Source organism: Argentina silus (genome assembly GCF_951799395.1).
Source record: "Argentina silus genome assembly, chromosome: Y".
NCBI lineage: Eukaryota > Metazoa > Chordata > Actinopteri > Argentiniformes > Argentinidae > Argentina > Argentina silus.
Window position 1 is genome coordinate 25,407,131 of NC_139654.1, and position 72,089 is coordinate 25,479,219.

Consider the following 72,089-nt stretch of genomic DNA (forward strand, 5'->3'; position numbering starts at 1 on the left):
GCCTTCAGATCAGGGGATGCTCGGGCCTACAGCTCATCCAGGGCTAATCTGCAGAGGGGCATCAAAAAGGCCAAGCACAACCACAAGCTGAGGATAGAGGATCACTTCAGAAACAACTCTGACCCCCGACGCATGTGGCAGGGCATCCAGGCCATCACTGACTACAAACCATCTAACACCTCACCCCTCTCCGTTGACGCCTCCCTCCCTGATGAGCTGAACCACTTCTACGGCCGCTTTGACAGGGACAACAAGGAGGTGGCCACCAAGGCTGTGCTCCCTGCGGATCACCAGCCCCTCACTCTATCCCCCACCGACGTGTGTGCGGCACTGAGCAGGACTAACGCACGCAAGGCTGCTGGTCCTGATGGGATCCCCGGACGCGTCCTCAGGGCCTGCGCTGTGCAGCTGACTAAGGTTTGGACTGACATATTCAACCTGTCCCTAGCCCAAGCAGCTGTCCCCGCGTGCTTCAAAACCACCTCCATCGTGCCGGTGCCAAAACACTCCACTGCAACGAGCTTAAATGACTTCCGACCAGTGGCACTCACGCCCATCATCATGAAGTGCTTCGAGAGGCTGGTCTTAGCTCAACTCAAGACCTGCCTACCACCCACACTGGACCCCTTTCAATTCGCCTACCGGCAGAACAGGAGTACAGAGGATGCCATTTCAACGGCACTTCACTCCGCCCTGTCCCACCTCGACAAGACTAACTCTTATGTGAGAATGCTGTTTATTGACTTCAGCTCAGCATTCAACACCATCATCCCCTCCAAACTGATCTCCAAACTCAGGCAACTGGGCATCAACCCCTCCCTCTGCAACTGGATTCTAGACTTCTTGACCAACAGGCCGCAGTCTGTTAGGCTTCACAACCACACCTCCTCAACCCTCACCCTGAACACCGGTGTTCCACAAGGCTGTGTGCTGAGCCCCCTCCTTTACTCCCTCTTCACCTACGACTGCACACCTGTACATGGCTCAAACACCATTGTTAAGTTTGCAGACGACACAACGGTGATCGGTCTCATCAGCAACAACGATGAGTCGGCCTACAGGGAGGAGGTCCAGCACCTAACAGTGTGGTGCAACGACAATAACCTGGCTCTCAACACCAAGAAGACCAAAGAACTCATTGTGGACTTCAGGAAGTCTAAAGCTGGCGCACACACCCCCATCCTCATCAACGGGACTGAGATGGAGCGAGTCACCAGCTTCAAGTTTCTGGGTGTCCACATCTCTGAGGACCTCTCCTGGACCCTCAACACCTCCACCCTGATAAAGAAGGCTCACCAGCGTCTCTTCTTCCTGAGGAGACTAAAGAAGGTCCATCTATCTCCTCAGATCCTGGTGAACTTCTACCGCTGCACCATCGAGAGTATCCTTACCTACTGTGTCACAGTATGGTATGGCAACTGCTCGGCATCGGACCGGAAAGCACTGCAGAGGGTGGTGAAAACTGCCCAACGCATCACCGGTTCCTCACTCCCCTCCATCGAGGCTGTCCAGGGCAAACGATGCCTGCGTAAGGCACGCAGCATCGTCAAGGACATCTCTCACCCCAACCATAGACTTTTCACCCCACTCCCCTCCGGGAGGCGCTACAGGTCTCTCCGCACCCGAACCAGTAGGTTCAGAGGCAGCTTCTTCCCTGCGGCTGTCACCCTGCTGAACTCGAACACTACACCTACCTGACAACCTACTACCCCGGCAACCCCCACCCCCCCCCCCCCCCACCCCCACCCGGACAATTGCACTATTGCACTATACTCCCCTCCCCTTCTCTTACTCAATACCACTGCTCTTCTGTACATACCTGTTCATACTGTTCATAATGCACATATCCTATATTTTCTTTAATACTACTGCACATACTGTACATACTTGTTTATACTGTTTATACGGCATTCCATATTTATATTTTATTCTGCATCTACCTCATGTTACTGTTAATACATATATACTGCTAGACTGCATTACCCATACAGCTCATATGCTGCTACACTGCTCATACTGTAACTATTTATTCTGCTATAATGCTACTGCTACTCACATACTGCTTATATTATACTATATTATACTGCACTACTACTGATCATATATTGCACTACCTGTAAATACTGTTCATTGCACTTTCTGCTATTTTGCACTTCTGGTTAGACGCTAACTGCATTTCGTTGTCTCTGTACTTGTACTCTGCACAATGACAATAAAGTTGAATCTAATCTAATCTAATCTAATTAAAGGCCTGGCTCTGACCCTTTTAATAAGTCAGAAAATTACCTTAAAGAGAATCCCCTTTATAAAATGTGAAAAGTTGGTTGCCCTCAGGTTGCAAATTTCATAAGCCACTTTTTAACTCCATCATATTCAATGGTGTTCTATTTGACCTGATTTGAGAAGTACATTTAATGCTTATTACTGTTAATTTAACATCATAATATCTAATCTACTTAAGCTTATTAAATCAGAACCATCCTCTTTACTCCCTCCCTTTCTATAGCAACTGGCCTTTTTGGCTTTGGTTTAACTTCCTGTTTCCTTTTATTCCTCAGAACTCACTTTCTCTACTCCCTCTAGTCTACATATGTTTCCTTCAACTCAACACCACTCTTCAACCCTTTCCATGCTTTACATTATGAAAGGCCTCTCAAGTCTCCATCAAACATCTTTTATTCAAACACTTTTTGTTTCTCTTGCTTAATCCTTCTTAAAATGATCTGGAAAATAAACATCTAATATTGCCATGGGAGACTTACTTTTACACTCTTCGCTGTGACTACAGTCGGCCTTTTTTTTTTTTTTTTCATTCCACTGTTGGGCTATGACCAATTGTTTGACAGAAACCAACCCTTTTCGAATTACAGTGGAGTGTACTGCACAGATGATACTGTTGTCTAACAACAGACTATTGTTGTTGTTTATTTTTATTTTTATTATTTACACTTCTTATTGCACTGTTGGAGGAGCCCAAGACTTAAGAATTTCATTGCCAGCGACTGCTCTGTAATTGTTGTGCATATGACAATAAAACCATCTTGAATCGATTTGTTGTGTGTTTTCTACACACAACAATACATAACCATTTATTTGTCTTTCTCCCTAAAACCAGGGAGAACCTTTTTCTCTTGAGCTCACTGACCAAAGCCAATTCCCAGCAAGCACGTCTTCAAGAATTTCATTTTATTTATTTATTGTTTTCTTTCTCTCTCCTTTTTGTCTTTACTTGGGAACCCAGTCCCTTGCATGCACACCGTTAAGGAAGCCTCTATTCCTTTTACCCTGGAACGACACAAAGCGAAGGTCCCTTACCTTTTAGTTTTGGGCCCGTTGATGGTTTTCCCACAGCGACTCCTGGTCCCAGCGGGCGTCAGGAATCTGGGTCACGGCACCGAAATTGTTAGGGTGCAAGGAAAATCCCCTGGGTCCAGCTTTAATACTTGAAACAAAAGAAGACACGTTTGAGTCAACCAAGGTTTACCATTTATTACAGATCTGCAGGAGAGAGACAAAAATGTCTGTCTGTGCAAGGAGTGCACAATCTCTCTCAAACTCTCAAGATGTTTTTGAACAACCATTTTATTGGGACAGCAACACATGCACAGTTCAATAACAAGAGGCCGCCCTTTAGGTCAGGCTGGCCCTGCACCTAACTTAGCGCGTCCCCACCAACAGTTGGAACTCAGGGTTACATAAAATCATAAACGAGTATAATACTGATCATAACAGAATCATTGAACAGTGTATGACTGAACAAAATATAATCATGACATGGTTATACTGATCGAAATAGATTGTTGTAGGGCTGTATTGATTATAAGAATATAATAAATGACAGATGAGAACTGTCTCCTCACAATGCTAGCTGACGTAAAACAATGGATTTTCACGTTGTTGTGACGACGTTGAAGATGACGTCGATTTGAAATGTGATTACCCCCCTACATGTTGCAAAATGTTTGTTCTCAAAAGATCGGGACATTTGAATGAAGATACAGATGAACGTCATACATGGCCAGACACTGTTACTGTACAGTGGAAACATAAATACTGGGATTTATTCAAGTATCTGGAGTAAAACCTCATCAAAGTTCAACTGTGATGGGTGAGTCGAGAAGACCGGCCAACTCTGTGGCAAGAGTCTTGGAGTTGGATAAACCTGCTACTGTAACTGATCCCTTGGACTGTAACCTCATTCGCACAATTCAAGCTGTAGTATCCTCAAGTAGTTACATTGTTATGCAGTCCTGGTAATAACAGATTATATTCTATTCTAGTCTTCTAGGCACAAAGCTATTGTTTGTGTTTTACAAGTGTGTGTGCTTATGGTATTTAAAAAAATTAGGTTCCTACTGTTTTATTCAGCAACGTATCATGAGAGAGACTGATCCGAGAACAATACTTAAAGACCTGCTTCCTGACACCGTGCTTCCACCTGACTTGGACGACATGACTCTGTGGCAGATCGTCATCAACATCTCGGAGCCACCTAAAAGAAATTCAATTCAAAGTGTTTATTATCATATGCACAGTAGAAAACATGTTTCCCTGTACAACGAAATTCTTGCTTTGCTGTCCGCAGAATGCCAACCAATGTGAAATATACAATACTAAAGAATATACAATATATACTAAACAAAATGTACAAGACAGCAATATTTAAGGCATAAAATAAAATAGCAGCAATAATAATAATAAAACAGTGCAAATGTAGCAGTGCAATTATGCATGTGCAAACTGTAAAATTCAGTTATTTGAGGTAGTAAAGTTATATTAATCTCCTATGGGTTGTTTAGGAGCCTGATGGCAGTGGGAAAGAAGGAGTTCTTCAGTCTGGTGGTCCTGCATTTAACACTTCTGTACCTCCGGCCTGAGGGTAGAAGTGTGAACAGTCCGTGCTGGGGGTGGGTGGGGCCCTTGAGGATGGAGGCGGCTCTCCTGTGGACTCTGCGGTGGTAGATGCTCTGCAGAGAGGGCAGTGGAGTCCTGGTGATTTTCTCAGCGGTCTTCACCACTCTCTGCAGGCGTCTGCGGTCCATAGCAGTAGTGCTGCCGTACCACACAGTGATACAGCTAGTTAGGATGCTCTCAATGCAGCTGTAGAAGTTGCTGAGGATCTTGGGCGACATGCCAAACTTCCTCAGCCTCCTCAGAAAGTACAGCCGCTGTTGGGCCTTCTTAACCAGCTGAGTGGTGTTAAGTGTCCAGGTGAGGTTCTCGCTGATGTGGACGCCCAGGTATTTGAAACTGCTCACCCTGTCTACTTCAAGTTCCCGGATGTACAGTGGCCGATGAGGTCCCCTCTTCTTCCTCATGTCCTGTCCGTATTGAGGGTGAGGTTGTTGTCCTCGCACCATGTTACCAGACTGGCCACCTCCCTCCTGTAAGCCGCTTTGTCCCCGCCAGTGATGCATCCTATCACTGCGGTGTCGTCTGCAAACTTTAGGATGATGTTGTCCTTGTGGGAGACGACACAGTCGTGGGTGAACAGGGTGTAGAGGATGGGGCTGAGGACGCATCCCTGTGGAGTGCCAACATTTGTAATAATGCTGGCTGAAGTCCTATTACTAACCCTGACAGACTGGGGCCTGCCAGTCAAAAAGTCTAGGAGCCAGTCACAGAGGGTGGGGTGCAGGCCAAGTGTGGACATTTTGTGGATGAGTCTGTGGGGGATGACCGTATTAAAAGCGGAGCTGTAGTCTACAAAGAGCGTCCTGGTGTAGGAGTCTTTGTTTTCCAGGTGGGAGAGGGAATAGTGGAGGACAGCAGCGATAGCGTCTGAGGTGGACCTGTTGGGCCGGTAGGCATACTGCAGGGGGTCAAGGGTGTCCGGCATGCTGCTCTTAATGTGTGCCAGTACCACTCTCTCAAAACACTTCATAATGATTGGAGTGAGTGCTACTGGCCTGTAATCATTCAGGCAGGCAGGTTGGCTCTTCTTGGGAAGGGGGACGATGGTTGTGGTCTTGAAGCAGGAGGGAACAGTGCTGTGACTGAGGGAAAGGTTGAAGATGGAGGTGAGAACATCAGCCAGCTCGTTGGCACATGCTCTGAGAGCCCGCCCAGGGATGTTGTCTGGTCCTGCTGCCTTGCGGGGGTTGATCTTCCTCAGGGCTTTGTTTACCTGGCCTGATGAGATGGTTAGTGGAGGGGAGGGGGGTCCCGGTGTGTGTGTGCCTCCTCTCTGTGCTGTGGCTGGAGGTCTCAAAGCGGGTGTAGAAGATATTTAGGTCGTCCGGCAGGCTGTCTGTGGAGCTGATGGTGTTGGTGGTGGTCCTGTAGTCTGATGTGCTGCAGGCCTTGCCACATCCGCCCGGAGTCAGCAGTGGAGTAGAAGCCGTCCAGCTTCTCTCTGTACTGCCTCTTGGCCGCTGTAATGGCTTTTTTCAGTCCATACTTCGCAGCTTTGTACTCCGTCTCATTGCCTGATCTAAATGCAAGAGAGCGAGCACGCAGCATGTGGCGTACCTGACTGTTTATCCAGGGCTTCTGGTTGGGAAACTTCCTGACTTGTATGGTGGGCACGATGTTGTCAACACAAGTGCTAATGTACCCAGTCACATACTCAGCATAGTCCTGTATGCTGACAGAAGAGTCCTCCAGCGTGGCTGCAGCTTTAAACACATCCCAGTCTGTCTGAGCAAAACAGTCCTGCAGGGTGCTCTGTCTCTGGGCTCCAGAGTTTGATTTGTTTCGTGACAGGGTTTATCTGTTTCAGTCTTTGTCTGTAGGCTGGATACAGGAACAACGAGATGTGGTCCGAGTGTCCAAAGTGGGGGCGGGGTGCAGCCTTGTATGCACTGCGTATACTGCTGTAAACATGATCCAGTGTATTCTTCTCACGGGTGGGAATATCCACATGTTGATAGTATTTGGGAAATACAGTCCGTAAATTGCACTGGTTAAAGTCGCCGACGGCGATAAAAACAGCATCAGGATGAGCAGTTTCTATAGCTTCGTGGAGTTAGCTCGCGGGGGGATGTAAACAGCGGCCAAAAACACAGCAGTAAATTCCCTCGGTAGATAATAGGGACGGCATTTCAGCAGCAAAAACTCCACATCTGGCGAACAGTGCTTGTGAACGGTCCGTATGTCGCCACACCACGAGTTGTTGATAAACATACACACACCTCCCCCTTTGGTCTTACCGGAGGCTGCAGTCCTGTCTCCTCGGTGTACGGAGTGAGTCTGTAGCTGAACGGCGCATTCTGGGACTTTGTCTGAAAGCCAGGTCTCGGTGAAAATTAGAGCACTGCACTCTCTTATTTCCCGCTGTGTTGTAGTCCTGGCTCTTAGTTCGTCCAGCTTGTTTTCCAGAGACCGCACGTTAGCTAGCAAGAGGCTGGGTAGCGGTGGTCGGCTAGCGCGATATTTTAGCCTAGCATGGAGGCCTCCTCTCTTGCCCCGCTTGCGTCGCCGTTTCCGAAGCGCTCTCCTGGGGTCAGTTAGCTCACTCCAGCTCGGTGCTCCGGGGCCTTCCCGGGGGTGATGGTGATGGCTGCGGGAACGTACAATGAGTTGTAGCTCCGGTGGTATAAAACCAGTAAAAACAGGAAGACTGTGTGAGTTGTCGATGTCCAGCAATGCCTGTCTGTTGTATGTCAGCAGTGCATGGCATGTGTGCACTGTAGATAAAACAAAAAACACACAAAACAAAAGAAAACGCCGGCATTCGAGAGCGGGACAAACAAACACGTCTGCCACGGGGGGCGCCATGTAAATGTTCATGTTTGATACATATCGGTTTGAAAGAAGCGCAAAGACGTAAACACCCTGGAGGACATGGTCAGGATACTTCATGAAATCAAGAAGATCCTTGTGCTAACTGGCGCTGGGGTATGTGCACTATTCACATTACTATGAACTTTTGCTGTATCTTGTGTCTTTAGCCAAGTTCAAACTGACATCCCCAACAAAAAGTCTGCACATGAAGGATGCTCATAACAATGTGCTTCGTCTTTGTTTATTATGCAACTAATTTCGGTGCAATGATTACACATAAGGCAATAGCAATACCAGATTATCAAATAGGAAAGTTGAAGTTTCAATCACTGTTTTACTGTTGCAGAAGTAGGACTGAGAATTTGTCCTTTTTTCCAGGTGTCTGTTTCTTGTGGAATACCAGACCTTCGATCCAGAGATGGTATTTATGCGCGGCTGGCAATAGATTTCCCTGATCTTCCAGACCCTCAAGCAATGTTTGATATAGAGCACTTCAGAAGAGACCCAAGGCCCTTTTTTAAGTTTGCTAAGGTTTGTGGACTGAATGTATTGTCTATACACTCACTGGCCACTTTATTAGGTACAGCTTGCTAGTACCGAGTTGGACCCCCTTTTGCCTTCAGAACTGCCTTAATTCTTTGTGGCATAGATTCAACAAGGTGCTGGAAACATTCCTCAGATTTTGGTCCATATTGACATGATAGCATCATGCAGTTGCTGCAGATTTGTCGGCTGCACATCCATGATGCGACTCTCCCGTTCCACCACATCCCAAAGGTGCTCTAGTGGATTGAGATCTGGTGACTGGAGGCCATTGGAATACAGTGAACTCATTGTCATGTTCAAGAAACCAGTTTGAGATGATTTAAGCTTTGTGACATGGCGCGTTATCCTGCTGGAAGTAGCCATCAGAAGATGGGTACACTGTGGTCATAAAGGGATGGATATGGTCAGCAACAATACTCAGGTAGGCTGTGGCGTTTAAACAATGCTCAATTGGTACTAAGGGGCCCAAAGTGTGCCAAGAAAATATCCCCCACACCATTACACCACCACCACCAGCCTGAACCGTTGATACAAGGCAGGATGGATCCATGCTTTCATGTTGTTTATGCCAAATTCTGACCCTACCATCTGAATGTTGCAGCAGAAATCGAGACTCATCAGACCAGGCAACGTTTTTCCAATCTTCTATTGTCCAATTTTGGTGAGCCCGTGCAAATTGTAGCCTCAGTTTCTTGTTCTTGGCTGACAGGAGTGGCACCCGGTGTGGTCTTCTGCTGCTGTAGCCCATCTGCTTCAAGGTTCGACGTGTTGTGCGTTCAGAGATGGTCTTCTGCATACCTTGGTTGTAACGAGTGGTTATTTGAATTACTGTTGCCTTTCTATCATCTCGAACCAGTCTGGCCATTCTCCTCTGACCTCTGGCGTCAACAAGGCATTTTCGCCCAGAGAACTGCCGCTCACTGGATATTTTCTCTTTTTTGGACTATTCTCTGTAAACCCTAGAGATGGTTGTGCGTGAAAGTCCCAGTAGATCAGCAGTTTCTGAAATACTCAGACCAGCCCGTCTGGCTCCAACAACCATGCCACGTTCAAATTCACTTAAATCACCTTTCTTCCCCATTCTGATGCTCGGTTTGAACTTCAGCAGGTCGTCTTGACCATGTCTACATGCCTAAATGCATTGAGTTGCTGCCATGTGATGAGATGTTTGCGTTACCGAGCAGTTGAACAGGTGTACCTAATAAAGTGGCCGGTGAGTGTACATCAGGGCTTGGGTAAATTCTATTTAAATTCAGCCAATTCAAGAAGTGATTTGAATTTACAATAATAATAAAAAAACAAAAAAGCATTAGATGTAGAAAAAGCTTCTTTTTCAGTTTATTGAGAAATCATTGAAAATAAATTCCCCACTTCCAATCATTGAATAGTGATTTCAATTTACTTCCTGAATTGAATGAATTGAAATTCAACCAACCCCAACCCTGCTATGCTTTTAAATGTCATATTGCATCATGTGTTTGATTTAATGCATAGACCAGGGGCGGCTGGTGGAGGTAGAAATCGGAGGACGGGCTCATTGCAATGTGTGTTTGATACCATTCCATGCATTATTGAGCCTGTCTTCCGATTTCTACCTCCACTGGCATAGACTGGTGTCCTACATGGGAACCACTTATTTTTAGCATATTGGAGGTAAAACGTGGGTTGGATTGTTCTGCTTTGTTGCAGGAGATCTACCCTGGACAGTTCCAACCTTCTCTGTCACAAATTCATATCTATGCTGGATAAGCAGGGAAAGCTACTACGCAACTACACTCAGAACATTGACACCCTAGAATAAGTGGCTGGGGTACAAAGGATCATCCAGTGTCATGGTAAATAATACATGGCAACCTTTTATTCAGTTAGTTGGTAATGGGTCCACAATTATGACGCACACTGTGTTTCAGGGTCTTTTGCAACAGCGTCCTGCCTCGTCTGTAAGCACAAGGTTGACTGTGAGGCCATAAGGGAAGATATCTTTAATCAGGTATTTGCAAATATTGTTCCTATTTTGATACATATCTGTATGAAATGCAATGTACTTTCTCTTTCACTATATTTACATTAGTTACCGGACTGCTGAATTCTCATTGTTTGCAGATTTCCTACCGTTATTGAATACAAATCCCTCTTCCAGGTTGTCCCTCACTGTCCACATTGTCTAGAGATCCTTCTGGCGATCATGAAGCCAGATATTGTATTCTTCGGAGAGAATCTTCCAGAATTGTTTCACAGAGCAATGAAGCAGGATAAGGATGAAGTGGACCTCCTTGTTGTCATTGGGTCTTCACTAAATGTGCGACCAGTAGCACTTATCCCAAGTAAGTTTGAAATGTTTCATACAAGTGATGTTTTTTAGTCATGCATGTGTAACAGGCGACCTCTTGTTTTTTCCATACAGGCTCCATTCCTCATGAAGTGCCTCAAGTTCTGATTAATCGGGAGCAGCTGCCTCACTTCAACTTTGACATTGAGCTACTTGGAGACTGTGATATCATCAATGAGCTCTGCCATCGATTGGGTGGAGACTTCGAGCAACTGTCCTACAACTCCTTAAGACTCAATGAGATCACCGAGAAACCCCCTCGGTTACCCACTCCCACCGACCAACCACCTTGTGAGGCCTTTTCTACTCACAGTAAGCCAATAGAAGAACAGAAGAACCATCATGCACACTCATTAGTCAAGGCCTTGGAGGAGACAGAAACTCAGATTGTCGCTGATACTAATGAAATCGATGGAGCACCCCCAGAACCCTGTCAAACCAATGAGGAGAGAATTCAGAATCACAAACAGTGGGAACTCGGAGAGAAGAGGCCCTGGAATTAAATGACCTCAACATCAACGTTGAAGTTCGACTGACTCGACTCATCCAGCATCGTCTCCAATCAGCAAACGCCTTGAGAGTAAGATCTTAATTTTGAAGTAATCTAAATCACACTTCATACACAGTAGGGGTTGGCAATATAGCCTAAATTTCATATTGAGATATTTTCCACACTCTGAACGATATCATATCACGATATACATATATTTTTTTCTGAACCACATTTTATGAGCCCTGCAATGTTTATAGATGACAGATTGCTTTTAACCTGATAAAACTAGAGAAAGACATGGGACAAAAATGTACACTTGTGAATCTTTTTATTATGCATATAATCTTGCAAATAATTGAACTTTTTGACCTTCTCAACAAATAAAGTGCATGATAAACTGCAGGATAAAAGTGCAAAAATGCAGGATAAAATATTTGCTACATAGGACCTTTTTCCTACATAGGACCTACAACCTTTTTTCAAGTCAGCCAGGAACAACATTTCAACAAATGAAACAATGAATAGATGAATATTAAGAGCAGAATTAAACAACAACATGAAAATGGGTAGTTCCACTTTAGAGATGCTTACTCCCACATGTTTCAATAACAAAAAAAAAGTATCACCCAGTCGTGTGCATACTACTTCCATCTCTCACCAGAAAAACAAGCCTATCAACAGTCTGGTTTCAGTGTTGACCTGTGGCATGTGACAATGTTGCCACCAGTGCTAAACTATGGCACTAGTTATCTCTCTCTGTTTGCTTTTTTGTCATAGGGACAACCGGCGGAGAATGATGCTTTTAGTGATGTTTGAGTGGGTGGGTGTGGGCTACTTAGCTTTCGAACGTGCTCTGCTGCTGGGGTTGACTGCTGCCTGCATTCCGGACATGATTTTGAGGTGATGGAAGAGGTTGGTCGTCTTACCTCCTTTCGCAGTCACAGGCTGCTGACAGCTTGCAGACGATAGTGTCTTGGTTGAGGTCGGATATTTTGAATCCAAACCAGTTCCAAATGTCAGACGAAGCACCTTTTTTCTGAACTAATTCTTCGTCATCAGCAGCCTCAATTGCACAAGCATCTTCCAGGTTTTTACTCATTTTTAAATGCTTCTCGTTTGCACGGTTAGTTCATACAATTTAGTTTTCTGATGGCCAAGCTGGCAACACTTGGCACATGACGCACATGGCTGTTGAGGTGTGTGGGCATGGTGCAAGGGAGCACAGGATAGAGGCAGGCATATACATCCACCAGCCACTTTATTAGGTACACTTTGCTAGTGTTGGGGTGGACCCCCTTTTGTAGCCCATCTGCTTCAAGGTTCGACGTGTTGTGCGTTCAGAGATGGTCTTCTGCATACCTTGGTTGTAACGAGTGATTATTTGAGTTACTGTTGCCTTTCTATCATCTCGAACCAGTCTGGCCATTCTCCTCAGACCTCTGGCATCAACAAGGCATTTTCGCCCAGAGAACTGCCGCTCACTGGATATTTTCTCTTTTTCGGACCATTCTCTGTAAACCCTAGAGATGGTTGTGCGTGAAAATCCCAGTAGATCAGCAGTTTCTGAAATACTCAGACCAGCCCGTCTGGCACCAACAACCATGCCACGTTCAAAGTCACTTAAATCACCTTTCTTCCCCATTCTAATGCTCGGTTTGAACTTCAGCAGGTCGTCTTGACCATGCCTAAATGCATTTAGTTGCTGCCATGTGGTTGGCTGATTAGATATTTGCATTACCGAGCAGTTGAACAGGTGTACCTAATAAAGTGGCCAGTGAGTGTAGCTTGACACAATAAATTCTGTTATGTTATAAAACAATAATTTCTAAATTGTAATGTATAGTTTTGGGAATTAGAACAATTATAGACCTACCATTCTGCTAATATATTGGGGAAAAAAAGAAAATGTACTATATCCGTGATATGCCAAAATCATATCATGGCACAACGTGATACCGGTATTCACTTTCATACCGGTATATCACCCATACCGGTATATTGCCCACCCCAAAGAGTATAGACTGTCTACCACTGACGGCAAATGGCAAGGTGAAATTGAAGGCTTCTGTAAAGATTTAAATGTCTTAGATCTTGTAGCTCTGGCATGGTTTTAATTATGCAACCAGCAAGGCATGTTTCCCAGATGCATCCTTATAACATGTCAAAACAAATTATACAGTGCATTTGGAAAGTATTCAGTTTAGTTTTTTTTCCTTCCCACATTTTCTTATGTTACAGCCTTATTCTCAAATGGATTCAATTAATTTTTTTCCTCAATCTACACACACTACCCCATAATGACAAAGTGAAAACAGGTTTTTAGAAATGTTTGCTATTCATGTTTAGCATTCAGGCTAAAATGTATTAAAAATAAAAAACTGATCACATTTACCTAAGAGTTCAGACCGTTCAGTACTTTGTTGAAGCACCTTTGAGGCGATTACAGCCTCAAGTCTTCTTGGGTATGACGCGACAAGCTTGGCACATCTGTATTTGGGGAGTGTCTCCCATTCTTATTTGCAGATCCTCTCAAGCTCTGTCAGGTTGGATGTCAGCTATTTTCAGGTCTCTCCAGAGATGTTCGATCGGGTTTAAGTCCGGGCTCTGGGTGGGCCACTCAAGGACATTCAGAGACTTGCCACTCCTGCATTGTCTTGGCTGTGTGCTTAGGGTTGTTTTCCTTGGTTTCATCAGACCAGAGAATCTTGTTTCTCATGGTCTGAGTCCTTAAGGTGCCTTTTGGCAAACTCCAAACTGTCGAACTGGGCTGTCGTGCTTTTTACTGAGGAGTGGCTTCCGTCTGACCACTCTACCAGAAAGGCCTGATTGGTGGAGTGCTGCAGAGATGGTTGTCCTTCTGGAAGGTTCTCCCATCTCCACAGAGGAACTCTGGAGCTCTGTCAGAGTGACCATTGGGTTCTTGGTCACCTCCCTGACGATGGCCCTTCTCCCCCTATTGCTCAGTTTGGCCGGGCGGCCAGCTCTAGGTAGAGTGTTGGTGGTTCCAAACTTCTTCCATTTAAGAATGATGGAGGCTACTGTGTTCTTGGGGACCTTCAATATTGCAGAATTTGTGCCTCGACACAATCCTGTCTCGGAGGTCTACGAACAATTCCTTCGACCTCATGGCCTGGTTTTTGCTCTGACATGCACTGTCAACTGTGGGACTTGATTGACAGGTGTGTGCCGTTCCAAATCATGTTCAATCAATTTACAGGTGGACTCCAATCAAGTCGTAGAAATATCTCAAGGATGATCAATGGAAACAGGATGCACCTGAGCCCAGTTGAGTCATAGCAAAGGGTCTGAATACTTATGTAAATATGATTTCAGTTTTTTATTTTTAATAAATTAGCAAACATTTCTAAAAAACCTTTATGGGGTATTGTGTGTAGATTGATGAGGAAAAAAAATAATTGCATCCATTTTAGAATAAGGCTGTAACATAATGTGGAAAAAGTTAAGGGGTCTGAATACTTTCCGAATGAACTGTAATTGTTTGACTAGAACTACAATTGTGATCCAATATTAAATACGACTTGTGTACATGTACAGTACCAGTCAAAAGTTTGGACACACCTTCTCATTCAATGGTTTTTCTTTATTTTTTATTATTTTCTACATTGTAGATTAATATTGAAGACATCAAAACTATGAAGGAACACATATGGAATTGTGTAGTAAACAAAAAAGTGTTAAACAAACCAGAATATGTTTTATATTTTAGATTCTTCAAAGTAGCCACCTTTTGTTTTGATGACAGCTTTGCACACTCTTGGCATTCTCTCAATCAGCTTCATGAGGTAGTCACCTGGAATGGTTTTCCAACAGTCTTGAAGGAGTTCCCAGAGGTGCTGAGCACTTGTTGGCTGCTTTGCCTTCACTCTGCGGCCCAACTCATCCCAAACCATCTCAATTGGGTTTAGGTCGGGTGATTGTGGGGCCAGGTCATCTGACGCAGCACTCCATCACTCTCCTTCTTGGTCAAATAGCCCTTACATAGCCTGGAGGTGTGTTTGGGGTCATTGTCCTGTTGAAAAACAAATGATGGTCCCACTAAGCGCAAACCAGATGGGATGGCATGTCGCTGCAGAATGCTGTGGTAGCCATGCTGGTTAAGTGTGCCTTGAATTTTGAATAAATCACCAACAGTGTCACCTACAAAGCACCCCCACACCATCACACCTCCTCCCCCATGCTTCACACATGTAGAAACCATCCACTCACCTTTTCTGCGTCTCACAAAGACACAAAATCTCAAATTTGGACTCATCGGACCAAAGTGCAGATTTCCACTTGTCTAATGTCCATTCCTTGTGTTTCTTGGCCCAAGCAATTCTCTTCTTCTTCTTGTTCTTCCTCAGTAGTGGCTTCTTTGCAGAAATTCGACCATGAAGGCCTGATTCATGCAGTCTCCTCTGAACAGTTGATGTTGATGTGTCTGCTACTTGAACTCTGTGAAGCATTTATGTGGGCTCTAATCTGAGGTGCTGTTAATTTGCGGTTTCTGAGGCTGGTAACTCTAATGAATTTATCCTCTGCAGCAGAGGTAACTCTTGGTCTTCCTTTCCTGGGGCAGTCCTCATGAGAGCCAGTTTCATCATAGCATTTGATGGTTTTCGCGACTGCACTTGAGGATACATTCAAAGCTCTTGACATTTTCCGGATTGACTGACCTTCATGTCTTAAAGTAATGATGGACTGTTGTTTCTCTTTACTTAGTTGAGTGGTTCTTGCCATAATATGGATTAGAACAGTAGTCGAATAGGGCTCTTCACTGTATAGAACTGTGTACCAACCCAACCTCTGCACAACACAACTGATGGTCTCAAACACATTAAGAAGGCAAGAAATTCCAGAAATTAACTCTTGACAAGGCACACCTGTTAATTGAAAACCATTCCAGGTGACTACCTCATGAATCTGATTGAGAGAATGCCAGAAGTGTGCAAAGCTGTCATCAAAGCAAAAGGTGGCTACTTTGAAGGATCTAAAATATAAAACATATTCTGGTTTGTTTAACACTTTTTGTTTACTACATAATTCCATATGTGTTCTTTCATAGTTTTGATATCTTCAGTATTAATCTATAATGTAGAAAATAATAAAAATAAAGAAAAACCATTGAATGAGAAGGTGTGTCCAAACTTTTGACTGGTACTGTACACGTAACACTGTACCGAAATGATTGCGACATGCCATGCATTCTAAACAACATGACTCCGCACCTTTGAGCTTTAACATTTTCTACTAAATTCAATCTAGGTAACGTTCATAAGCAGCTGAGGACCATCAACCCATCTTCATCAAGGTGGCAGTGATATGTCAGTGGTTGAAGCTGCTGAGGTTGCCGTGCCAAAGCGGGAGGAGCGAGGAGTGTATACGTCCAGGGACAGTATGCATTGTTGCACAGGAACCGGAGACAAGCAGCGAACCCTCCTCGGGTCAGGGTTTCCCTCCTCCGTTATGGAAACGGTTCGGTAGACTTGCCCGTGGTTGACCATACAAATATCGAGACCATGGAAGAAAGGACAAGCAGTATTAGTTTGAGATACAACAATGTATCCATACGGACCAGCGTGTTTAACCCATTTGTGCCGGATGCTGCGCTACGCAGCATTGCATCTACCGCCGGTTGCTGCGTTACGCACATTTGAATTTGCCGCCAGTTGCTGCGCAGCGCAGCATTTTTGATTTGTTGTAATTTTCATGAGTGCAGCATATAATGCACTGTCATTGGTTCAAATACACATGAGGCGGGTCTTGTTGATTTTTTAAAACCACGTGAGCACCCAAATGTCGTGTGGTTCGCCGAACGCACTTGTATGTCTGATTGATTTTCCGCGACACGACACGACATTCGGGTGCTCACGTGGTAGAGCTCGGGTGCAACCGGCGGTAGATGTCGCGCGGCAGTCGGCACACATGGGTTAACTTGGGTAGCTTCGCTTGTAGGCAATATTTTGCGCATATGTAATACATCTGTTTATTCTAATGGTGTGTGTATATATAAGGATCTGGATAACTTTTGCTTCTTTTACATTTTCTCCTACATTTCTGTTTAGGGGCGCTATCCTTGCGGGAGAAGGCATGTTTACTGTGCACTCGCTATCTTTGCACTTGGATGCAGGTTGTCGCTGACTTGCGAGAGTCCTTCTTCCAGACGTGTGGGTTTAGAGTTGCGATGCAGCTCTTCTATTGTTTTCGGGGTCTTAACTAATTTGGTTCAGAGCTTGGTGTGAATTATTATCCTGCTCAATGTGCCTGGATGCGGCCTGCTATGTCCCCCCCTTCAGTTACGGTTAGACTGGTTACATCTAGACTATGTCCCGTTTGTGTTCCAAGGCTGCATGTGAATGGGGCAGCAAAACTACAGAAATACAGCTCCTAGGCTTAGATGACAGGTTGTCAGATGTGGGCAATTCCTGCAGTTTTAAAAATATATATATTACAAGTCCTCTTAGTCTCTCAGGGACTAAGGAAACAATTTAGCATGTTTAGTCTTTTATTCTTCTTCTAAGTGAACTTCCGGTGTCCTCTAGGAAGAGGATGCTTTCAAGTCACTATGTAGATTCAGTCGCTGAGTAGCTTTAGGTTCTCACGGTTGCATGGGCTTCTAGGCATGGTGAATCACGGTTGTGATTATTCTTCTATCCTTATGATTCTAATATTTTCAGATTTTGTTTGGATGACTCGTTACTCACTCATACACTAGTTGGATAGAGGCAGCAGAGGAACTCCATTGTGATTCTCAAGTAATAGTTGCTTGTATTCTTTCTTTCCATGTCCTGCTATCTGCTGTGCCTAACACAGACGTTGCCTACAAACCGATGTTCACCATCGAGGAGGGAAACCTAGGACCAGATGCCGGTCATCCAGAAGGCAATGATAAATGTCTTTGTTGGACTCTACCTCTAGTGCACAAATGAACGGTGTGTTTTCTCTGACACCGGGTTTTCAGTGGTTAAGTGATGTTTTACTGGAATTGTGTTTCTTACAGCTTTACGGGTTTCTTAGGTGTGGCAAATACACTACTCTTCGTACCATTTTTGATTCGGCCTACAATCTCACACTCGCTGATTAGGAAAGGATAATCACTTGTTTCACAATCAATCTCAAACACTCTAATTCTGATAGGAACAGCAGAAGAATTCCCAACACAGCTGCGTGCTCATGACTAAATGGCTACAGGTGTAACGTTCTTCTCATGACATGCCATTGTACCATCTGACATTGCATATTAACACATTTTGTTTTCACGTATGAACATTTCAGTGGATTTTAAAACAGCCAATTCACAGAAATTGAACTTCAGTATGTGAAATGGGCTTACCTAGGCTTCTGACTGTTATGCTGTTAATATTTTGATCAGACTTCCTGTTTGAGGGGCGCTTAGTGGCGTAGCACACTAATGCGCTTACCACGTAATCGCAAGGTTCCTGGTTCGATTCCGACCCTCGACCTATCTTGCATGTCATCCCTCCTCTCTCTCCCATCCTTCCTGTCAATCTCTACTGTCTCTATCCCAATAAAGCAGAAATGCCTTAAAAACATATTTAAAAAAAAAAAAAGACTGTCTGCAGTTCCAGGGTTAATATTAATAATTTGATTCTTGCTTTCATGGGTCTAAACTAGATTTCTAATGATTAACTATGCAATGAAGATTATAATGTGGGCTAAATCTTTTGTTCTCGCTCTTCTGTCTACAGATATGAAGAGTACTGTTACGGTTCCCCCTCCTAACCGACCCTCTGGCACCACCTCGAGGCCGCGGCGGTCATCACTGGAGCGTCTTCCCAGTCGACAGCGCACCTGGACCCGATCCCCAATCAACGCACCTACAACCCATCTCCAATCAACAGCCAACTTAAATCCTGCCTGAGCTTCAGTCCACTGCCAGAACGTACTGTGACCATATGGTAACCTCTAGAGCAGGGGTGGCCAACCAGTCAGAGACTATGAGCCAAAAAAATTGCCATGGCTACTGCAAAGAGCCACATAGTGCGTACGCACACGCACGCGCACCTTGCAATTAAATAACTTTTTCATAATTATAATGGCTTGTAGTCGGTTGTGGCCACTCGAAGTAGTTCCTTCACGTGTGTGTCAGTTAGAACACGGGCAATGTTCCACGCGACCTGATAGCTGGCCATTGTAACGATATCAGCGTGTTTGGCGAATTTGCGAAACAACTGCGTTTGTTTTTCGGACTGACCTTTCAACATGTTCAGCTTTTGCGTGTGGAGTGCTGTACCTTTTGGGAATTCCTGGTCTACGGCAGCATGCAGTGAGGTGAAATGGCGTTTTAGATTTGACGCCTTGAAATTGGCTAATGATGTCTGGCATATTAGACAGAAGGGTTTTCCATTGCGTTCAACAAAAAAATACAAACTCTCCCAATCCTCTAAAAACGTTCGGTGTTCTTCATATTTTCGTTTGGTTTCACTTTTTCCTGCCATTTTGAACGATGATTACTAGCCAAACAATTCAGACATGTCATGCAAAGACCTCACCAGCAAAATCATGAACCCGCGCTGAAGCACTTTTTTTTTCAATTTCAAGGTATGTGATTGGTTCGCTAGTTCAGTGGATTGGTTCCGCTGCTACAGCAATAAGTTAACGTTACTCAACTAATTCACACATTCGGCAGTAGGATGCAGATTTAAACGTATAACTCCCAAATTAAAATGAGTAAAAATATGACAAATACAAGTTAATGTAAGATGTAATGTGTATTCCATTTTTTATTTTTATTTTATTATTTATGTTTTTAAATAGAAAATCATTTTTAAAAAGAAGAGCCGCACATTAATGAGCAAAGAGCCGCATGCGGCTCGCGAGCCGCGTGTTGGCCACCCCTGCTCTAGAGTATTCTCATCGCTACGCTTCAGCCCGCCAGTGTTTTCTTTCCGTCTCCTCGTCGTTGCCTCACCCCTTGTCTCCTGTGTTTCCCCTCCTGCAGTCCCGACCTCCTTGGTTCCTCCTCGTCGACCTCCCCGCCTGCTCGACCCACTGCTTGTCCGACTACCCGTCCGCCTGCCGACCCTGGACTACTCTCTTTGGATTCTCCACTCGTCCCCATTCCCCTTTTTCCCTATTAATTATTATTATAATATTCAGGCAATATTGGGCAATATTGTTTTCCTCCGCTCCCTGTGGCGTTATTGGTTCCACGCGACAGTCCTCGCCTAACAAGTACATCCAAAGCAACTTTTGATCTTAATCAGTTATGTGTTATGACTGTGGGTATGCAGTATTCAACACGAGTGCATTTTGTGACTACTGTTTTTGCTTGTGTTTCAGACTTGATTCTCAAAGAGGCGTGCAAGACCACCCCAACCCATGAGCAGGACCAAATGGCAGAGTCAGAGAGTCAGTCTGGGCTGTTGTCAGCATACCACAAAAAACAGAGGAGAGATTCAAGAAGTTCCGGTCCCCAAATTCAGTTGAACCACTATTTGGACATTTGTGATGGACAGAGCTGCCTTCAGTTTTGGGCCATGAACAGGCACACCGTCACGTCTTTGTTCAAGGTGGCGGTAAGAGTTATGGCAGTCCCTGCATCAAGTGCACCTGTTGAACGTGTGTTCAGCCATGGCGGGGTGAAAATGCGACCCCATCGCTCACAATTGAGTGACAAAGTGCTATCAAATTTCATTTTTTGCAAATGCAACACATTGTAAGTGGCTCTTCACCTTGTGTTTCTAGGCAGCAAGATCGCTACCAGCTTGCCGCTAGCTAGTGTGCTTATGGACAGGACAAAATAACATGAATAGCATGTCCCATAAAAGTCAGGCGTGCTTGAAGAACGCTATTTAGTGGCATACTAACCATTATACTTGAATAGTTTGAATAAGTTTTCATGGTTTGACGTAATGTCAGTAATGTTTACATTTTAGGCTATAGATTTGTATTTATTTATTATTTATTTTTAAATACTTCTTTTTATTTTATACACTATTTAGTTGTATTTGGCTTTGATGCAATACTTTTTTGTGCACAGAAACGGTTAAGGAGGAAAACAATACACAGTGTCATATGAGAAGCACCTTAGACAGATGTGTTAATAGGCCAAGGAGAAATGGTGTGACCCTCCTGAAGGGGAGCCAGGGCAGGAGGCTTAACATTGTAAATTTTTTGTGTAGTATTTCTGTTTTCACTTTAGAGCCCTTTAGGTCTATTATAATTTTAGAGCCCCACTCTCCATTGTTGTTCATTCAGAAGGCTTGTTATTGATTGCCACAAAATGTCAAATATCACTAAGATTTATAAGGTGTAAGCAGACTGCAACAGTTTTCGTTAATGTTGAAAATAAAACTCAACTTTTCCTGACCACTGTCTTTTAACTGATTTAAATGTGGAAACTGGGGTAGATCAGAATTTTGTATTGAACACTGTATTGACCTGAACAATGACTTGACATGCTTGACTTTTTTGCAGGGACTCGACTTGACTTGCTTGATTCTCATCACAGTAACTTGTGACTTGCTTGTGACTTGCACATGTGTGACTTACTCCCACCTCTGCCGATCATCGTGATGGAAACTAATACATTTGGGATTGAGTGAGTGGTGAAGCCTGTTCTCCAGTGTGAGTAAGTTAGTTTAATCTTGTTTCTAGTCAGTGCTATTAGGAGTTGTTTGTTTTTCCAGTGGCTATCCTGCCTGAAGCCTGTTCTCTAGCCTGAGTAAGTCAGTTAATCTGTCTCTAATCAGAGTGCTATTAAGAGTTGTTTGTTTCGCTATCCTGCCTTAAGTAGTTTCTATTGGAAGCCATCTGTTTGAAGTCAATTAGCTGTGAAGTGCTGTCAGTCTCCAGTGGGAGGGCCTAAACACTATTTAACTCCTGCTCACCCTGGACCACGACTAATACATTTGGGGTTGAGTGAGTGGTGAAACCTGTCTGGTCGTTAACTGATCATCAGGTGGGAGGGGATGCCACCCTGCTCGTCATCATCAGAATCTGCATTTATTTCGTAACGAGCGCAGAGCGACAGCCTCCTGACACGAAGACACAAAGACATAGGAGTCTATCTGTGGAGTCCATCGAGGAAGGCCATACTACGAAGTATTTTTATTCTATCTTGATAATGTCTTTATTACCCCACGTGTATTGTGTATACTTTTCCCACTAACCCTCTCCCTCGGCAAAAAATCACATTGTTGTTGTCTATCGTCCTCCAGGTCAGCTTGGACACTTCTTAGATGAGATCAATGTCCTTCTCAGCTCCTTCCCTGAGGACGGCACACCGCTCACACTACTGGGAGACTTCAACATCCAGTCGGAGAAGCTTCACTCGTCTGGAGCGCTTGACCTTGTATCCTCCTTCAGCCTTACCCTGTCCCACTCTCCTCCCACTCATAAGGCGGGCAATCAGCTTGACCTTGTCTTCACAAGATCCTCCCATACCTCAAACCTCACTGTTACCCCTCTTCTAGTTTCGGACCATCATTTTGTATCCTTCTCCCTCCCTCTCAAATGCTCACCCTCCCAACCAGTCTCTACCCACACTGTGTCCTCTTGTCACGGCCTGCGCACCCTCTCACTCACCACTCTTTCTTCCTCTGTCTTATCTGCCCTACCCTCTGTTGAATCCTTCTCTCTTCTATCCACTGACGCAGCTTCCTCCACCCTCCTGTCCTCTCTTTTCTCATCCTTCGACTCTCTCTGTCCACAGATCTCAAGGCCGGCAGCATCCGCTCCACTCGCTCCCTGGCCGTCTGAAACCCTGCAAGCTTGTAGAATAGGGCTCCGGGCAGCTGAGAGGAAATGGAGAAAATCTGGCCTTCCTGATGATCTAGACCCTTATCTCTCTCTCCTCCTCAACTACCCTCATCTGCATCAGCTGCTAAAGCCTTATACTACCATTCCAAAATTCAATCCTCTGTCTCTGACCCAAGGAAACTTTTTTTCCACATTTTCCTCACTCCTCAACCCTCCTCCTCCCCCTCCTCCCTCCTCTCTGTCTGCCGATGACTGTCACCTACTTTGAAAAGAAGGTTGATGATATTAGCAGCTCCTTCCCTCTACCTCTTACCAACAATGCTACCTCTCCTCCCACACCCACTGCGCAACACCCAGTCTGGTTTACCAGATTTCTCCCCTGAGGATGTTCTAAAGCTGGTCACATCCAAGCCGGCAACCACCTGCCCCCTCGATCCTATCCCCTCCCCCTTTCTCCAATCCATCTCCAAAGACCTCCTTCCGTTCCTTACCACCTTAATCAATTCCTCTCTATCCACAGGATCTGTCCCAGCTGCCTTCAAGACAGCCAGAGTCAAGCCTCTTCTCAAGAAACCAACTCTTGACCCGTCTGCTGTCCATAACTACAGACCGGTATCCCTTCTCTCCTTCTTATCTAAAACCCTTGAACGTGCTGTCTCTAACCAACTGTCTAACTACCTCCTTCAAAACAACTTCCTTGACCCTCACCAATCCGGCTTTAAAGCTGGGCACTCTACTGAAACTGCTCTCCTCGCTGTCACAGAGGCTCTCCACTCCGCTCAAGCTTCCTCCCTCTCCTCTGTTCTCATTCTTCTGGACCTGTCTGCTGCATTTGACACAGTAAACCACCCAATCCTTCTCTCCACCCTCTCAGAATTGGGCATCTCTGGCTCTGCACTCTCCTGGTTTGCATCCTACCTGGCCGATCGCTCCTACCAGGTGACGTGGAGAGGATCGCTGTCCTCTCCACGACCCCTCACCACTGGTGTCCCCCAGTGCTCTGTCCTTGGGCCTTTACTGTTCTCTCTCTATACCAAATCTCTCGGCTCTGTAATTTCTTCACATGGTTTCTCCTACCACACCTACGCAGATGACACTCAACTTTTTCTCTCCTTCCCCCCTTCTGACTCACAGGTGGCAACACGTGTCTCGGCATGTCTTGCAGACATTTCTGCTTGGATGTCAGCCCACCACCTAAAGCTCAACCTTGACAAGACTGAGCTGCTCTTCCTCCCAGGGAAAGCCTGCCGTCTCCAAAACTTCTCCATCACAGTAGAAAACTCTACTGTGACCACCTCCTTACAGCCAAGAACCTTGGGGTGATCCTTGAAAACCGCTTATCCTGTGTGGCGAATATCACAGCGACAGCACGCTCCTGTAGATTCTTCCTCTACAACATCAGAAGGATACGTCCATTCCTCACCAGAGAAGCAGCACAACTTTTGGTCCAAGCACTAGTAATCTCTCACCTTGACTACTGCAATGCACTCTTGGCTGGACTCCCCGCCTCCTCCATCAGGCCTCTGCAGCTCATCCAGAACGCTGCCGCTCGTCTGGTGTTCAATCTCCCCAAATTCTCCCATGTCACGCCCCTCCTCCGCACCCTCCACTGGCTCCCGGTAGCAGCTTGCATCAAATTCAAGACCCTGGTGCTTGCCTACCGGGCGGCAAAGGGAACAACCCCTCCCTACTTGCAAGCAATTGTGAGCCCCCAAACCCCTGCAAGATCCGCTCCTCCACCTCGGCTGCCTGCCTGACACCGCCGCCTCTACGTGGATGCAGTGGCCGTGCTACTCAGTCACGGCTTTTCACCGTATTGGCGCCCTGCTGACTGCAGAGTCACTTCCGATCTTCCGCCGTAGATTGAAAACCCATCTCTTCAAGCTACATCTTAACAGTCCTTCCTAATGACCGCTTCACCCTCACTACCCCCCCTATACTAACCCTAACTCTAAGACCTCTTCTCCCCTGTTACCCCCCTGTACAAGTTCTCTCCTGCTAATAAAATATATATAAAAAAAACAAGCCTACTGGCATTACGACTGCCAATGGCCCCTGGTGTGAGCATTGATTATTTTGTCTTATGATGACTGTTGGATAGATCATTCACTTACTTAAACAAATGTATTTGTTGTACGTCGCTTTGGATAAAGGCGTCTGCTAAATGCCGTAAATGCAAAGGCTGGAACCGTATGTGACACTCGAAGAGTTACCGTGGGACACAGTACGTTCTGGCACTGGAGTGGAGTTCAGGCAGGGTTCTTATAGGGCGGTGATTGCAGATGGTTCGCAGGTGTTCTGAGTGGAGACAGGGAACAGGTGTGCTGTCGACTGGGAGGGTGACGCTCCAGTGATGATCGCCTGTGTAGACGTGCGTGTCAAGTTGTGAGCTCCTCTGTTTGTTTTGGGGGTCTTAACAACCTTGGTTAATAGCATGGTTCGTGTCGGGGGACATGCAGTGTTCGGCCTGTAGAGGGAGCTACAGGACCGTGGTCAGGGTTACGGAAGCGAGGCTGATTGCGCACCTGTTGCGAATGAAGCCTCGTTAACGAAATGGTTTAAGATGTGTGTGCCTCTGCTTTTGGGGAAGGTTGGAAAGCTGCGACTGGAAAGTCGACGAGACCAATTGATGAGTGTGAATAAACGGGGTTTGCCCTTATCGAAACTACTGAGTCCGCCTCTGTGTCCAAGGACCTCTTTACAGTGCGAAATATTATCCTGCTCAAGGTGCCTGGACGCTGGCCTTCCAATGCCATGCCCCCTTTCAGCTATGGTTTGACTGGTTAGATTCTAGACTAAAGGTGTGCATTCCTGTGTGTCCAAGGCTGCTCTTTATGGGGCAATAGAACTACAGCCTCTTAAGGCTCAGATGGCAGGCTTCTGTCATCTGCGGGCACGATCCCTGCAGTTCAGATTGTTCAGGACGTCCTCTATAATTCTCCTCAAGGGATTAAGGAAATGCAATTTAACAATGACAAAAGTTCTTTGACTCTTCCTCTGCACAGCTGGTGTTCTCGAGAAGAGGCTGTTTTAAGTCACTATGTAGAGTTGCTGAGTAGCTTTTCTAGGTGTTTCTCATGGCTGCATGGACTTCTAAGGCGTGGTGAATACACTGCTTGTGATTATTCTTCAATCCTTATGATTCTCACAGTCTGATTTGAAAATGGATGAGCATTTGTTTACACTTAGTTTGATAGAGGTAGAGATTGTAATTCTCAAGTAATAGTTGCATTGTATCCCATTCTCTTCCATGTTGTGCTATATGCAATGCTGACTACGGACGATATCTACAAACCGATGTTCATCATCGAGGAGGGAAAACCTATGACCAGATGCTGGTTCGCAATGTGGGCTAAATCCGGGAACATACACAGTTCACTCTTCTGCATCTGCGCTGCCACCTCAGCGGCATCAACCTTTGAGGTGAAGATGGCACACACACACACAAACTCCTCAGCATCGTAAGAACATCAAGTGGATGAAATCAAAAGACAGTGTAGGCCAAATATAAGACAGTTACAATACAGAGTCTTGGAAAGGAATTTTGGCGATATATTGTTAATAGCAAAGCATAACTTAATATTATTGTATCTGACAAGTAATTTGCTTAACACTGTGCAAAGAATTGTTGAGTGATTAGTGCAAGAATGGTCAAATAGGATGAATCAAATGAGGCTTTAATAATACTGTAAACGTGGACAATTATTAGGGATGACCACATGGTCACTCCTACAGTACTCACAGGCTCAGATGAGACCACACACCAGGACAAAGAGAGAAGGGAATGAATCTGTGCTCTACTTCTGTTTTATACCCGACTTTCAACCATAACATTTAAATTAAGAGCTGTTTGCAAGGAGGGCCAATGAGAATTCATCCTATCAATTCTATAGTGATGACACCACAGCTTTGACAACAGTAGTAAATAGACTGTAGCTTCTTTCACATCAATGTTTTTTTATTTGATGGATCACGTACAGTATATACCTGGTGTATGTTGCTTGAGAAGATCAATGAGTTCTCTGTGGAAGAATCCAGCATCTGAGGGTTTGCAGTACAGTTCACAACTGTTGTTTATCAATGTTTTGGTAAAAGGCAACCTGTAAGTCAGCCATGGTGTATCCAACAACAGATTTGGACGTTAGTAATTGTTGTTTTCAAGTCTCAGCACTCGGGTTTCGGGATAGTTACGTGCTGGAGCTCCTGCATAACCGACAGGCTGGGGCATCTTCACCCAGCACTGTAAGAAAACACCTATTGCGTTGAGTAGAGTATGCACATTTTCTACCTTCTTGGGAGTAGAAAAATCTGTGTAATCGTTTGTTGCCTGTGTAGGATCGTTTCTGCATTGTGACTGAGAATTTGAAAAGGTCACAGAATTCTGTGTTAGATGGTAAAGTTCTTCAGGAGTCCATACCACTTGAGGTTCCATCTCCCGGTCCTGGGTAGAAAAGAACGCAACTTGGGCAATGACCTTACAATGTTCCTGTACGTGTTGTGTATGGTGACCTGCAGACACACTCAATTGGGTCCCCAAATAAGAGTGTTTGTTTAAGCAAATACAGACCTCTCGAGCATAATCTGTATGGGGACTCCAATGCCCCGTCCTAATCCTTTTGCTGAACCAGCAAGGAGGTCTTAGTGTAATCTCCTTTCTATGTTTGCGTACAAGCATAGGTGGGTACCTGGGATAGGGGTGGGGCGATCTGGGCGTGTGGTAGTATGGTAAATTTAAAGACAATTGCAAGGTTAGCAATTCCACACCCAGTGAAGAGATCAAAGGACAACAGATAGTCTTAGAATAGTTGAAGCGTGCAATGAATGAGGGGTGAGGTTAAAGTGAGAAGTCCACTAGAGGGTGTGAATACAATGAGTACAATGGATTAGCAGCTGCAGGAAACAGTATAGAGTGATCAAAGGACAGGATAGATGAGTAATTAACACAGTTGTAAACAGCCAGGACAGATGACTTGTGTAAGCAGCCTGGGCCAATTGATCTTTCATCAGACTGACTGACGCTAGGTCAGGTGGGAGGAGCCCCCTGGATGACGATATGTAGTTCTTGAATGTTATTGGTGTATGTATACAGGAACTAGGAGTTTGTTGAATGAAGGGCGTTGACCTATGTGATGGCTATAAAAAGACAGGTAACGAAAGTGGAAGTAGTTCAACTTTGCAAATCTGAACCGGCTTCTTTCTCTGTGAATAAAGTCTCTGGATGAACAGCTCTGGTTAACGGTATTTTATTTCAAAATACCATTACTTAAGTTCTACGACAGTAGTCGTTATGACGTCTAGTCATGACACGTCTTAGAGGCGGAGGTGACACTGGAGATGTCGGAGTAAGTGTTGGAGAACGATATGGAAAGTAGTCTGGTGGTGGTAATAGAGGAGAGAGCGGGAGTAGAAGAGGAGGAAAAGGAGAGATGGGTGCTGGAAGTGGAGGAAGAGGTGGAGCGATGGGTTCCGGTGGTGGTGTAGGCGGAGGCGATGGAGACATGGGTGTTGTAGCTGTTGGAGAAGGAGATGGAGACCCTGGTGATGCCAGCATCATTTCTTCCCCCACCACAGTCTTCTCTACTTTTTTCTCCTCTTCCTCCTCCTCCCCCACAGCCCCCCGTCTCCACCTCCTCTTTCAGCTGTTCCTCATCATTGACATCCATATGTATTACTCCACCATCATCGCCACGTTCAGGTCGCGCATCTTCTTCTCTATCTTATTCTCTACTTCTTCATTCAAGAGGGGTCGGGGATCAGAGCTGTATCCGTACCTCGTGGATGATGAGACTCTCCATAGAACTATGATCAGGACTGTCCCAATCGTTAATTACGACATGTCGCAGGAGGCTCTCATCCCCCGAATGTATAGGTGACACATTAACACGGGGTGTCACATTACAGTTTTTCTCCATTGTATCCACACAAAAACTGAACTATGCACACAAGTCTGAAAACGTGAAGCTCATGTATCAATAACAAGACTCCAGACTGCTAAACTCTAAGCACAATTCCATTGTTCAGCAATTCTAAATCACATTTTTGCAAAACTCATCACAACAAATCACATCATTTAGCACACTTTGTTGCCACACCCTAATTACCAATTGGTCCCACTCACTTCTCACCTGTTCAAACTGAATTGGCAAAACACTTCAATCATGTGTCAGAGCATAAAAGAGGCCTCAGGTGACCTCTACTGTGTTGGGGGAAAAAATGGAGCAGCATGGAGAACAGAGAGGAAGAGTGAGAGCAAGAGCGAGCAAGAGGAGGAGGAAGGTGAGCCAATATGTCTAATAAAATCTGTGCTTCTTTGGTTGACCATGTACTCAATCATGGCCTAACAATGACCAAAGCTGGGCAGCGAGTCCAGCCGAATTTGAGCCGCTTCACGGTAGCCTCAGTTGTCCGGGCATTTAGAGATGAGAATAGGTGGGTAACCACTTCAGTAGTCTTGTATACTCTCGACAATAATTACAGTAATGTAACTTTATGGTTTCTATGGATATCTACAGTGCTTAGAGAAACATATACTGTAATGTTGTTTTGACTTACATTTATGAAATATGTATTGCCTGTACTGTATACACTTTTCAGGCAATGGAGGAGGCATGTGACGACATCCACGCAGACACATACCAGGGGTGGATCCGCCACGCCAGGCGCTTTTTCCCCCACTGCTTGGCCAGGGAGAACATCGCAGGCGATGTAGATGAGATCCTCTGGCCTGATCAGGATCGGAGGCAGGATGCGGACTGATTTACATCTGTTTCACCGCATTTTATATTTTTCTTTTTTGTGGGCCTACGAAAAACAATTTTTTTTGCAGTCAGTTCAGTCAGCTGAACATTTTACTGTATTACAGTAACAAATAAATATTTGCTTTGTTACCTTTTTGTATTTGTGCACTGATTTCATCACGATCAACGACACTCACCGGCCACTTTATTAGGTACACCTGTTCAACTGCTTGTGAACGCAAATATCGAATCAGCCAATCACATGGCAGCAACTCAATGCATTTAGGCATGTAGACATGGTCAAGACGACCTGCTGAAGTTCAAACCGAGCATCAGAATGGGGAAGAAAGGTGATTTAAGTGACTTTGAACGTGGCATGGTTGTTGGTGCCAGACGGGCTGGTCTGAGTATTTCAGAAACTGCTGATCTACTGGGATTTTCACGTACAACCATCTCTAGGGTTTACAGAGAATGGTCCGAAAAAGAGAAAATATCCAGTGAGCGGCAGTTCTCTGGGCGAAAATGCCTTGTTGATGCCAGAGGTCAGAGGAGAATGGCCAGACTAGTTTGAGATGATAGAAAGGCAACAGTAACTCAAATAACCACTCGTTACAACCAAGGTATGCAGAAGACCATCTCTGAACGCACAACACGTCGAACCTTGAAGCAGATGGGCTACAGCAGCAGAAGACCACACCAGGTGCCACTCCTGTCAGCTAAGAACAGGAAACTGAGGCTACGATTTGCACGGGCTCACCAAAATTGGACAATAGAAGATTGGAAAAACGTTGCCTGGTCTGATGAGTCTCGATTTCTGCTGCGACATTCAGATGGTAGGATCAGAATTTGGCATAAACAACATGAAAGCATGGATCCATCCTGCCTTGTATCAACGGTTCAGGCTGGTGGTGGTGGTGTAATGGTGTGGGGGATTTTTTTTTGGCACACTTTGGGCCCCTTAGGACCAATTGAGCATTGTTTAAATGCCACAGCCTACCTGAGTATTGTTGCTGACCATGTCCATCCCTTTATGACCACAGTGTACCCATCTTCTGATGGCTACTTCCAGCAGGATAACGCGCCATGTCACAAAGCTCACATCATCTCAAACTGGTTTCTTGAACATGACAATGAATTTATGAATTTTCAAACTGGTTTCTTGAACATGACAATGTTGAATTTATGCCACAAAGAATTAAGGCAGTTCTGAAGGCAAAAGGGGGTCCAACTCGTACACTAGGTGTACCTAATAAAGTGGCCAGTGAGTGTATATATATATTTATACTATACTGTATTTTTCAATCATTCAATATTTATATTTTTCAGAAACTACCGACTGCATGTGTTCTGGAGTTATACAGCAAGGCCTCGCTCGATCCCAGTCAACTGTCATGCCCTCCACTTCCACCTAGCCAGTGTCGGTTTCTCTCCCTCTTGTGTTTGGTGTGGGCGTGGCTGCCAATAGTAACGTCATCATTTACACACCTGCGGCTCGTCTCCTCATGACCCTTCTGTGATTTATACTCCGGTTTTTCATTCATTCCCCGCCAGTTTGTCATCGTACTTCCTACCTATACGTCCCAGCATTTCTAGTCTGTTGATTCCTGGTTTCGGATCTACAAGTGTTTTCTGGACTGTGCTTCTGCCTAACCCCTGTGAGATTATCTGCCTTCCCTAGAACTGCCTGCCTGTGTCTCAACCCCTGCCTGGATTTCCCTGTCGGATTATCTGCCTTTCTTAGAACTGTCTACCCGTGTATCGACCCGTGCCTGGACTACCCGTTATCCTGCCCTGCCTGCCTGCCCTGCCTACCTGCGTGCCCAGTCCACCCTGCCTTCCCCTTCCCCCAAATTCCTTCATTAAATACTCTATTATGTTATACCTGTGTCCAGACTCTGTGTTCTGCATTTGGGTTCACTAGCTCTGATTCGTAACATCAACAGGACAATCGGATGTGGCAAAGATATTATTGCTATTTTATGTCCATGCACCAACCTCACCAAGTCAATTTCCTGTATGTGCAAATATACTTGGCCAAATAAAAGAATTCCGATTCTGATTGTCAAAGAGTAATTATTGAGGCCTGAGAATGATTTGATATGAATATGAACAGGTTATGATTATTATTATTATTTATTTCATTCCTTTACAGCGAGAACAAACTGAAGACGTTGTACGTCACGAAACAGCGCGATTCCTCAATTCTCTACACTCTTTCAAGTTGATAAAAGAGTGCTCAGGCTACAACTTTCAGCACCCCTTGATGACAAGACACTCTTGTCCACGTTCACCTGCAGGACAAGCTCTTGGACACTGTTACGTTCCCACTCCTACATGTGTGTGTATCCTTGTCGTGTTTTGTGTTTCCTTCTGTTTTTCCCTTACCCTGTCACTCTACATTCAGGTGTCCGTCAGCAATTGGACATTCGTCCCCATCACTCATCACTGTTCCTGACCAATCAGAGGGCTGTCCGTGTCCTTTAAAAGCTCCGCTGGACTTCCCCTCGGGAGTCGACCCATTTCACCGTAGTCTTGCGTTTGCTGTCGACTCGCTGTTGCCTGTTTGTTTGAATCTCCGACGTATTAGTTTGCATCTTAGTTTGTTTCTTTTGTTAGATTTACGTCATTGTTTACTTATTTTCTTTTCTCATAATTTGTCTGTCTGTTAATTGTACGCCATAGGGGTAAGGTGAATAGGTAAGAGACCCATGGGTTTACATTTCCACCACGTAGGCTCACCTCTGTTACAATTCACCAGGTTAGGAGTGGGTGCCGCCCCATGTATGTTCTAGTCTAGTGTAGCATAGCACTTTAGCATAGCCCTGATAGTATAGACTATTGCACTAGTTTAGGACATCACTTTTGTTTATGATTTCTTTGCTTTGGCACCGCTCGTAGTTCCCTTTTCTCCTTGGCGTGTGTCTTGTGTTGTGTTTGACCCGAGGAAAAAAATAACTGTATATAGTCTAATTGTGGCTTTAGCTGTTTAATTCCTACAATAAGTCCGATGTACTACCTTTTTGTTGCGACTCCTCTACAGCCCCTAGACGTAGACAAGTTTTCATCTGGAGTCGTAACAGACACACACGTGAATTTCATTTCCATAGCGGTGCCTATCATACAGCAGACCGAGAATCGAGTCTATCATGGCGGAGTTGGTAGCCGATTTTCACGCATCCAGAGACATTGATGGAGATCTATTGTATTTAACCATACCCCTCACACTGCCAGAGCGTGAAATTATTCAATGCTTCCAATTAGACTTTCTGGACCAGGTTAGCTGCTTCGTCTAGTTTGTTGAACCTACGGACACCTCACATCCTCTGTACGAGGGAGTGAGAGAGCTCGGCAGTCGTCTAACTTGTATGCATATTCAAACGTTTCTTATATTCATAAGGCATTTTTGTTTTTGCGAACACATGTATTCAACTGCTCGCTTAATGCTTTCGCGCATGTATTGTCGACTTTCAGTTTTGTATTCATTTTTGGAAACTAAAACTTTCTAAACCAGCTGTGAAGACATCAAATAATTGGAGTAGCAGAGAAGCAGTGGAGTATTTGCGTGACTGCCTTGACCACCACTGCCTCACCACTGACTGGGACATTTTTAGGACTGCTTCTAACAGCCTGGACGAATACACAGAGTCTGTGACGTCATACATCAGCTTCTGTGAGGACAGATGTATTCCAACACGCACCAGGGTGAGTTACAACAATGACAAGCCTTGGTTCACAGCAAGACTCAAACAGCTTCGTTTGGAGAAGGAGAGGGCTTTCAGGAGTGGAGACAAGGAAAGGTTCAGACTAGCTAAGTACACGTTTGGCAAGGAGATTAAGGAGGCCAGACGACAGAGAAGATAGAACAACAGTTTGCAGCTAACGACTCCTCGTCAGTCTGGAAAGGCCTTCGAGTGATCACAGACTGCAAAACCAAATCCCCCCACTCTATGGAAGACCTCAGACTTGCAAATGACCTGAACGACTTCTTCTGTAGATTCGACAGACAATGGAGCAGCCCTGACTCTGACCCACAAAACCAACCCTCCCCCACAGCTATCACACCTCTCCTTCCCAGCCTGGACAGAGACACTAACCTCTACAGCCCCCTCCCCCTGTCGCACCTCTCTCCATCCAGGAGAGAGACGTTAACAAACTGTTAAAGAAACAGAACCCCCGCAAGGCAGCTGGACCAGATGCTGTCTCCCCCTCCACACTGAAGCACTGTGCAGACCAGCTGTCTCCAGTGTTTACGGACATCTTTAACACCTCACTGGCTGAATGCATGGTACCTGCCTGCTACAAAACATCCACCATCATCCCATTTCCCAAAAAGCAGAGGATCACAGGCCTTAATGACTACAGACCAGTCACCCTGACCTCTGTGGTAATGAAGACCTTTGAGCGCCTCGTGCTCACCCACCTCAAGGCCATCACCAACCCCCTCCTTGACCCACTGCAGTTTGCCTGTAGAACCAACAGGTCTGTAGACGACGCAGTCAACATGGGACTTCACTTAATCCTACAGCACCTAGACTCCCCCGACACCTACGCCAGAATCCTGTTTGTGGACTTCAGCTCTGCATTTAACACGATCACCCCAGCTCTCCTCCAGGATAAGCTATCCCAGCTGAGCGTGCCTGAGCCCACCTGCAGGTGGATCATTGACTTTCTGACAGACAGGAAGCAGCAGGTACAGCTGGGCAAGCTTGTCTCGGAGCCCCGGGCCCTAAAAACTGTAGAGATGGTAGTAGACTTCAGGAGAAGCCCAGCCCCAACCGCCCCCCTCATCATGTGTGACTCCCCAGTTAACATTGTGGAGTCATTCAGATTCCTGGGGACAATCATTTCAAAGGTGGGCGAAAAACATCACCTCCACCATCAAGAAGGCCCAGCAGAGGATGTCCTTCCTACGGCAGCTGAAGAAATTCAACATGCCGCAGAAAGTGATGGTTGAGTTCTACACGGCCATCATTGGGTCCATCCTCAGCTCATCAATCACTGTCTGGTTTGCTGCCTCCACTGCCAAGGACAAAGGCAGAATGCAGAGGATCATTCGGTCAGCCGAGAAGGTCATCGGCTGCAACCTGCCATCTCTCCTGGACCTGTTCAACTCCAGGACCAGTAAGAGAGCAGAAAAGATCATCGCTGATCTTTCCCATCCTGGTCATCACCTCTTCCAGAGACTTCCATCCGGCAAAAGGTTCCGGTCAATCAAGACTAAAACATCGGGCCACCTGAACAGTTTCTTCCCAATGGCAGTGGGGCTCACAACCAAGCCCCCTGCCTCTCTCTGACCCCCCCCCCACCCTGTCACACAAACAACGCACTAATAATTTATAATTATTTAAAATTATTATAATTTATAGTGTACATGCCCCACAACCATTTCACAGCCTCTTGTGCCTACAAGATGTATTGTTCTCCTGCTCTTTTTTGTAAATTTGTTATTTTTGTTAATACTTTGCTATTTTGTAAATTTCTTGTCAATATTTGCAATTTGTTTTTTATGTCCACGCACCAACCTCACCAAGTCAATTTCCTGTATGTGCAAATATACTTGGCCAAATAAAAGAATTCTGATTCTGATAGAAGCTTAAAACAAAAGATGTACCGGTATTTAACAGCCTATCATACAGACAGATATGTAGACGTATTACCACAACTGACAGAGACCTACAATAACAGTAAGCACCGCTCCATTAAAATGACGCCCAATCAGGTCACGCCACAAAACGCTTTTATAGTTTTTCAAAATCTCTACCATTCATGAGATAACGCGAGACCCGAGATCTCGTCCAAATTCAAAGTCGGAGATCTCGTGCGTATTTCTAAACAGTGCGATATCTTTACAAAGAGCTATAAACAGAGTTACACCACCAAATATTTTAAATATTCAGAATTATTTAACGGTGGGTCGAAAGAATTTTGACGACATATCTGTGGATATTAAATCGGATCAAGACTCACCCGTTTATTTTCAATTCGGTAAAGTTGTGCTGACTTTATACTTTAGACCGTGCGAGATTTGAATACTTTTATTGCCCCTAAAAAAAGGATGTACACTCACTATTCCGACCCCTCGAGCTATGTCGCCTATTATTTCGCACAAGCTGGTGGTGCATTACCGAGTTTTTCAGGATCTGTGCAACAATACGGTAGAGGAATTGGAAGTTTTTTAGGGGGATATTTCGCATGGCGGCACCGCTTTTTCGTAGTGGATTTAATTTAGCCAAACCACATTTAAAAGCAGCAGCTCATAACATTGCGAAAGATGTTGGCGCAGCAGCTGTATCCGTTTTTTTAAATAAGGTGGGTTCTAGACAGAATCAGGCAGGCCTAGGTTTCACGTTACGTGTCCATCAAGCGAGGGCTACGCCCCCCGGAGTGAGAAGATTGCCTGCGCGCTCTAAGGTTAAAAGAAGGAACGTCGGGCACGCGTCCGGCAGAGTAAACACGGTGCAGAGAAAATGTTTTTTAACGTGCCTGATTTTGTGCAATTTCGCCGTCAAACATGGCCTATTGTTACTGTCTGAACGGACGTACATTTACATTTATGGCATTTAGAAGACGCCTTTATCCAAAGCGACTTACAACAAATGCATTTGTTTAAGTAAGTGAATCATCTATCCAACAGTCATCATAAGACAAAGTATTTTTAATTTTTTTTTATAATTATTATCAACAGGAGAGAACTTGTACAAGGGGGAAGTGGGGGTGAAGAGGTCTCAAGGGTTGGGATTAGGGTTAGTACAGGGGGAGTAGTGGGGGTGAAGAGGTCTTTAGGAGGGACTGTTAAGATGTAGCCTGAAGAGATGGGTTTTAAATCTACAGCGGAAGATTGGTAGTGACTCTGCAGTCCTGACAGCGGTGGGAAGCTCATTTCACCAGCGGGACGCCAGGACAGTGAAAAGCCGTGACCGAGTGGCGCGGCCGCTGCATCCACGTAGAGGCGGCGGTGCCAGGCGGGCAGCCGAGGTGGAAGAGCGGAGTGATCGTGCAGGGGTTTGGGGGCTAACCATTGCTTGCAAGTAGGGAGGGGCTGTTCCCTTTGCCGCCCGGTAGGCAAGCACCAGGGTCTTGAATCTGATGCGAGCTGCTACCGGGAGCCAGTGGAGGGTGCGGAGGAGGGGCGTGACATGGGAGAATTTGGGGAGATTGAACCAGAGACGAGCGGCAGCGTTCTGGATGAGCTGCAGAGGCCTGATGGCGGAGGCGGGGAGTCCGGCCAAGAGTGCGTTGCAGTAGTCAAGGTGAGAGATTACAAGTGTTTGGACCAAAAGTTGTCCTGCTTCTCTGGTGAGGAATGGACGGATCCTTCTGATGTTGTAGAGGAAGAATCTACAGGAGCATGCTGTCGCCACACAGGATAAGTAAGTTGTCAAGGATCACCCCAAGGTTCTTGGCTGTATGGGAGGAGGTCACAGGAGAAGTCTTGGAGAGGGCAGGCTTTCCCTGGGAGGAAGAGTAGCTCAGTCTTGTCAAGGTTGAGCTTAAGGTGGTGGGCTGACATCCAAGCAGAAATGTCTGCAAGACATGCCGAGACACGTGTTGCCACCTGTGAGTCAGAGAAAAAGTTGAGTGTCATCTGCGTAGGTGTGGTAGGAGAAACCATGTGAAGAAATTACAGAGCCAACAGATTTGGTATAGAGAGAGAACAGTAAAGGCCCAAGGACAGAGCCCTTGGGGGACCCCAGTGGTGAGGGCTCGTGGAGAGGATCGCTGTCACCTGGTAGGAGCGACCGGCCAGGTAGGATGCAAACCAGGAGAGTCCAGAGCCAGAGATGCCCAATTCTGAGAGGGTGGAGAGAAGGATCGGGTGGTTTACTGTGTCGAATGCAGCGGACAGGTCCAGAAGAATGAGAACAGAGGAGAGGGAGGAAGCTCGAGCGGAGTGGAGGGCCTCCGAGACAGCGACAGTTTCAGTAGAGTGCCCAGCTTTAAAGCCGGATTGGTGACGGTCAAGGAAGTTGTTCTGAAGGAGGTAGTTAGACAGTTGGTTAGAGACAGCATGTTTTAAACAGCAGGTTTTAGATAAGAAGGAGAGAAGGGATACAGGTCTGTAGTTATGGATAGCAGACGGGTCAAGAGTTGGTTTCTTGAGAAGAGGCTTGACTCTGGCTGTCTTGAAGGCAGCTGGGACAGATCCTGTGGATAGAGAGGAATTGATTAAGGTGGTAAGGAACAGAAGGAGGTCTTTGGAGATGGATTGGAGAAAGGGGGAGGGGATAGGATCAAGGGGGCAGGTGGTTGCCCGCTTGGATGTGACCAGTTTTAGAACATCATCAGGGGAGAGGAGGGAGAAATCTGATAAACCAGAGATTGGGTATTACACAGTGGGTTTGGGAGAAAAGGTAGTATTGTTGGTGCGAGGTAGAGGGAAGGAGCTGCTAATGTCATCAACCTTCTTTTTAAAGTAGATGACAAAGTCATCGGCAGACAGAGAGGAGGAAGGAGGTGGGTTGAGGAGTGAGGAAAATGTGGAGAACAGTTTCCTTGGGTCAGAGACAGAGGATTGAATTTTGGAATGGTAGTATAAAGCTTTAGCAGCTGATGCAGATGAGGTGTAGTTGAGGAGGAGAGAGAGATAAGGGTCTAGATCATCAGGAAGGCCAGATTTTCTCCATTTCCTCTCAGCTGCCTGGAGCCCTATTCTACAAGCTTGCAGGGTTTCAGACAGCCAAGGAGCGCGTGGAGTGGATGGTGCCGGCCTTGAGATCTGTGGACAGAGAGAGTCGAAGGATGAGGAAAGAGAGGACAGGAGGGTGGAGGAAGCTGCATCAGTGGATAGAAGAGAGAAGGATTCAACATAGGGTAGGGCGGATAAGACAGAGGAAGAGAGAGCGGTGAGTGAGAGCGTGCGCAGGTTGCGACGAGAGGATACAGTGTGGGTAGAGACTGTTTGGGAGGGTGAGGATTTGAGAGGGAGGGAGAAGGAAACAAAATGATGATCAGAAACCAGAAGAGGGGTAACAGTGAGGTTTGAGGTATGGGAGGATCTTGTGAAGACGAGGTCAAGCTGATTGCCCACCTTATGAGTGGGAGGAGAGTGGGACAGGGTAAGGCCGAAGGAGGAGAGAAGGTCAAGTGCTCCAGACGAGTGAAGCTTCTCCGACTGGATGTTGAAGTCACCCAGTAGTGTGAGCGGTGTGCCGTCCTCAGGGAAGAAGCTGAGAAGGACATCCATCTCATCGAATAAGTGGCCATGCTGACCTGGAGGACGATAAATAACAACAATGTGAAGTTTGACAGGGGAGGTGATAGAAACAGCATGGAATTGAAAGGAGGATATGGACAAGTGTGACAGGGGAAGGACATCATGTGACCATTTAGGCAAGATGAGGAGTCCTGTTCCTCCTCCTCGACCAGAGAGTCTAGGGGAATGAGAAAAGGAGTAGGCATCAGAGAGGGCTGCCGGAGTAGCTGTGTTATCCGGTGTAATCCATGTCTCTGTGAGAGCAAGGAAGTGGAGAGACATGAAGCAGGCATCGGCTGAGTTAGCCTCTGCTTTCCGGACCACTGATTGGCAGTTCCAATGTCCTCCTGTGACAGTGAGGTCGTGGTCAGTTGAGCATGGTGGGTAGATTAGATTGGAAGGTTTGCGGGTGGAGGTGGAGCGTTGATGTGTCCTCCTGATGGATGAAATAACAGGAATGGGGAGAAAGCACATTGTGATTTTTTGCCGGTATAGAGGGAGAGGGTTATTGGGAAATGTACGATATTGGTCGGCTCAATACACTCAGGGTAATGAAAAAATGATCAAAATAGAATAAAAATACTTAATAGTATGGCCTTCCTCTCAGGCCTTCCTCGATGGAGTCCACAGATAGACTCCTTTGTCTTTGTGTCTGGAGTGTTCGTGTCAGGAGGCTGTCACTCTGCGATCATCACGATATAAATGTAGATTCACTATATAAATGTAAAGGTAGCAGCCCCTCCCACCTGACGATCAGTTAACGACCAGACAGGTTTCACCACTCACTCAATCCCAAATGTATTAGTCCTGGTCCAGGGTGAACAGGAGTTAAATACCTGGCAGGATAGTGTTTAGGCCCTCCCACTGGAGATTGACAGCACTTCACAGCCATTGACTTCAAACAGATGGCTTCCAATAGAAACTACTATCAGAGCTTAAGGTAGGATAGCCACAGCAAAACAAACAACTCCGAACAGCACTTTGACTAGAAAAAAGATTAAACTAACTTACTCAGACTGAAGAACAGGCTTTAGGCAGGATAACCACAGCAAAGGACTAAGGTCCGGTCGACACAAAAAATGCTTGCTCGACCCGTGCTTGTCCTCTCCCCCCGGTGAATACAATTCATCTGTCAGGTCGCCCAGAAAATACCCGGTTGCGGGGTTTTCATCTCCGTTGCGTGAAATGAAAATGACTGAATCTGTGTCAAAGTATAACACTCGTCTCTGCAGAGTCTCTAACACTTGGTATAGTTTGAGCCGCTCATAGGCAGTGGTGTATGCGGCCGTGTAAATGTTTTTACACGCTGGCCGGCCTCTCATTGCTGGCCGGCCTCTCTAACCTCCAGGCCACCTGGATACGGAACACATGACACAACATTGCCTCCACTGTCTCCTTGGCAATTTAGGCAGGGGGATGAAGTTTTAGAAAACCATTTTAGAAAACCTGTCAGCATTGTAACCCTGTGACGAAGTCCAGAGAGATGTCAGACCAGGGGCAATGAGGTACAGGGAGGAGACCTTGTTCCGGCCGCACACAGGACAGGCAGCCACGTACTCTCCCACCTCTCTCTCCATGAATGGCCACCAGAAGCGTTGCCTGACCACGAAGAGAGTCTGCCGTATACCAAGATGACAGGAGAGAAGAGAGGTGTGAGTCCAATGGATCACCTGAGAGCGATGGGAGACAGGGACAAACAACCGGTTCGGAGGACAGCCATCCGGTACTGGCACATTAACACTAGCCTGTCTGACCTCTTCCTCAATGCCTCATGTAACAGTCCCCACCACACAGGAAGAGGGCAGAATGTAGGTGGGAGCCCTTGGAGCAGAATCAGGGTCAAACAGGCGAGACAGGGACATCAGGCACATTCTTGGAGCCAGGCCGGTAGGACAAAGAAAAATTAAATCTAGGAAAAAACAGCCCACCTCGCCTGCTTGGAGTTGAATTGCTTGGTGGTCCGGATGTACTCCAGGTTCTTGTGGTCGGTCCAAACTAAAAAAGGGCGGTCCGCTCCCTCTAACCAGTGGCGCCATTCCTCCAGAGCCGCCTTGACGGCCCACTGCTCCCCGTTGCCCACGTCATAATTTCTCTTGACAGGAGAGAGTTTCCGGGAGAGGACGGTGCAGGGATGAAGCTTGTTGTCCTCTGGAGACCGCTGGGAGAGGACAGCCCTGACACCCACGTCTGAGGCATCCACCTCCACAACGAACTGCTGACAGGAATCCGGAAGAGTGAGGACGAGTGCCGAGGTGAAGTTCTCCCTCAGTCTCCGGAAAGCCTGATCCACCTGGGGAGACCACTGGAATTTGACCAAAGAAGAGGTGAGGGCATGCAGTGGGGCGGCAACGGTGCTAAAGTTCCTGATGAACCGTCTATAAAAATTAGCAAAGCCCAAAAAATGCTGTACTAACTTGCGACTGGTTGGCGTGGGCCACTCATCAACCGCACTAACCTTGGCTGGATCCATTTGAATGCTATCCTCCGAGATGATGAATCCGAGGAAAGCAACAGTGAATGCATGGAACTCACACTTCTCCGCTTTCACGAAGAGTTGGTTTTCGAGGAGGCGCTGGAGAACCTGGTGAACATGCTGGACATGAGTTTCCTCGTTCGCGGAGAAGATGAGGATATCATCAAGGTAAACAAAGACAAACTGGTTCAACATGTCTCGGGGAACGTCATTCACCAGAACCTGAAACACAGCTGGAGCATTAGTGAGTCCAAAAGGCATAACCAGGTATTCATGGTGGCCACTAGGAGTATTGAAGGCCGTCTTCCACTCATCCCCCTCCCTTATCCTAACTAAATGATAGGCATTACGGAGATTGAGCTTAGTGAAGATCTTAGCCCCTTGTAAAAATTCAAAAGCAGACGATATAAGAGGGAGGGGGTACCTGTTCTTTATGATAATATCATTCAGGGCGAAGCGTCTTATCCTTCTTGTCAACAAAGAAGAAGCCAGCACCAGCAGGAGAAGAGAATGGGCGAATGATAGCGGCAGCAAGGGAAGAGTCAACGTATTCCTTCATAGCCTCCCTCTCAGGGGTTAACAAGGAATAGAGACGCCCTCTGGGAGGAGAAGCTCCTGGGAGCAAGTCTATAGTGCAGTCGTAGGACCGATGAGGAGGCAGAGAGGTAGCTTGGGTCTTATTGAATACCTCTTTGAGGTTGAGGTAACAGGAGGGAACACAAGAAAAATCCGGGAAGTCAGAGACCGATGAAACCAAGGGGCGTGAGGGGACAGGAGACCTAGTAGGCGCTGGAGGCACCGGAGGCACAGGAGGTACAGAGACCAGAGGTCAAGGAGACACTGAAGCAGGAGCGGATGGAAAGCAGGAGAGTGAACATCCCTCGCCCCAACCCATAACCTCCCCAGTGGACCAGTTTATGTGAGGGTTATGCTTGGAGAGCCAGGGGTAACCCAGAATGAGAGGCTGTAAAGGAGAGTTGAAAAGATGGAAGCTCAAAAACTCAGTGTGGTTATTGATTAACTGAATCGGTGGAGTGCAGTGAGTAACTCTGCACAGTAGGCGACCATCTAGAGCGTTGGCCTCCAATGGCTTGGGCAGGGGAACAACGTCAAGGCCAAGACTCTTGGCTAACCTCCAATCAGTTAAACTCTCATCTGTGCCGGAGTCCACAAACACAGGATGATTGTCTGGGATGGAGTAATAAGCCAAGCAGGAGTGAAACAACGAGAGGGGTTAGCAGAAAAAACAGTTTGGCTCGCCAACACCCTCTTCCTCACTGATGAACCTTGACACCCTGACATGAAATGACCCAGCTGAGCACAGTAGATGAAAACTGCCCTCCCGTATACGGCGCTGACGCTCCACGGGAGTGAGCCTGGCTTTCTCCAACTGCATGAGCTCCTCCGAAGCAGTAGGGGGCGCTGGTGAGTCGCCCGCCAGGATGGGCCGTTGGGGGGGACGGCACGAAGAAGAGCGATCAGCAGTGAACTAACCCCTCAGGGCGGGCGGAGTAATCGCAGCCCTGGATCTCTCTCTTGAAGGCGATTGTTGATTCTAATTGCCAGAACGAAAAGAGAATCCAGGTCGGGGGAAAGCTCAAGAGGAGCCAACTGGTCCTTAATGGGATTGGAAAGCCCATACAGAAAGGCGTCAAACAGAGCAGATGGGTTCCAGCTGCTATCAGCTGCCAGGGTGCGGAACTCGATGGCGTAGTCGGAAACCCGCCTCTTGCTCTGACGCAGGCCTATGAGCACTCTCGCTGCCTCTCGACCGGGGGTTGTGTGGTCGAAAATCTTGCAGGGAGTGTTAGTAAAAACTTCCAGGGAATTGCAGACTGGAGAATCCCTAGCCCACTCGGCTGTGGCCCAGCCTTCAGCTCTGCTGGTAAGATGACACCCCGTCACGTACTTTCAAAGTCTCTTTCAGTTGTCCCTCGCTCATGTTACGGGTGCCGTATGTATCTGGTGGAGGATACGCTCCCATATAGTCGGGGCACATAAAAAGGTTGGGAAAGTACCCCTTTGCTCCTGCAAACCCAAATGATGCAGGTAGCTGAGCCAGCGGGCACGGGAGAAATGATAGAGTCTATGTAGCGTTGATTAAATGCTTCGTCGTGCATCAGAAATAGTTTAAAACCCTGATTCACTAATTTGGGTGTGATTTTATTCTCCAGCAGGTTTCTTAGAATAAAGAAAGCATTGTAGCCTTGCCCCTTGTGCGCAATGAAAGTGTAACCCTTGTATTGATTTCTACGAAAACCCAACTCCTTCCCCTTGAAATCAATGGTGTGTCCATAAATGGGTTTATGTTCCCCAGAGTCTTGCTCACATTTGAAATCATAAAACACATATTTTGTATTTAACCTCCCTTGAGCCAGAGGGGTAATATAGCAATCGTGCCCCGAGTCCCCGGGAATTGTAACAGCTCCGCATCCTCTACACTTTGAAACGAGGCATTTGTGATTTTGTACATCTGTGTAACTGTAAGCGCATGCCAGACAGGATTTTATTTTTGCGCAGTGACCTAACTCTTTGTGGAGAATGAGACATGTGTTCGAACGACATATACACAGACACTCTGCACACTGTATGGTGACGGTCCTCGGGCACAGGCCGGGGAGAGACAAACATTGTACATGTAGGCACATCTCTGCTTAAATGCATTGTCATATAAAGGATATGACAATGCATTTAAGCAGAGATATGCCTACATAGGACAGGCTCGACACACCTTCTGAACACCCAAGAAGCCCTCGACATTTAACACACCATAAAAGTGTTTGTCTAATGGCAGCATGTAGAATGTTTTCTCACTGGGGTCTGTGTGTTTGAAAGGTTTGGAAAGCCATTGCGTTTTCTGCTCTGTAAAAGACAACAATTTTAATATTCAAAAGGTCTTCAAAGAAATGAATCTCATTGAACGATACACCCTCTCTAGACCTTGGCTCTATACCTCGACCAGTAACCATGTCTATGGCATCTTGTAAACATTATGCGTATGACAACTCCCTGTTCATCAGGCCCGCTAGAACAGTGGGCAGACAGAGGAGTGGAGAAACCGTGGAGTCTGGCATGCGGATTAAATGACGTGCCTTTCTAGATATAATTTCAGACTCTAAAAGGGGATTTAATTGTCTTCGACGACCTCCTCCTACGGGCTGGGTTACAATCTGAATGGTCACAGTAAGTGATGTCATTCAGCACACGCATCTGACTTTGTAAAAAGTGGGCAACACTGTCTAAAAATGTATCAGGGTTCAATTGATCGGCACGTAATTGGAATGTGATGGGGGGTAAACATTTCAGATGAATTCAGAGCAATTTGAATACAATCGCCATTTCGTGCTACCTCCCTTACTCTAGCCAAAAGCCTCGCTCCGCAATTATTCTATTAACCTGTAGTAGATCTGTATTGATACCCCTTGCTGTGTCAGACAAATCCAACTGTTCGCGAAATTGTGTAAAATGTGGTTAAATGCGGACCCCTCTCTGACTGTGAGAGAATCAATGTTTTCGGGGTGTGGCGGTGGGGGTCCTTCGGGTGTGAGCTCTGCTCCGCATCCACCAGAGGACTGCCCCTGCCTGTTTGTAGCTCATCTTGTGAATTTTGGGAGAAAAAGAAAATCTAATTCCTCGTTTGAACCGTCTAAGACGTCTGAACACTCGAGCACACTCGAATCTAAAGCCTGATTTAAGGTATCTAGAGCACCCTGTATTATTTCTGACAAAACAGTTTCAGACATATCAAAATCTAACAAATCCAATTCTGACAGTAATGAATGTTGTGTGGTGTTACCTACAACTCCAGGAGAGTCATGATTCCGTTGTGACGGTTGCTCTAGTGTCAGCGAATCATAAAATGTCGGTGCTTCATACAGAGACACCTGTGATGTCCCATTTTCCACATAATCGATTATCCGGTAAAAAGTAAAATAGGTAAATAGTGAATAATAATATTGTTACGGTTCCCCCTCCCAACCAACCCTCTGGCACCACCTCGAGGCCGCGGCGGTCATCACTGGAGCGTCTTCCCAGTCGACAGCGCACCTGGACCCGATCTCCTATCAACGCACCTGCAACCCATCCCCAATCTACGACCTACTTAAACCCTGCCTGATCTTCACTCCAGTGCCAGATCGTACTGTGTCTATGGTAACCTTCCCAGTAACCCGCATTACGCTTCGAGCCTTTGAAATCCTCTCGTGTTCCTTGTGTTTGTTTGTGTTTCACCACGTTCTCTTGTGCCCATCCAGATACCTCGTCCTCCCTGGTTTTCCCCTTGTCGACCCTTCCACGGACCTAGCTCCCTTACCTATTACTGGACCTCCCTGCCTCCCGACCATCTGCCTGTCCGACTACCCGTCTGCCTGCCCGACCATCTGCCTGTCCGACTACCCGTCTGCCTGCCCGACCCCCTGCCTGTTTAACTGCCCGCTCTCCTGCCGACCCCTGGACCAAACCTTGACCACTCTCATTTGGATTATCCTTCTCTCCCCTACCCTTTTCCCTTTTATTATTAAATACGTCTTTGTGTGTGTTGTTGTTCTCAGCCAAGTTACCACCATTTGTTTTTCTATTGCCAAGAAGGATGTATCTTGATTAATCATGGTCAATAGGTCAGTCAAGATACATCCTTCTTGGCAATAGAAAAACAAACGGTGGTAACTTGACTGGGAACAACACCACACACACACAGACACAAACACACACACGCATGCATGCGCACATTCCAAAGTTGCATCTGCTGAACGTGTTGGACAGTGATGATTGACCTATTGACCTCAGAGAATATAGTATACACTTTGTGACAAAAAGTGATGACGTCACATAAATTTAATCATCGAAAATAATACTTGAAAATGATGTCTCCGCCCCTTTGGGGGCGGATGTGGTGGGCTGTTGAGGCTGGCCCAATGAGACGCGTGTTTCCCGGGCATAAGGTGTATGTATATATATATGAGCATGGGTGAGATCTGTAGTAGTAGTTGAGGCTATATGACAGGGTCTAAAATGGCGTCTACAAGTATGATGTGGGAATTGATGGATGGTAGTGTAGTGTATGTAGAGTTTGCATCTGGAGGTGCACACCCCTATGCGGACATATACGCTTTCGAAAAAGAATCAGAGAATCGTCTGAGAATCTATTCATCAGAATTCGATACATTGAAGGCTTACATCTTGGAATTCATCCGCTACATGCAATCTGTGCACGACACACAAAGTGTGCCCCTGGAGGGTATGAAAGCTTCTATAGAGATGGGCGTGGATCTTAGAGTACCGAGCCGTAACCCGCAGGAAGCTTTTCTTGTTGACTGTTCAAGATCTCACATATGGCTGTTGGTGCGATTCCAGACAGAGGCAGAGTCTTCTGAAAGACCAAAGACGGTGATGGAGAAAGAGCGCTACTGGCCTATTAAACTGGCATTCAAAGTGGTAGACTTCTCAACCTTGAGAAATCTCCTGAAATCTATCACTGGGTTTTTCAAGCTGGAAAGTCAGAGACTGAGACTCCTCCAGCTGGCAAAAAGTCTGAACACGTGCTCAGGTAAACGGATCTCAGGCCCTTCCAGGCGTTTAACCCCTAGATCTCTGTCTGACTTAGAGTCATGCAGTCGTAATCTTTTTCCTGAAGACACGCTTGAAACAGACGGTGTTGAATCATAGTAAATCGTGCTAGACACCTCTACTATCCAGTCCTACTAGACACGCCTACTAGACACATGCCCCTTACCCCGCCCCCTCACCTACAATCTATATAAGAAGTTTGGAAAAACGAGTTTGTGCGACAATACTTATTACTTCAACATGGCTGATTTTTTCACAGTCAACGATTTGCCTTCCTCAAGTGAAGACGAAGGCTACTCTACAGGTGGGGAATGTAAACCCCTAGAATCTCAAGATGAAGAGTCTAAGCTTCTCAGCTATCTTCCGAGCCTTTCTCAGGAATCTAGCGGCTACGATGATTTGTATAAACCGGTTCTTGAAGACTACCAGAATGCCCAGACGGACGACCTCACAAGGTGGAAAGCCCTAGAGCCTCAGAGCGATTCCGAGGAGCCTATTACCCCTGTCACCTACTCACCCGTCTCGCCCGACAGCGACGCGTCAAATACTCTGTTCGAGACTCTTGAATTCCCCGTCAGAAGATATAGGCCGTATACCGGCAAGCCAACATTCGACAAAGCACCCGGTCTATACACCCCCGGAGGTCAGGCTTCAGATTTTGCAGCCCCAGTGGCTGAAGATCATTCTGTCCTCAACGGCTATCAGACACCTCCGACTTCGCCTAGCCTGCAAGTACCAGGGTCCGCTGGGGCTCAGAACGAACCCTCTGCGGAAGCTAGCATCACTGCACAGGGGACCCCTCAGAACCCTCCCTTGGTTGATCCGATGGTTGTAGAGGTTAAAGAAATTCTAGAGAACCGGCTTCAATCTCAGCGTCAGGATGTTGATGTTTTTCTGGACACGGTGAAGGCCGGCGTTGCCATGTTGTTAACACTGGTGATAGATGAACATTTAAAAAAACGAATGTTATGGGTGTAAAACCGGTCATCCAAGCCAACGTCGGCATGCATGTCTGTACCCTCCAGAGAGTGATTACTTTTTCAGCAACTTTGAGGCGTTGATGACCTCCCTGTGGACATGGAAATTTCTCCCGACTCTTATGTTTGCTCTGGAGACGATTGGAGTAGGGGAGATAGCAACAGGCCGTATTCAAGGAGTAGCCGAGGTCTTTCTATACGGTCTGAAGTATGAAGAAAACATCCAGGGGGAACTTAAAGAGATCGTTGATGCGTATGTGGGGGTTAACAAGGACCGGGATCATATGATAGATGAACTCGTATCCTATTGGAACCGTGTTGAAATAGTTCACACTCTCTTTTGAACTAGTCTAAACTGATCAAAAATGGGGAATGCTTTCAGACTATTCTTTAACTTTTTAAATTCCACTTCAGGTCATCCTGGGGTCAGCTCTCTTGTAAAACGGGCTATTGCTAATCGTGTTAATGATGAATCTTTATTTCAAACATGTAGCGATGTTGACATTGAACAAGTTGTCCGTTTTGAGAGGTCATTGGAAATTGTGAGAGATTGTGTGTCTTTTAACCGTTGGAAGGAATTGGTGTATATTGGTTCAAATGCCTCGGATGCGGAGAAATTTGAAAAAACATTAGATGGAATTATTAGAGAAGTGTCTATGCATAGCTTCAAATTTAGTCATTTCATGGTGTTGTATACCTATATAATTGATGTAGCATCATATCGTTTTAAGAATGGTCTAGCATTTGATGTTGATAGGTCCCTAAATGTCTTATACACTTCTGTGGGGATGTATTAAAAACTTGTATTAATCATTCAAATGTAATGACATGTAATCATTCAGATGTAATGACTTGTAATCAATAAATAATTATGCAAAATTGACATTGTACTCAGATCTCGCATGATTGCTAGTCGTCATGACCTCAAAAAAGGCTGAGCGTGTAATGAAGAGAATATATTATGACCCTGCACACCCGGGATCTTTTGGAGGGGTAGAAAAACTTCAAAAAGCCGTCGAAGAGCAGACGGCTGAAAAAGTTAGCCCTGATCAAGTACGAGAGTGGCTGTCTGGTCAGGAGGCGTATACCTTACACAAAACGGCTAGAAAAACCTATGCTAGAAATCGTGTTTTTGCGCCACGTCCTATGTATCAATTTCAAGCGGATCTTTGCGATATGGGTGCACTGTCTGAAGACAATGATAATTTTAAATTTCTGCTTACAGTAATAGATGTATTTTCAAAAAAAGCTTATGCACGCTCTTTAAAAAACAAGACGGCCGTCGTAGTTGCGGAGGCCTTTGCAGCAGTCTTAGAGGAGAGCGGTATACCAGTTAAAATCCAAACGGATGCTGGAAAAGAATTTTTTAACCGTATCTTTGAAAAACTAATGAAGAAACATAATATTCAACACTTTGCAACGGGTAGTGATTTGAAGGCGTCAGTCGTGGAACGTTTTAACCGTACGCTGAAGACAAAGATGTGGAGGTTTTTCACAGCTAAGAACACCCGCAGATATATTGATGTGATTCGGGATTTGCTTGATAGCTATAATAATAGTTATCATAGCAGTATCAAAATGAAACCTGATGAGGTAACATCCTCCAATAGCATGCAAGTCTTTGAGAATTTATACGGGACTTTACCTCTGAACAGTATGACCCCTGTGTTTAAATTCAAAGAGGGTGACATTGTGCGGATTTCCAAATACAGGGGGATATTCGATAAAATGTACGAACAATCATTCACTGAGGAATACTTTATCGTTAACGAATGTATCCCTAGACTCCCGCCCGTTTATAAATTAAGGGATATAAAAGGTGAAATTCTTACTGGCACGTTCTATGAAGCAGAACTGCAGAAGGTGAGAATCACCTCTGACACAGTCTTTCGGGTAGAAAGGATTTTAGACAAGAAAATTCAAAAGGGCCGGAAGATGGTTTTAGTCCACTGGCAAGGTTGGCCTAGTCAGTTTGACTCATGGCTGCCGGCTAAAGAGGTCATGGAGCTCGGGAGGAAGAAAAACAAGAAGCCAAACTAGAAGAAGCAAGGATGGAGGAGCGAGAATCTTTCTATGTGACTCTCCCTTCAAATGCATGTCACAGCGTTTACCCTAGCAATAACAGTTCAAATTATACGATAACGCTGTCTCAGCCTATAGAGTTACATGGACCTTATGAGGTGGCGTTAGCAGAGATAATGTACTGTCATACCTGGAATAATATTTTAAGTTTAGAAGATACCTATGACCTGAAAGACCATTCGAGACCGAGGGACCCTCCAAACCACCTGAAAATCCCTACAGGTCATTATGACAATATCGAGGCGCTAGTGAAGGAGATAAATACCGTATTTAAGAAACAAAAAACAGATCTACATTTACATTACTGTTCTATACATAAAAGAATTTCTATATTAGGACCTGACAAATATTCTCTCAGGTTCAAGGCTCCACTAGCCTACATGCTAGGGTTTGAACCCGACGCTTGGACACGGTCGGGTGGAAAACCGTTGAGTAAATATCCCAGCGATATTAATGCGGGGCAGTATAATTTTTTCGTCTATACGAATATCGTGGAAGCACAGCATATTGGTGACTATGCGGTTCCTCTTCTAAGAATCGTTAAAAAAGAAGGATCTTACGGGGATGTAATCACTCTCTCCTACAGCAGGCTACACTACGTTACTGTTAATAAACAGCGCATTCAGGATATACAGATTGAGCTAAAAACGGATTTAAACAAGCCGATTCGATTCACATACGGGAAGACAATTTGCAAGCTGCACTTTAAACCCAAGTCTCTCATCTGAATCTATAGAACAAAGCAAAAACAGCAGCAAAAATAAAAAAATAAATGGATTCACAAAGATTTGTGAATTATTACGTAAACCAAACAGGTCGCGGCAGTCTAAGTGGGTTTGTAGGTACTCCTGTGCAATATGGTCGAGGGTTAGGGTCTATCTTAAGTAGGGCGTTCAGATTTGTCCTACCGTTTCTTAAGCGCGGTGCATATATAGTTAAACCGCATTTGAAAACAGCAGCGAAGGGGATAGCATCTGACGTTGTGGGGGCCGTAACCCGTTATATCGCCGATCGCGCCAGCAGGTCTCAGGAAGGATCTGGAATAGGACGCCTTGCCAGAGGAAGAAGAAGAAAAAGATCTGTGGCATTGTTAGAGCATCGCACCTCTAAGAAACGCATATCAAAAAAAACCAGAAAGTCTAAAAAACAAAGTGACGGAAATATATTCTAAAAATAATAAGAATAAGAATAAGAAGAATGTCTCTTGTACATCATCTCTCAGCAGAGTGCACCAAATCGGAACTTGACCTTTTTGCACCGCCGATGACCCAATTGTCTATAGAACAAAGCGGTTACGTGGAGATCCATCCTCTAAACTCTATTGTGGATCAAGAGGTTCTGAATTTTCAGATATCAGGAAGTGGAAGTGCATATCTAGATCTAAACTCAACATTGCTATATCTACGACTCAAGATTACCAAGGCTGATGGAACAGATCTGGCGGGCGGTGATAATTGTGGAATAATACAATACCCCTTAAATACTATATTCTCCCAGGTAGATGTTAGTCTAAATGATGTTCTCATTAGCTCATCGTCCGCTACACATCCTTACAGATCTATTATTGAAACTCTGCTCAACTTTTCAAAAGAAACCTTGGAGAGTCAGTTTTCCGCGGGGCTATGGTACAAAGATGAAGGTGTAGATTTGGACTCTGTATCTATTGCCGCTGATGGTCCTAACACAGGACTTGTTAAGCGCGCGAGCTTCTGTCGAGGTTCACGCGCATTCGAAGTAATGGGGCCTCTACACAGTGACATATTTTTCTCCGAAAGACTCTTGTTAAACAATGTCGATGTTCGTTTGAAACTGGTGAAAGCCAAAAGTGCTTTTACACTGGTGTCAGCTGCTGACCAGGAGTATGCATTAAAAATCCTATCTGCAAGTATTTTTGCGAAAAAAGTACAGGTTTCACCCGATGTCATGTTAGGACATTCGGCTGCTCTGATGAAATCCAATGCGTTATACCCTATAAGCCGGGTAGTCGTTAAGAATTATACAATCCCTAGAGGCTCCCGGGTGTGCGCGCAAGACAATTTATATTTAGGGAGGCTCCCTAAATATATAGTAGCGGGATTAGTTGATCATCGAGCTTTCGTAGGCGCAAGAGATAAGAACCCTTTCAGATTCCATCACTCGGATCTTGAATATCTCAGTCTCAGTGTAAATTCACGCTTTATCCCCGCAAAACCCTACCAACCCCACTTTGACACCCATCAGAGTGTTCGAGAATTTTACAACTTATATGTGGGTACAAACCGACATATCAGAGACTCTCCGCTCTGCATCAACCGTGACAACTTTGAAAATGGATACTCGCTGTTCCTGTTCAATTTGTCAAGGGATGATGAATTAGACAGCGAGGCTCTCTCACCCTCGGTGCATGGCACATGTCGTCTGGATTTAAGATTCAGAATAGCCCTCCCTCAGACAATGACCCTGATAGTGTACGCCTGCTACGACAGTGTTATAGAGATAAACTCAAAGCGTCAAGTCCTGATCGACTATTAAAAAAAAGTGGAAACCTTTAAACCTGATAAAAGGATGGATAACCATCAGCTGGAGTCTATATTAAAGCCAATTTTAGGTGGTGCTTTTGCAGGTGTTTGGCCTAGTGATTTACTACCCTCCAAGATAGCTAGACGCCCCAGCTATCTAGTCGTTAACACGCACGATCAGAACCGAGAAGGCGAACATTGGGTGGGTATGATTATCGAAGCTGAACCTGACAAGGCAACATTTTTTGATTCATATGCAAATCCTCCAGATCACAGATTCTACCCTGAAGCGTTTATGCGTTTTCTATCAAGGAATGCTCAAGAAATACTCTATAACAAACAGAAGGTTCAAGATGATTATTCAACGACTTGTGGAGCCCATGTAGTATTCTACCTATGTCATCGATTTAAAGGACTCTCCTTTCAAGAAACAATGCGATTGTATTCTGATCATTTAAAAAAGAATGATGTTATGGTCAGCAAGTTTGTCAAGAAATATGCTAAATGTATTTCACGGGTGAAGACTGTTAAAATGTATAATCAGAATGCCTGCTCTTTAAAACTGTTTAATGAGTGTTATAATTGTCATGAATGAATACTCTTTTCGGACATATATTAATTTCAATAAATCATTTTATTGATTAAAACATCATACAGTCTGTTTGAATTCATTTTTTTCGATTGAAATCTAACCATCTAGAATGGATGGGTGTAGAGAGTTGCCATTCGGTGGGCGTTGACCATTCAGAGTCTGCAGATGTAGCCATCTGTAACATGTCCATTGGTTTTTTTTTAGAAGGGGTCCTGGCGTAAGACATGTCTAATAATAATGATGTTGACAATGGAGATTTTTTTTTTTTTTTTTCTCCACGGTTTCTCATGCTATGACGTATCTGAGGAATTGATTCACTCGCGGTTTTGGAGGGTTTAAGGCGTAATTGCTGGCGAGCGTGTGTGTTCGTAACCGTTGTGATTGGAATATTTAATTCGGAAATTGTATTTAAAAAAACATCCCAGCCTCGCGGTAGAGTTCCGGAATGGAACCGGCGGTTTGACAGCGTCTTCATCAAATCGAAAATATGAGATCCTTTAATAGGGGTATCCTGGACAATTATCTCGCCTGAACGATTCCATCTTAGAAGGTCTGATTGACGAAGCTTCTGCAGAATGTAGGCGGCGTTTTTTCGATTGCGAGAACCTATATTCTCCAAAATCTCCTCCTCCAGGTTGTCTGAAGCTTCTTCCTCCTCCCCCACTCTTATGTAGCCCTCATCCGCTTCACCTGATTTCTCAGAGGGTTTGTCAGGTAGTTTAAAAACGATTTTGCGATCTTGAGTCGCCCCCTTGCGGTGCAAGGTTAGATATTTATCGAGTAAATCATTGAACTGCTTGGCTTTAGTATGCGAGTCAACACTTGTCTGTTTCAGAACTCGTTCCATATTGTTTTGCAAGACATGTTGGGCTCGCTCGCCAATGCTCTGTGAACTCTTTTGGGTTAAATTATCCAGCTGTTGTGGAGAAATCATGTACATTTTATTAAACGCAGACATGCCCAGAGTGTCTCTGACTATCTCTGCCGAGAGAACAGACTAGTTATAAAGGGTAGGGCTGTCGCTAATAAGGGCAATAGGAAGCCCCCCGATTGCGTCAGCACTTTCCGCTTGTGTTTAAATCCGGTTTTACGCTGGGCAAAAAGCTTGATAAATTTTTTCTGTTTTTTTAATTTAGTGAACTGTCCAAGGGTATGTTTCCCTTCAATATGTTTAATGCAATCTCACACAGGGCTAGTATGAGATCTTCCGACCCTCTACATAGAAAACTTCTTCTCTCCGAGGGTTTTAGAGCGAGCAAAGCTTTTAAAATGGGAAGGTTTCTTTTCATCCGTTGAGACATTGTTTATTTATTTAAAAAGTCTCTTGTCACTTTTTAGTTTGATCGACCACCGGCCACTCTCCAGGGAGTATTCCACTCCTCAGTCTTAGGGGTTCTGGACAATTAGGACGCAGGTCAACGATTAAATATGTATACGGTTCCCTTGTAGCATCTTCATAACTTTCTAAAAATAATTTTTTCAGGCCGGGATACATTTGTTGAGCTAAAACCCGGATCTGCATTTTATCACGTGGTGATTTAAACAGCACCATGTAATTAGTGTTTAAACTAATCGTGCGCGAATGTTTCCCTTGATTAAACAAATTCTGAAGCAGATAAAATACGCTCAATTTTTTATGATGTCGATATTCTGTGAACGCTTTCATTAATTCTTCATGATTGCCACCCACATCCATGGAGTCATCTACCACTAAAAGATTGTGTTGGTTCCGTGGGAATAGATTTTCATCATTAAAGTTTGCGGGAATACCTTCTATAAATTCGATATTGACATTTTGACTGAGCTCGTCATACATTGGCTGGTATGAAGAGTATGCCCAGATTATACGAGCCGGCACTTTTGAAAATGTACTCTCCATGTTTTCAAGTAATTGTTTTACAAAAAAAGTTTTACCTGAGCCACTAGGCCCCACTATTAGCATGCTACATGGCATTTGGAATGCCAGATCGACAGTCACATCCATTCTTACAACTGTACTAAAACAGACTAACCGCATGGTTAACGATGAACCCTGATTATATCCAGCCCAGAATATGTAAAAAACGACGAGGTGGGGTGACGTATGAATAAGAATTTAATGAGATATACATTTTTCAAATACAATAAAACAGCATTAGGATACTTCGTAGAATACATTGTAGAATACATTGTAGAATACATTTTTCAAACACGATAAAACAACATTAGGATACTTCGTAGAATACATTGCAGAATACATTGCAGAATACATTTTTCAAACACAATAAAACCCTCATTAGGACACTTTGTAGAATACAATGCAGAATACATTTTTCAAACACAATAAAACCCCCATTAGGACACTTTGTAGAATACACTGTAGAATACATTTTTTCAAATACTATAAAACATCATTAGGATACATTGTGAACACAGGCTATTGTGAACCCCGGTAATAACAGATGATAACCGGTAATAACAACTCAGTAACCAAACGGCAATGTTCTACCCGAGGGGAGAAGGCGTCTCTTATCAAAAACAACAGAAAAGTTGATAACTTGATGTTTATTAGCGAGCGAAAAAGCTTTGATATCACGTTTAATTCTATTGTAACGGGCAGGGATCTCGCGTCGCGTGTTAGGATCTATAATATAGTCTTCTACCAGATCAGTCAAATTATTAAAGTTAAGTTTTTTACAATTTTCATAATTCTGGATAAAACCTTTGACTTTCAAACACACCTTTCCTTGCTGGGTGAGAAAGCCGTAGGATTTCGGACCCGCTGCGGTCCACTCACAAATATAATCATCAGCCGCTAATTCCGATGTCAAATCACCTAGATAATTGCCTGTCGGAGGGGTGTAAAGATCTTCAGGGGTGGAGAGGTAAACGATTGAGTCGGTGTCATAGTATAGTACTCGCTCTTGCAATAAATGTAACTGTTTGTATAATACACCTCTCGCATATGCTGTCGTAAACGCCGCTAAAAAAATATTTGAGTCGCCGGGTGGTAAGACACACCTGGAATTATGACGCCATTGAATGATTGCAATATCATTATTTATGAAATGGAACTGGCTTATATCATACTTACTGCTAAAGAGGTACTGAAAAACTCTTTGGGTTCTTTCACGATACTGGTTGTAAGTTGATTAGATCTTTGAGCCATTTTTCCCCAGAGGGAATTAAGTAAAAGTTTTGCGATCTGACGCTTTGCTGCATTGTACACAATTTTATGCGGGTCAAGTTGGATACCTTGATTCTCTCTATAATCGTTTATATAAGCCTGTTTACTAACCTCGTCTGTGGCATCATCAGGATACCCCGAGGCCTCCTGCTTCTGCTTAAGGAATGTATGGATGTAATCTTTAAACAATTTATCGGATCTCTGTTCAAAATGCCAGACCTCATAAATTTCAGCTATAATGTAACCTCTTTTTTGAGCTTCTAATAACTCAATGCTAACCCATACGCCTTGAAGCGATCTCTCATCCAGAGAATGCAAACAATCGGAGTTTTGGTTATTCTCAATCCCACATGTTCGACAGAGTGTAAAAAGCAATTTACCTTCGTCATTTTTCATAGGTAGCACAGGGAAAAACAAACCCCTCGGCGGGTGAACTTTAGCATGTATAAAGCCAAAGTAATTTTCAACCGGTTTAAAATCTTTCCTGATTATAACCGGGTGACCAATTGGATAATCAAACTCTGCATTACAATACGGGTATAAGCTGGTAAAATCGACATATTGAATGGTCTGCCCTTGTTCAATTTTGCGTCTTAAGACAATAGCCTCAGTCCTGCCTCCAAATAGCGCGGCCCTAGGATTTAAAGGGCTAGGCTCCCGGTATCTCTCTAGGAATAATTTAACAGAAGGTTGCTGTTGTTTCATCGAATTCCATGTATGTTCCCATATAACCTCTGTTTTCAGCTTAAACTCTGTTTCTAACCGAGTTAGCCTTTTCAGAGTGTTAGAGTACATCACCCCAAACTCTAATCCTGTAAGCGGCGATATGTCGTGAGGGTTATAACAAGTCGGACAACCATGAAAATAACATCCATAGAATTCTAATGCTGTTTTCACACCTTTTATCACGGCATACCCATCGACATGAAGAGGGCCAAAACAACGTTCACCCTGAGGTGTTAATGCATGTTCAATGTCTATGCAGCGTGAAAACGCTAGATACTCAAGCCACTGTATCGAAGCATGGGAATAGGCCTTGAATTGTCGTCTGTAGTTGTTAGCATCGGGTAATGCGATTGTGTTTTTGATTAAGAAATTGGTTTGAAAAACAGCTAAAGCTGCTGACGCAATTGTCACGCTCGCAAAAGGATCGCATTGAGTTGTCTTTATAAATTCATTGCGGAAATTGGTGGCACCTTCGGCTAAAATCTCCACATCATTCTGACAATAAGCCTTTAACTCGGTTAAAAAGTCAAATTCCTGATCTTTTACTGTGTTATACCACTTAAAGAAACTGTTTCTCTGCTCTACAGACATTTCATCACACCCGTACATTTCAGCATCTGGATATCGACCCTTGTACTTATTTAACATTTTTGAATAATCTGTCATTTTATGAGGGAAATATCCCTTTTTCGATTCAGTTTTACATCCTAGCGCTTTTGGAAACTCTCTTAAGGGGATGGGGATGAAGGAATATGTGTCAATGAATTTGAGCCGGAATTGTTTATCAATAATGAGTATGATTTTACTCCCTTGGGCTATGACGAACGGTGTTATCCCCTGTTTTACATATGCCTCTAAAATTAGATAACTGTCATAACCTTTGCTATAATGGGCTAAGAACACTGTGCCTTTGAATTTGTTTTGCCGGTAATGCAATAAAAACTCTAGAGCACAATTAGGACCCTGGGCACACCATCGAGCCCCTTGCAGGGATTGTGTAGCCACATAGACAGGGATATGTGTTCCAGTTGTCTGGCTTGATTCAAAATCATAAAATACCAGCTTCTGATTAATCCTCTCCTCTGCTACACTAGGTTTAGATTGCATGTAACATTGATGAATATCCACGCACTCTGACACTTCTTCAGAAGTTTGAACAGCTGACAAAGATGGGGGTTTAGCGGGCTGAAGGTATTGTTTACAAATGTGACAAACTTTAATTGAACAGACATGGGGTTTAGAGTCTATGAGGTTTATACGGTATGTAAATCCACATTTAAGGCATTTCTTATTTATTTGACAATTGCTAGCCATCTTTTTAGCTTTTGGGTGCCATCTGCATACCTTATGCAGCCTATAACACACACTATTTGAACAGTTACGATTGCAATCATTACAATGGACTTTTTGAAATGCAGCTTGTTGTTTACAGTCTGAAAGACAGACGTTGCAAGCTTTTTCGCAATAGTGTCCTCCTTCTCGGCTATACCCCGTGTAACAATGAATACAGAAAAATGCACAGCCAAGGAATCCTTTAACATTTTTTATCCCGTAAAAATGATTGTCATGCAAAAGCATGTAACGGATTGTCTCTGACTCTGTTTCAGTATGGAACGTAATCAGATTAACTCTATCTGAGGCTCTGTAAAAAATAACGATTTTACAGTTTAACAGCTGTTCAAATTTGATCACATCTTCGAATGTGGTCCTATCATTAGGCCCGAGCCCGGCTTCGACATGTATATTGTATATATATTGTAACCCTCCCTCCCTGCCTCTTCAATGGTTAAACCGGGATTTGCAAGTAGAGCTAGGTTTATTCCGAAGCATGCATGGTTCTGATTTGGAATTACAAATAAATGTTTGCTTTTTTTTTTTAGGGTCTCCGTAATAAATAATGTATTAATTTTCCGTCTACCAGAACCACCCGGAGGCCTCACAAAGTTCACGGAAAGGTGGATTCCAGAACCACTGAAAATAGCCATGTTAGACTGAACAAGGCGGTCAAGAATTTGGTTGAAATCTGTTAGCCTACCTTCACCGTAACGCACAGTCATTGAGACGTCATCTTGTAAGCTATCAGCTCGTAAATTGAGCTGAATAATATCGCGAGGGTTTACACCAACTCTTTCGATTATCGCAGACATTCGGTTCTGAAAACCATTTACTACAGCGTGGTAAAACTCTCCAAAATTAGGGTTGGTATGTGCCCTATCTGGCATTGGGAAATTTAAAAATGATCTCACCTCAACATTATTGAAGCTATCTCTGTTTATTACCTGCATGCCATCAGGCGTGTCAAAAGAGACTCGGTCAATTTCCATACGCTCCGCAAAATCCTCCCCGTTACCTCCATTACAGGTCGGTACAGACACTCCGGCTTCACCCTCCTCTGGTAATTGCTGGTTGTTATTACCCATTACATTATCATTAATTTCTCCATCTCCAACATCTCCACCGCTCCCGTGTTGAGTTTCAACATCGTTGAGGGCTTGACAACATACATTATCAGCGGGACTCCAGGGGGTCTCATAGTCAGTTATCTGGGAAAGGGGTATTGGAGTCCAGGGGGACTCATAGTCAGTTATCTGGGAAAGGGGTATAGGACTCCAATCCATGTCCATATCACGACTGGGCTCCATAACATCCTCTGTCGAATCAGCCCCTTCCCCCATGCAGGTAGGCGACGGAAGCGTGTCAGATAAAGGATATCTATAAGCGGCGAATATATCATCTAACGCCTCCTCGGTCGGGAGGAAGTAGTGCTCCTGAGGCCTGTTTACAGGGACATCGGGAAGCATCTGATGTATTGGACGGTCTACAGGCTCAAACTCTCTAACAACACTAGACGTATTAAGATCATTGACCATTTGCCTGAGGTCATGTGGAATATCATGATGATTAACCCTGTCTGATTCAGCCATTATTTTATTTTTTATATATTTTTTTTAATATTATTAATTTGAATGAAACTGTGACTTTTTAAGCAGTAAACAGACGTCTTGCGATACGTTTCAATACGCCTGTACGCTTTCGTATCTGTCTAAGCCTACTACAGCGATCAACAGGGTGTGCTATATTTCTGGATCTCACACGTAACAACCGGGCCGTATGCAATCTCATTTCAATACTGATCAAACTCTGTTCAAAATCTAGACTATTCACAGAATCGGTCTCTGAATCCTCATCTTCATCAGACACTTCTGCTAGAGCCAGACCTTCATCAAGACCTTCATAATAAGCTGAGAGAACCGCATCAGGGCGACCACCATCGTCATGCGCATCTTGACTGGGGACGGGAGACAGTTGAACATCATCATCATTATAAAAACCTTGGCGATTCTCCTCAAGATGGTTCAGTCCAGGCAGCTGCGCATCCTCGCTGTGGAGAGAAGCTTGTGGTGACGTCGGCAAATACGCCTCACTGTCGCTCTCAGCCGATTGGAACAGCCTGAATGTATCACGGGGTCCAGAATTTTCAACGTTGTAACCCTCTGGTTCCATTGTAAAAAGAAGAGAAGCAGGTTACAGATAGTTTTTATTTAATTATGTATTTAATAATTTGTTGATTTATTGATTTATTTAACATACCTGCAGCATCCCTCCAGGGACGATATGGAGAAACACGTGCTATTTGACGTTCACGATGAGGTGACGATTGAAGACTTCTGTAAGAGATTACCTCTCTTACAGAAACCCTCCCTTACACCCTCTGGATGGGAAACCCCATAGGAAAAACTTACGTACATCTTCCATGGCTGAGAGAGTGAGAGATTGGTCAGATTCAGCAGTCCCAAGTCTTCGGCCCTTTGTGACCAGCTCTCAGGGTCCCATATATATACATCTTTTTGTCCGGGAAACACATGCTCTTATCAGAGGCAAACTTTAGCAGGACCTCGGTCGGTCTTCAGACAGTTCAGGGCCCTGTGATTCCCCATAATCCAACCAATCCATTCTCACGGTTCTACATCCTACGGAGGGTGACCCCTTCCTCATAAAAATGTCAAGATGCTACAACTAATTTTACAAACAACAGAACACCTTAGCCTCACACCCACGTCTCATGGATCAATAAACACCCTTCCATTTCCCCCACCCTCCATGTAGACGCCATTTTAGACAATGTCATACAGCCACAACTACTACTACTACAGATCTCACACATGGGTCATATATATACACCTTTTTTGCCCGGGAAACACGTGATCTTATCAACGTCACGTCCGAGGCCCGGGTCAGACCCACGTTTGAAACTAAACATTTTTAAAAATTGAACCTTTTTTTTTAAAGCCCCCCTTTTACCAACCCTAACCCTTCATTATTGAACACAATACTATCACTAGAGTAGCAGCCTAGCCATTTTTTAATTGCACATTTTAACCCCCAGTATTGAAGTTTTATTTTAAGCCTCATATGCAATTTTGACATAGCTGCCTGTATGCCGCATAAAGTCATCACCATCACATCCCAACAGCCCTTATCAGTGACAAACTTTAGCTGAACCCCTGATGGTTCTTCAGACAGTTCAGGGACCCCTGGGGCCCCCCCTCCCCCCTAATCCATCCAATCCATTCTCACGGTTCTATAGCGCACGAGGGTGACCATATCCTCATAAAAATGTCATGTTCTGACAAACCCCAGAACACCATAGACTCTCACCCGCGTCTCATAGGGCAATAAACACCCTTCCAATTCCCCCTCCATCCTTGTAGAAGCCATTTTAGACACTGTCATATAGCCACAACTACTACTACAGATCTCACACAGGATCATATATATATATATATATATATATATATATATATATATATATATATATATATATATATATATACACACCTTTTGACCTGGAAACATGTGATCTTATCAACGTCACGTCCGTGACACTGGGGCAGACCCATTGTTTGAAACTAAACATTTTTTTTAAAAATGAACCTTTTTTTTTTAAGCCCCCTTTTATTAACCCTAACCCTTCATTATTGAACACAATACTAGCACTAGAGTAGCAGCCTAACCATTTTTTAATTGCCCATTTTAACCCCCTGTATTGAAGTTTTATTTTAAGCCTCATATGCAATTTTGACATAGATGCCTGTATGCCCCATAAAGTCATCACCACCCCTCCCAACACCCCTTATCAGTGACAAACTTTAGCTGAACCCCCGATGCTTCTTCAGACAGTTCAGGGCCCCCCTTGGGGCCCCCTCCCCTCCCCTCCCACCTAACCCATACATTCCATTCTCACGGTTCTACATCCTACGGAGGTGACCACATCCTCATAAAAATGTCAAATTCCGACAAACACCAGAACACCTTTAGCCTCTCCCCCCACGTCTCATTGGACCAGCATCAACAGCCCACCACATCCGCCCCCAAAGGGGGCGGGGACATAATTTTCAAGTATTATTTTCGATGATTAAATTTATGTGACGTCATCACTTTTTGTCACAAAGTGTATACTATATTCTCTGACCTCCATCAAATAAAAAGCCTTTGATGTAAAAGAAGCTACAGTCTATTTACGACTGACACCTTCCAGAGAACTTGACAGAAGGTGAGAGCTCACAGCCATTTGTCCCATTGGGGGAAGGGTCATTTGAATGTAGCCCTATGGGAATTTGGGGTATTTCCTAAACTCTTTGTATTTTTATTTTGTTTATTTTCTTTTCAAACATGTTTTCCAGAATGCTAAAAATGTTTAAATAATGTTTACATGCATTAAAAATATGTATTAGTTAATATGCACTTACCTGGAGTGAGGACCAATCAGGAGTCGGGGGTCAAAGGTCAGGAAGTTGGAGGGGGACGAACGTTGGGAGGACGCGAGGAGAAGGAGTCGGGATGGAGAAAGAGAGAGACATGAGTGAGAACTGCGCCGTGGACTGCCATGTTAGAAGTTGGTAAAACACCAAGTTAATACGTGGTATAGTAAATGTGCTTTAAGACTGCACGAAGAGTGAGTTTATAGACATTTTACTTGAGGTTTACAGTGTAATAGTTGACGGTTTTGAAGAACTCGGTTAGAGTATTCACCAAGGAGAAAGAGCGGACGGCTAGTCAGCGCGAGTTAGCAAAGAGGACTTTGCCAGCGAGTAGCCTGCTCAGTCGCCCTTTTGTGCATCGTCTGAGGAAGCACTTATCTCCAGAACCGTATCTGCTTTGCTGTCAGATGACGTCTTCAACCACCAGCATCGCCAGAACCGCGTTGCCGCGGCGTGAATGAACGACAACGACCAGCACTACGGCAGTGAGTTTCTTTTGTTTGCTGCGCAACGGCGCGAAGCGACCATTTTGTTTAAGGTCTCCACGATCCCGAGCAACGTTACGGGCCTACCACGTGTCCTCCTTTGACTGCGACTTGCGGTTTGGGTACCCATTCATTTCATTGAGCATTTATTTAGTCATTTGCCAGCTTAGCTTTAGCTTCAAGTGAAACTGAATGTGTGTGAATGTGTGGTCATTGAACTGAACTGTGTTCATTTGTATTGCACTTGAAAAGTCGAACCAAATAATTTTACTTTTTTTACTTTGATAGTCAAACTGTTTATATGTAAATGCTATATCTTTCAGTAAATAGTTGAAACGTATTTCTGTTGAAGACTTGCATTTCATTGGATTAATAATTATTGGTGTAATGTGAAGAGCTGTAAATGCTAACAAGTAGGTAATAATTAGGTAATTACATTAGAGCATTAATTAACATTAGAGAGAGAGATCTCTCGCTACATAGGAATTCGGGGAGCGCACTCCACACTAATAGCCAGACACGCTAGGGGGCGCTACATGAAGACAGGGGCAGAATTGATGTTTTCCCCCTTCAACAGTGTCAAGCACAAAGCGCTGAGTACCGCTAATGTATGACATGGAGATGCGATGGTGCACAGCAATTAACAGCCTGCATACAGGCAGCACGAAATGCATGATACAAGTCTGTGATGCTCGTAGAAATGCTCGTAGCACGTGGTGAGAGGTATGTGGTGCGGATGATTACGGAAATTAACAGAAATCTGACAACTTGTGTAACAATGCTGCGCCAGCTGACGAGCGTATTACCTTCTATGCTTGGTTCGACGGCAACAACATTGAGCCCCCCATCAAGGCTCTCGCTGCCTGCGAGGACAGTGTGTTAGCAATCAACGCGGCTGACGTGAGGATGGCTTTTAAGCACGTCAACACCCGTAAAGCAGCCGGACCAGACAAGCGCCGACCAGCTGTCAGATGTCTTCACAGACTTATTCAAAAAACGACAAGTCAGCCTACAGGGATGAGGTAAGAGTCCTGGTGGACTGGTGCCAAGATAACAACCTCTCTCTGAACATCAGTAAAACTAAGGAGCTGATCGTGGACTTCAGGAGGAAGAAAGGGGGGGACCACGCCCCCATCCACATCAGCGGGGCTGCAGTGGAGAGAGTCAGCAGCTTCAAGTTCCTTGGTGGATCACCTTAGGACTTAACATGGTCATACCACACCCACTCTGTGATCAAGACGGCGCTCTGAGGAAACTTGGTATGGACCCCCAGATCCTTACAAACTTCTACAGATGCCCCACAGAGAGTATCCTGACCGGCTGTATCACCACCTGGCACGGCAGCTGCAGTGCCCTCGACTGTAAGGCTCTACAGAGGGTGGTGAAAACGGCCCAGTCCATCAAACTACCAGCCATTCAGGACATTTACTCAGAGAGGTGCAAGAGGAAGGCTGGGAAAATCATCTGGGACCCCATCCACCCCAATCTCGCTCTGTTCTCTGTTACCTTCTGGGAAAAGGTACTGGAGCATCCAGACCTGGTCCAACAGGCTCCGGAACAGTTTCTACCCAGTTTCTACCCAGGCCATAAGACTGCTCAATACTCCACCTCTCTAAAGGACTGTTGCATTTAGAAGACCCTGACCTATAATACAGATGAGAAGGGCAGCGGAGAGGTTGCTGTGATACATGGGTAATAGTAAATAGTAACCAAGATGGCGGCGCGCATGCATCGCCACGCTCAGTGTCTCTCCAGAGTTTGCGAACTAGTAGTTATTTGCTTGTTTATCTTAAGTATTCTCGCTAAAAACAGTTTAGCGTACATATCGTACAGCCGACAAGAACTTCTGGACATCGGTTCCGGCACTCCAGTCATCTTTATCGACGATATACCCGAGATTAGCAAAACAGAGGGTCCAGCTAACTCCGCTACACCGACCGGAAGAGGCCCCAGACCGGCTCGGAAACGAAAACACAGGCGAGGGAGCCGAGGTGGGCTGAGAGCTAGGCTAAAGCTAACTCCACACCGACTCTCACTACCTAGCCTTTTCCTTGCAAATGTTCGTTCCCTGGCAAACAAGATGGATGAACTGCGGCTGCGGATCACCACCCACAAATGGATTAAGGAATGTAACATCATGGTTTTCACTGAAACCTGGCTCAACAGCGAGGTACCCGACAACGCTATCGAGCTAGCAGGGCGCTGCGTTCTCCGAGCAGACAGAACAGCAGGCGACTCCGGTAAGACCAGAGGTGGAGGTTTGTGCATTTATGTGAACAAGACGTGGTGCACGGACACTACCATCACCGAGAGTCACTGCTCAGCGAACCTGGAGTTTCTCATGGTTAAGTGTAGACCTTTCTATCTGCCCAGAGAGTTCACGTCTACTGTTATCACGGCAGCCTATATCCCCCCGGATGCTAATGCTAAGATTGCTATGAAAGAACTGCACGCTGCCATTAGCAAACAACAGACTCTGCATCCCGAGGCAGCCTTCATTGTCGCGGGTGACTTCAATCACTCCAACTTAAAGACTGTACTGCCCAAATTCCACCGAAATGTCTCATGCCCCACCAGAGGAGACAGGACATTGGACCAAGTATACACCAGCATGGCTGATGCGTACAAAGCCGTTCCCCTCCCCCACCTAGGTCAATCAGACCACCTCTCATTGTTCCTACTGCCCAAGTACTCAGCACTCATCAAACGAGTGAAACCTACAGTGAGGACAGTCAAGGTCTGGCCAGAGGGAGCTGACTCAGCGCTCCAGCAGCGTTTTGGAAACACTGACTGGGGTGTGTTTGCCACTCAGGCCACCCATGACTCCCACACGGACATTGATTCATATGCCTCATCTGTTTTGGACTACATCAATTCCAACATCAGCAGTGTCACCACACTCAAGCGGATCACCACTTTCCCTAATCAGAAGCCATGGATGAACAGTGAGGTCCGACTCCTGCTGAAGGCACGCGACATTGCCTTCAGATCAGGGGATGCTCGGGCCAAAAGCTCATCCAGGGCTAATCTGCAGAGGGGCATCAAAAAGGCCAAGCACAACCACAAGCTGAGGATAGAGGATCACTTCAGAAACAACTCTGACCCCCGACGCATGTGGCAGGGCATCCAGGCCATCACAGACTACAAACCAACTAACACCTCACCCCTCTCCGTTGACGCCTCCCTCCCTGATGAGCTGAACCACTTCTACGGCCGCTTTGACAGGGACAACAAGGAGGTGGCCATCAAGGCTGTGCTCCCTGCGGATCACCAGCCCCTCACTCTATCTCCCACCGACGTGTGTGCGGCACTGAGCAGGACTAACGCACGCAAGGCTGCTGGTCCTGATGGGATCCCCGGACGCGTCCTCAGGGCCTGCGCTGTGCAGCTGACTAAGGTTTGGACTGACATATTCAACCTGTCCCTAGCCCAAGCAGCTGTCCCCGCGTGCTTCAAAACCACCTCCATCGTGCCGGTGCCAAAACACTCCACTGCAACGAGCTAAAATGACTTCCGACCAGTGGCACTCACGCCCATCATCATGAAGTGCTTCGAGAGGCTGGTCTTAGCTCAACTCAAGACCTGCCTACTACCCACACTGGACCCCTTTCAATTCGCCTACCGGCAGAACAGGAGTACAGAGGATGCCATTTCAACGGCACTTCACTCCGCCCTGTCCCACCTCGACAAGACTAACTCTTATGTGAGAATGCTGTTTATTGACTTCAGCTCAGCATTCAACACCATCATCCCCTCCAAACTGATCTCCAAACTCAGGCAACTGGGCATCAACCCCTCCCTCTGCAACTGGATTCTAGACTTCCTGACCAACAGGCCGCAGTCTGTTAGGCTTCACAACCACACCTCCTCAACCCTCACCCTGAACACCGGCGTTCCACAAGGCTGTGTGCTGAGCCCTCTCCTTTACTCCCTCTTCACCTACGACTGCACACCTGTACATGGCTCAAACACCATTGTTAAGTTTGCAGACGACACAACGGTGATCGGTCTCATCAGCAACAACGATGAGTCGGCCTACAGGGAGGAGGTCCAGCACCTAACAGTGTGGTGCAACGACAATAACCTGGCTCTCAACACCAAGAAGACCAAAGAACTCATTGTGGACTTCAGGAAGTCTAAAGCTGGCGCACACACCCCCATCCTCATCAACGGGACTGAGGTGGAGCGAGTCACCAGCTTCAAGTTTCTGGGTGTCCACATCTCTGAGGACCTCTCCTGGACCCTCAACACCTCCACCCTGATAAAGAAGGCTCACCAGCGTCTCTTCTTCCTGAGGAGACTAAAGAAGGTCCATCTGTCTCCTCAGATCCTGGTGAACTTCTACCGCTGCACCATCCTTACCAACTGTGTCACAGTATGGTATGGCAACTGCTCGGCATCGGACCGGAAAGCACTGCAGAGGGTGGTGAAAACTGCCCAACGCATCACCGGTTCCTCACTCCCCTCCATCGAGGCTGTCCAGGGCAAACGATGCTTGCGTAAGGCACGCAGCATCGTCAAGGACATTTCTCACCCCAACCATAGACTTTTCACCCCACTCCCCTCCGGGAGGCGCTACAGGTCTCTCCGCACCCGAACCAGTAGGTTCAGAGGCAGCTTCTTCCCTGCGGCTGTCACCCTACTGAACTTGAACACTGCACCGACCTGACAACCTACTACCCCTGCAACCCCCCCCCCCCCCCACCCGGACAATTGCACTATTACTCCCCTCCCCTGCTCTTACTCAATACCACTGCTCTTCTGTACATACCTGTCCATACTGTTCATACTGTTCATAATGCACATATCCTTATATTTTCTTTAACACTACTGCACATACTGTACATACCTGTTTATACTGTTTATACGGCATTCCATATTTATATTTATTCTGCTATCTACCTCATGTTACTGTTAATACATATATACTGCTAGACTGCATTACCCATACAGCTCATATGCTGCTACACTGTTCATACTGTAACTATTTATTCTGCTATAATGCTACTGCTACTCATATTCTGCTATACTGCACTGCTTATATTATACTGCACTACTTACTGATCATATATTGCACTACCTGTAAATACTGTTCATTGCACTTTCTGCTATTTTGCACTTCTGGTTAGACGCTAACTGCATTTCGTTGTCTCTGTACTTGTACTCTGCACAATGACAATAAAGTTGAATCTAATCTAATCTAAAATCATCTAATCTAAATAGTTGAGGTCACCTAACGCTAGAATGGCCCCCCGTCTGATCCAGGATGCAAGTTATTCGTGTCTGCACTGAAGAAAGTGCAGGGGGACACTGGGAGGGTTTTCCTGATACACATAGGTCACATAGTTTCTTGGTGTTTGGATGGTTCTGTTTGTTGGGGTTTGATAGTATGGGCTCCCGACTTATGTTATTTTGTATTTTATGATGTTTAATTTCAGGCAGGGAGCTATACAGAGCGGAGCCATTCAATTATGCCAAACTTAAATGTACTACCATTTTCATTAAACATGAATAAACCGACGTAAGCGTCCTGACTGAAACAAAATTACACTGATTGGCCCAATTTTTAGGAAACTATGGTGAAAGATGTGTCTTGCCATAGAGATTGTTTAGGAGTTTCGAGGTGATACCGATTCATCATTAAACAGTCACAATAAGGTGCAAAGTGGAGAGCTAGGAGTATAGCCTAATGCAGTATGCATATAGCCTTACACATTTCATAATAATATTCAGAGAAATCAACAAATAGCTGTCAGAAGCAAGACTGATAATGAATCAAATAAGCACTTTTCAGTCTGGCTACGAATGCAGCTGTAGGAGTATAGCCTAATGCAGTAGACCTATAGCCTTGCGAATTTGGGAATAATATTTTGAGTGAAGTATGTTTTATATATATATATATATATATATATATAAAATATTTTATTAAATATTATTAATTTAATCCCAACACTTGGCCTATATCAATGCAAAAAGTGATGCGAGTTATGTAACTTTTTATCGAATCTCCTGTTTACGTTTCATGCCTATCCCTGTCAAAATATTTTTTTTTAAATATCGTTTTAAAGTCAGGAGAAGTGTGAGTGAGATTCGCAGCATCAGTCATTTGGAGGAGGCAGGAGCAGCAGGATGTTGTCACAAATGTTGAATCAACGGTGTTGGAGCCATTTTGATATTTATGTTTGCAAATGAATTTGAGTGATTTAAGATTGATGAAATGCTATTGAAATAATTATTATATTTAAGTTTATGAAATATGGTTTAATAGTATGGTGAATTATGGTTTACAATTACGTAATTCTATGTGTGAAAACTGTGATTGACTGCCGTGTTCTGTCTGGCCAATTAAGTGTGACGTCTGACGTTCTGATTGACAGATGTCTAATATAGGGATGGGTCACCTATGACCAGGTAGAGCGGAAGTGGCTAACTATTTTTCAACCGCATGAATGCGATAGAGACATCTTTGTTTGTATTTTGAGTTAGAAGGGAACAAATAAATTAATCTATACTTTAAGACGCGCGTTGTCCGGATTTATCCGCTCTCAGAAGTGGCCGCTGAAAAGCTGCCACTGCATTAAATTGAAAAATTGCGCTCCGAAACGTCAAAGAAACTTGTGGATTGCATCTTCGATCTGTGCTTGGAAATACATTGGACTACGTTCAGCATCTGCTTGCTTTCTTCGTGAGTAACCTGGCGATTTCCATTGTCTTCAGACCCAGGTACGATCAGACATTAGGAGAGACTTTGAAATGTTTGATGGGACAATACAAATTGCGCGATCGCTGAAAAATCATACTGAAGCGGATCATTGAGATCCCAACGTGTTAATTCAACGTGGACACTCTTTTAAGAAGATTGCTTGTGACAAACTAAAGACTTCAGTAACTAAGCATAACCTGCAATAAAATCTGCAAAATAATTATGACCCTGCAAATGAATAAATTATGCGCGCAACACTGAACGAATATACAGATGGCAAGAATGAAACGAAGTGATTAAATGAAGACGCTGTTTATTTGTATGTTGATGCGACATATGTATAGGAAGGGATAATTATTTATAAGACCAAACACAATAACCGAGATCATGTCTGAGGAACAAACGAAGCAACCCGAAAACCCTCAAGAGGAGGCCAAAAGCCCAGACACGGATGAGCCCGATCAAAGCGAACTTGGTATTAAAGAGCTCAGCGCAATGCGTTGCGGCAAACTTGGGCATTGCACTCGAAAAATGAACGAAATTAATAATGACATGATAAGATTTGGTAGAGGCGATGCTAATTGGAAGAGTTTCAGAAAATATTGAAGACATTTAAGAAATCTCATGAATCTGTTCAAATGCTGCTATCTGATGACGTGAAAGAAAATGAAAATGTTGACTGGTATGAACCGAAGATTGCAAAAATTAATGACTTTATTTGTCAAACTGAGATATGGTTAAAACGTCAGCAAGACCCACAATCACTTGTTGATGTGCATGATAGTGTGTCAATTGTATCTAAGAGTAGTTCAAAGGCATCATCAGCCCATTCAGCGCGAATTAAAATTGCTGTGGATAAAGCTGGTTTACTGGCCAGAGCTAAATCCTTGAGAGAGAAACACGAAATGGAAATGGAAAAGGTTAAATTACGAGTTAAAATGGAAGCATTACAACTAAGAGAGGATCTTGCTGTCACAAATGCCAAACTACAGGCCCTAGAAGAAATTGATCCAACTGAATCAACAGCAAGAACAGCTTTCAGACCTGAGGATGGCATGAATACTTACCTGGAGAGATATATGGAGAAATCACACAGAACGGAGGAACCAATTTCCAAATCAGTGGAAAGCAGCAGAGTTACAGTGATATCTCAGCCGGATTTTGTGGATTTGGGAGCAATACCTAAAACACCACTACAGAAGGCTATGCGTGTAGGCCTACATCAGAAATCAACGGCGGCACCGCAAACAACCAGTGCTGCAACGACTAGGCCCAACTTATCAAGCCGAGGCACTAGAACTACTTTGACTCAACCAAGAAGAGCACAATCTACTCCGGAAAGAGAACCATTAGAACCCCTAGATAACTCAGACTTGACAAATCTGCTTGTATCTGTTGTAGCTCAAACATCACTTCCAAAGAAGGAAGTTCCCGTGTTCAATCGTGACCCTCTGGACATTCAGTTGTTCATGCAAGCAATCAAACACAACATAGAGGATAAGACTGACAGTAATGAAGACCGACTGTACTTTCTGGAACAATATACAGTTGGACAGCCAAAAGAACTGTTTTGAAGCTGTTTTCACATGGACGCTGCGAGTGGGTATGCTGAAGCAAAGCGCCTGCTCAAGCGACACTTTGGCAATGACTTTAAAATCACAACTGCCTATATGGAGAAGGCCTTAAACTGGAGTATAATCAGACCAGATGACGGAAAGGCACTTCACAGTTATGCGTTATATTTAAGAAGTTGCTGTAATGCTGCCCAAAACTTTCAATACATGTCGGAACTTGACTTGCCATCCAATATGAAACAAATTGTCTCCAAACTTCCATATAAACTCAGAGAGAGATGGAGAACAGTGGTATGTGACATTATGGAACAGACACAACAGAGGCCTAAATTGTGACAGTGAACTTGTGAAACAGTGAATTTGCCCTATGGGAAATCTGCCAGCAAGCAGAGCTTCGTCACTGCAGTAACTCCAGTCACCACTAATGCTGTTGCTAATGCCAATGTCAAAGAAAATAGAAATCAATCTAGAAATGTCACTCCTTCAAATGAAAATGATGCTTTTTCCAAACCCTGTGTCTACTGTAAAAGAGAGCATGCAATGGAAAGATGTGAAACAATGTCAAAACTCCCACACAAAGAGAAAGTGGAATTTCTTAAGAAACATGGATTTTGTTTTACCTGTCTGATAAAGGGACATCTCAGCAAGACATCTAAGAAACGCCTGACATGCCGCTCATGTGATAAGAAACACCCTACGCTCTTACATATTGATAAACCAGATGGCGCCATAGAAACTA

At 44.9% G+C, this 72,089-nt stretch overlaps 1 protein-coding gene and 1 long non-coding RNA gene across 2 annotated transcripts in view; both read left to right on the plus strand.

The window, feature by feature from the left end:
- The window catches only part of LOC310823832, a 20,235-nt gene extending 15,407 nt beyond the window's left edge, over positions 1 to 4,828 (plus strand). The window contains exon 3 of the long non-coding RNA XR_014554974.1: positions 4,369 to 4,828. This is a non-coding gene — a long non-coding RNA (uncharacterized lncRNA). The remainder of the gene's footprint in view (positions 1 to 4,368) is intronic.
- Positions 4,829 to 7,386: 2,558 nt separating this feature from the next.
- LOC310824037 (NAD-dependent protein deacetylase sirtuin-1-like) lies at positions 7,387 to 21,425 on the plus strand (the record flags this gene model as incomplete). Its single annotated transcript, XM_083696931.1, is given in 14 exon segments — positions 7,387 to 7,443; positions 7,756 to 7,839; positions 8,104 to 8,256; positions 9,961 to 9,986; positions 9,988 to 10,069; positions 10,073 to 10,106; positions 10,182 to 10,261; positions 10,412 to 10,595; positions 10,676 to 11,180; positions 16,359 to 17,260; positions 17,907 to 18,025; positions 18,803 to 19,012; positions 20,056 to 20,288; positions 20,397 to 21,425. Coding segments are annotated over 9 exon segments (1,128 nt in total). The 3' UTR covers positions 11,104 to 11,180; positions 16,359 to 17,260; positions 17,907 to 18,025; positions 18,803 to 19,012; positions 20,056 to 20,288; positions 20,397 to 21,425.
- Between the last annotated feature and the right edge of the window lie 50,664 nt (positions 21,426 to 72,089).